General features: G+C 39.7%; 2 protein-coding genes across 3 annotated transcripts; one reads left to right on the forward strand and one right to left on the reverse strand.

The window, feature by feature from the left end:
• The first annotated feature begins 36,021 nt into the window (after positions 1-36,021).
• LOC117411745 (pro-thyrotropin-releasing hormone-A-like) lies at positions 36,022-39,484 on the forward strand. 2 transcript variants are annotated; one of them, XM_058999648.1, is made up of 3 exons: positions 36,022-36,203; positions 36,713-36,833; positions 37,798-39,484. In XM_058999648.1, exons 2-3 carry the CDS (start codon positions 36,809-36,811, stop codon positions 38,445-38,447), a joined length of 675 nt encoding a protein of 224 aa, XP_058855631.1. In that variant the 5' UTR covers positions 36,022-36,203; positions 36,713-36,808; the 3' UTR covers positions 38,448-39,484. The 2 variants fall into 2 exon arrangements, with proteins under 2 accessions (XP_058855631.1, XP_033875355.1); XM_034019464.3 differs by having other exon boundaries at positions 36,023-36,203; positions 36,628-36,833.
• Positions 39,485-51,815: 12,331 nt separating this feature from the next.
• On the reverse strand, positions 51,816-58,140 carry LOC117413790 (piggyBac transposable element-derived protein 4-like). The gene is made up of 3 exons (XM_034023116.3): positions 57,140-58,140; positions 56,087-56,323; positions 51,816-55,087 (listed from the first exon to the last, which is right to left on the reverse strand). The coding sequence occupies exons 1-3, from the start codon at positions 57,768-57,770 to the stop codon at positions 53,313-53,315; spliced, it is 2,643 nt and encodes an 880-aa protein (XP_033879007.1). The 5' UTR covers positions 57,771-58,140; the 3' UTR covers positions 51,816-53,312.
• Positions 58,141-60,948: the final 2,808 nt, after the last annotated feature.

Consider the following 60,948-nt stretch of genomic DNA (forward strand, 5'->3'; position numbering starts at 1 on the left):
CATGCATGGCAACTTGCAGCAGTGTGGTGTAGTGGTTAGGGCTCTGGACTCTTGACCGGAGGATCATGGGTTCAATCCCAGGTGGGGGACAATGCTGCTGTACCCTTGAGCAAGGTACTTTACCTAGATTGTTCCAGTTAAAACCCAACTTTATACATGGGTAATTGTATGTAAAAAGAATGTGATATCTTGTAACAATTGTAAGTTGCCCTGGATAAGGGTGTCTGCTAAGAAATAAATAATAATCTAATTCCCCTTGACTTTCTGCTGAAAAAGCCTTAATGTATTAGAAGAAATTCTGCTTTAATTTCAATAGGATTCATTTTTCCTCCACATAAAAAAGTAATATAAATTCATTTTGAAAGCCATTGTGAAACCCAGGCTTAATACCATCAAAAAAGTAAAAAAGACCAAAAATAATCTCTCAATTAGTAGCTAACTAATAAATGACACATGCCTCAAAATGCTGTTTTAACTTACAAAGGCCATATATAATAACAAAGACTAATCTGGTCCGAGTTCACAACTTTATTCATGGAGAAAGTGGTGATACAGTGAAAGATCCGTAGCAAGCTTGTGCTAGCAGGACCAAACACCAAGACACATTTTCAAAAATATCAAAGCTTTGGTAGTGTCTCCTGCTGCTTTTGACTGCATTCATCTTGTGTTCCGTTGGTCGCTAGCAGCACACAGGGGACAGGGTGGAGTTGTGTGTGTGTGTGACATGCGCTTGCACTCCTGCATTGTTTATGCATGTATGGAAAGAAGTGGCAAGAAAAACAAATCATAGATAACACTCGACGATGCATTCTGCACAGTCTTCTTCGTTTCCCTCAAAAATATATAAAGATTAGTTATACTCTGAATATTAGGTGCATGTTGTCTGAGCAGTGCTGGAAAACATGCTCAATATGCAGGTCAGCTTTGTTTTCTCATGACCTCCTGTGCCTGTCAATAATATCCACATGCTTGATGCAGCTATGATGCCTTGCACTCTAGTTAAAGTCCCTTTAGTCTTTTTTTTTACATTTACATTTTCTTTTCCATTCAGTCTCCGAGCAGGGCTTTAAGTCTCCTGACTCATGTGGTCGATGTAGAGGCTCAAGTTTTTGTTTTTCTTAAACTATTTACAGCACCAAGGACTTCAATTCATGTTTGTCAACTATTAGAGAATGAAAGTGATATAAAATGATAAGGGGACTGTTAAGATGTCAGCTACATCCCTCAGACTGACAAGACCCTACTCGTATTTCTTAGAGCTGTCCGTTTCTATGACAACCCTGTAAAAGCATTAACCCTTCTGCATTGCCTAGACCCAGAGGATTCTGAAAAAACAAACATGTCTATTTTGATTACTCGGACGTGTCTCAGAATGGCAACCACTTCTTTTTCGTAGGATCTTACTAAACTATAAAAAAAATGGATTTGCATAGTCCTCAAGTGCTAAAGATTATTTCCTATGGTAATCCTGAACAAATATGAAAATCTATAATTAGAAAAACAAGTGCCCCTACTGTACCTCCTAAAATTCTTACCCCAGGGAGAATGGCTTTGTCCACAAAGGACATTTTCAAATTGGAATTTTGTTCTAAGTCAATACAGAAATATTTGATTTTAATTAAATGTTTACTTAAAGGATTTCAGTGAAAATTAAAACACAAATGACCCGTGTAAAGTCCAAGGCAAGTGACTTTGATCTGCAGAAATCAATAGCAACTCTTTACACGAGACAATAAGGAAAACAGACAAACAACCCATTATGGTTAGACAAACAAACATTTTTTGAGGGGGTTTAGAATAACCAGAGCAAGTTTTGATTCTGTATTGAAGTGTATTATTATGTGATTCTGGAAATTTGCTGGTGAGCTGGTATCAAGCTAAGTGTTGAAAATTGGAACTGATATTTTATTAGCCTACCACTGGGCTTCCAGCAGGTATAGAAAATGCAAGATTCATTTATGCCTCTCGACAAAAAACTGTTGACTTTTGAACAGTAAAGGGCTCTTTGATATACCATTTTTTTCTTGGATAAGTTCAACCTGCTCCTCAACCAACACCAAGTCTCCTGGACCAGCTGAAAACCAGTAAACCCAGTGAGCTTGTATCTCTTTTAGAGGAAGAGAATACTGGTTTGAGGTTTAATGGATTGAGGTAAGATATAAATCCTTTCCTTGTCATTCATTGGACGTATTGTTTTATGAAAATCAAAATGTCTATTTATAATAGTATTGGCACTGCAAAGTATTAAATAAAAACAGTTTAGCTAAATTATTTTAAATACATTAATACATTGAACACACCACAGCAACAGGCCATAGGAGCACTGAACATCAACTTGAAATGCGCAAAGGTTTTCACAATTGTTCAATAAAGAACAGCAATAAAAGATGGCAAAAGTGTATATTCTCAATGTACAGTATGTACTGCTGAATATATTGTTTATCTATGAACACTTTAATGAGCTTCTTCAACCCACCAACAGCCCTTAAAGAAAAGGGTAATTCACAGTTCTGGCTTGTAATTCCCGTTTGGGATCAAAAATGTAATTATTACTGTTTGACAGAAGTGAAATGTGACAGGAAAAAATACCCCCATCAAGTGCTTCATTTGGATAACACTTTTGTGTTTTATTGAGCTCACCAAAATACATGTGTAATAGGAGTCAAAAAATGTACTGTGTTTTTCCCCCCAATGCTAACTACAGCCCTGCTTTTACAACGCACTGTAATTGTGTATGTTGTTTTTCTACTGTGATTCTATGTAACCGTTGTATTATCATTTTTACTCTACAGCTCTTTTGTAGTGCTATTATGGCTTCTGGTAGACATTTCCAACATCATTTTGTAGTTTTTTTTGTTTTAATTATGTCTCAATCCTAATTCTAGGTGATGCAAAACTTTGGGCCATCACTGTAGCTTCCTGCTTCTCTCTTTTTAAAAAGGCAGAAATGGATAGTCCGTTTCTAGTCTTGGGAGCTGCCCAGCAGTCTAAATGACCATTCCCTCTTGTAATCCTCATGAAGATCAACTTTTACATTTTTAAGACAGCATTTCCAGATAGAAGATTTATCTGACCTAAAAGGTCTTAGAAAAAATAGGTGATCAAATACATTCTAAAATGACTTTGAAGAGAATTAGAAGACTTTTGTGTTTTCACACGTCTAGTCTGGGGCTTAGAGAACAGAATACATTGAGTAAAGAAACCCTTGAAGCTACTTTTTGTTTTTGCTGCAAGTTTATCAGCTCAGCTTGGTGTGCAGTCGCAGCCCACAGAGGTTTAATAGACACCACTTCAAGCAAGCTTCATCTGTTCCTGCCCACTCGAGGGACCTTGAGTCATAAATATAAACCTACTTCTTCAGGGTTTCACATACAGTTTTCTCATTTCACAAAAACTTTTAACAGTATGCTGATATACACCAAGCTGTTTACAGCTGTGGCCAAAAGTTTTGCACCACCTTAACTAATTTTGCTTCATAAAGTCGAATGAAACCTGCTGAATAATGTTACGTTAACATTGAATTACATACCACTTTGCATTTTTCCATATACTTAACGAATAACTGACAATGGAAAAATGTGACATTTCAAAATCTAATATGTAATACTGTACTACAGTAATCCATCGTGTATCTGCCCGTCACATATCCGCCCTAACCGTTTATCCGCCATGATCAGTCTCTTCAGCAACGTTAGCTTATTATTCAACAGAGAAAATTAGTTCAGATACTGTAGATTCTATCAAAGTTTTTGGAAACTGTGTTGTATGTGCTCCGTGCGCTGCCATTGCTGGTAGTGTCACGTGAGCTGTTCAGTGTGTTGATATGTAAATAAATCCTGTTCACCTGCAAGGCGTATCAACTTCAACCTCAGTTTTGATCTCCTCCCTGTTGCTCAGCAGCGAATGCACGCACCCACACGGCAGACGGCTACCCTGTCATAAGCATTAATACCCTGTATCTTTCTAAACAAGGGATTTAAAAGCTGACTCTCAAAACAATAATTGTGTGACTATTGTTACAGCTGTGTATAATGGTATTTAAAACAGGATTCATTTATCCGACTTTTTACATATCCGCTCTTACTCTGGTCCCACCGCAGTCGAATATGCGACGCATTACTGTACTAGTATGGCTTCCAGTAGTCTTTTGCAATATCATTTTGTAGTTTTTTTGATTACACAATGTTAAGTAAAATATCTAAATTATGTTCATGTATTTTTTTAATGTTGTCTCAATCCTTAAATGCTAGGTCATACAAAAACATTTGGCCATAGCTGTATGTACAAAAAAATAAATAATTTCACTTTATGTTGCCTAAGTCAAATTTCTACCTATAAAGATTACAAGTCCTTGCATGTTAACCAAACAAATCATAGCCTTGTTAGTCTTATAATCCATAATTATCGCGACAGCCATATTAACAGACTGCACTCGCTGTGGTTGTGTGTTGTACACACACGGCTTTCATTACTGAAGTGAGTGCACTCCCTGTTTAAACTAACAACAGAACTCGGACTACTATTACACAACGTTCGTTAGGTTTGTGTGGCGGCAGCGTGGAGGCTGTGTTTTTGTTTATGCTTTTAGTAGAAAGCACAGTATGTAATCGATCGAGAGCTGGTCAAGCACAGCTATGCTCTTTTCTGCAAAACCAGCAAAGATGCCGTTTTGCTTTTACTGCACTGCTAAATACAGTGGCGAATTTCGTTTGCTGCCATCTAGATTAGCCTGGACCCCTTCCTGTGACATCGTGACAAACGATGACATCATTACTTGCGCAGAAATCCACGAGCACCTACTGCGGTTGTGTTAGTGCAGTTTAAACACACACACACAGCTGCTGTGCATTAACAAACCAAACTGAATTAACAACTGAACTCGCTACTTGTTCCGAACAGGATTAACTAGTGCGGTTGTCACTGCCTTTTGCAACCGAACTGTGAGTGTACTAAAACCTTATTAAGAGCAAAAAAAAAAGCAGGCTCAAAAAAAGAATAGGTTTCAGAACAATCAAATTTGAAGATTGTTTTGAGCATATCCTCAAAATTGAATGCTTCTCCAATTCACAACTCTGCTTTTTAGTTTAATGAGTTATTTCCTTAATTTGACCTTTTTCTGTCTCAATCCACTGCTGATACTCTCCAACGTTTATTGCAGTAGATTATTCTAAGATTACAGCATGTAAGATGCAAGCAATCTTCTGTTGTGTTTCCCTTGTGTGGTTTGAACAAAATCTATTGAATCCTAAACATAAATACATCCAGTATCAAAGTAATTATGTACAGAGGAGGCCATTTGGCCCATCGATGCTCATCCGGTTCCTAATAGCTAGGGATAATAATAATAATAATAATAATAATAATAATAATAATAATAATAATAACAGAGTAAACTAACAGTAAAAAAAGGAAAGGAGGCTTACTGTCAGTGGTAAAGATTTTTTTGATACTGTTATCTGTTGTCTTGTTAATCCAAGATCGGTTGTCTGTGATACAAATGGCCTATGAGTTGTTAGTTTAGTATTTCTTTCTTTCTCAGCGATTATTGCATGCTGTTTGAAATCGTGATTATGTTGATTAAAATGTAACAAGACTGGAGTCAAAATGAAATGAAATGTACCTGTTAGTTTATATAGTTGAATCTTACGGTGTCACTTCATATGTATTTTTACAGTGGTCTGTAGTTTATGACAGGTTTGCATTCCTTTCTTTTTCGTTGTTTGTTTCTTAATGTCTTTTGTTTCTTAGCGTTTCTGGATATTGCTGTTCCTGGTTGTTTTTCATGAACTCTCTTAAAAAGACTGTTTTTGGTCTTTTTTGCAAAGGATAACAATTTATTTTCTTTTGCAGTTTTGCCTGGTCTCGTTTCTGTGTATGGGTTTAATTTGCATGTCCTTTGTTTCTGCAGGTCTTATCTCTTAGGTAATTTGGTAAAGGAATGCACCTCTATCAGAAATGTTTGCCTTTTTCTTTAAGCTATGTCTTAGTGAAGGTGTGTTAGATTACTTGAGATATTTCATGAGCCAGGTTTCCTGGACCAAAGGATGGTGCTGGTGCACTTAGAACACTCCTTAAAACAGGTGACATACCAAGCTGAATGACGTGTACAGCAGCACAAGTCTTGGCTCTTGACAAAAGCATGACAAATACTTTTCATAAAAGCACACATTTTGAAGTGTCCTTAAAATCATAAAGGAAAGGACCACAAACCTAATGAATTAATGGGTTTGTAACAGGGCGAGGTGCCCTGTACATTGTTTTGTTTATTTTTTAGAACGGAGTCCCCCTCCGCCCCTGTGCAGTGGATTTAGTATTTATTTTGTATTATGATTTAGTATTGTATTTTATATGACGGCGAGGCGCCGCAGGTTTTGTTTTTGTATTTATTATTATTATTATGTTTAGTTGACGGCATAGCCGTTTGTTTATTTGGTAACGTGGATGGGAAGCCCCATCCACATAGTAATTAATAAACTCGTGCAGATTGTGGCCGAGGGGTAATAGAATAATTAACTGCAAGCTAGTTAAACCCCTCGGCCACGATATAAAAAGGCTGCAGCTCTCCAGCTTTGAGGTGGGTGTTTTAGGAGCAGAGAGAGCGAGAGTGGAGAGAACCGAGAGAGAGAAACTTAAATAACATAGGAACAGTGAAGGCAATCTGCCCAGCCTGACCTGTGTTTTATTTATTTTGTGTTCGAGATTTATTTGTTTACCCTTTTATTTTGCTCTGTGAGCACAGTGTGTTTTTGTTTAAATATTTTATTTATTTTTGTTTTGCTTAATAAAAACAACGGCACTGCCTTTACGTGCAGTACTCCCTGGTGTCAGTGTTTTCCCGTCCCTGCTTCTGCCGTGACGTCACCACTCAGTCACCCTGTCACAGGGTTATTAAAGTAATAGTAGCTAACAAGTTACATAGGTCTCAAAGGAGCAGTTTTGAAAGAAAAACATGTTATAGCATTTTCATGATATCTAGTAGGATATGTTAACGGTTAAAGGTTAAAGTATAGTATGGTTAAAGAAAGTTCTTATTTTATATCAGTTACATTTGCACCTCTTGGGTCATTTCACCTCAGCACTGACCTCTGGGTTAAAGCATGTTTTTGGCTGAAAGCATTACAGTCAATAGAGAAAGCAGCTGGTGGTCAATGAAAGAAAATAAGCCATTAAAAGAGAAGGGAAAATGCCACCCTTCAGAAGAAATGAAAGCGTGTTTTGCAAAGAGATGTCTTTAACCTCGTCTAATCGTATCATGTTTTAAAATAGGAATAGATCTTTACTATAAACATGTGTTTCGTAAAAATTTAACAGATATATTCAAGTGCAGAACAGATAAGACGTACAGAATTATTCTGATGACGCAAACTACAGTATGTTTAAATTTCAAACAACAAACAAGCAGGACTATGACTAAAAAAAGAAACGATATGTTCTTTTCTGGAGCAGGAAAGCAAGAAACTTATTAGTATTGCACCCCTACTGAATTTCATAAATAGCCTGTGTCCTCAGTGCATGTTTCCACATGTAGTTAATCTGAACACTTGGAAAACAATATAACATCTTTCTTCTTATTGATCAGTCAGCTCTGCCAAACATCCTGTGAGAGTTTAGTTAAAGCCTGAGATTGATTCTACAGCGCTTCAGCACTGAGACAGGGGTTTGATCCTTTGGGTCTGACAAGTGGTTGCAAGCAATGACGCAAGAGCCATAATAAGCATGTTTATCATACACCCAGGGGTCGGTGCATGTGTTATAACTGTGCCTGAAGACAAACAGACTTTTTAGAAGTTGTGAATAAAGGTTTCGAATCATTCAGAACTCCAGGGAAAGAAGTGCAAATAATTGCAGATTCAAAATTCAAATTGCATTGCGTCCAGGCAATTATTTTGCACTACGCCCTATGTAAGCTAAAGAGCAATGCAAATTACTCAACATGCATAAATAATGATCTGTAATTATGATAACTAGAGTCTCAATGGGCGCATCGGTCTATTTAGAGGCATGTGCAGGGATAGCGGTCCCTAGATTGACGCTGGGGTCTAGCTCATCCCTCAATTCAGCTATTAGGTCTAGGATGATCTGTGGAGTGAGATGATAACGCTTTAGCACCGCATCCTCCGGCATCCCAAACAAAGTGACCCTGGGATTGAATATGCAGGGCCTTCTTCGTCTTGCCCTTCTCCTACAAACGTGTTCCTGCCTCTCCTCAACAAGCACCAAGTGTAGCTGCATCAGGAAGGGTACCACAGCAGCCATCCTGAGGCCAATGACAGGTCTCTGAAGGTGTGTGCTTTTATGCAGCTCTTAATTACTCACTTCTACAATGGTTTGCACCTTGTAAGAGGAGGTGTAAAATTTTTAGAGGGTCAGCAATTGCCTAAGTGCAAGGGAAAATCCTAACATCTCATTATAATGTTTGTGCCAGCTTAGTATCCAGATCCAGCTCAATTCTATGCTCTTTTCTTCATTTGAATGCATTTCAATATAATTTAATGGATTAATGATGGCAAAGTGCAAATTTGATAGCAGGTGCAGAACGCCAGATGAATACCATTCTTTACCTACGTCGCATTTTGGGGGTTTTGCACCCGAAAATCACTTTGCGCTTATCGTTACATCTACCCCTCAATCTCCCATTTTAAGAAATGTTTTTTGGAAAAAGGTTATTTTTATTAAATGCGTATAACTTGAAACAGACAAGTTGTTTTAAAATACTTCTATCGTAACCTTAAATAACTATTTGTTTTTACCTACAGCATGTATAAAACAAACACAGTGCATCACATCTTGAGAAGTGCTTTTCACTTTGCTTGTCTCAAGTTTTTGGTTAAAAAAGAACCAAACTTAATATGTGACAGCATTTGATTTTAAAACGAGCAACTGGTTTTAGCTTGTATCTCAGTCTCTTAGAGACACAGCGATAGCTTGTTGCTTGGAAAAGCTTCTGAAAGACAGTTCTAAACTGTCCCCCCTTGTCCTTTTAAGAGCCTTACTGCTTTACTTGTGTTTCTATGACCTCAACATACTGAACGATTGGGAGTGTTTGTTTCACAAACTTAAAAAAATGATGTTTTAATAGCCTGCAGACAGGGCTGTACCATCGGGTATGGACCGTCGGTGTGCTGTACTCACGGTCAGGGGTTTGAAGATTCATCAAGGGAGAATGAAATGCTTGAGGGAGAAGGGACAAGGGCCTCGCATTGATCAGTACTTCTTACGAAGTCAGTCAAGTCAGTCGAATGAAATCCAGCGACAGGAAGCAAACCACAGTTTGCAGGATATCAGCACCCCTGTCATAGATGTGAGGAGGACTTGCATGGACACAGTTAGTGATGAACCTAATGATCCTTGTGAACCCGGTCAGACAAACCAGCATAAGAGAGAAAAGAACCTCAACGGGCACAAGCCTGGAGTTAAATGTCCAAGAGCTTGTGAGAAAACTGCATGGGACACAGTAAACACAGATCTCTGCGTTTTATTGGAAAGATTAAGTGGAACAGTTAAAAAGAAGCTGGATAAATTTGGGGACATCATCTACGCATATGGAAGTGAGAGGTTTGGAGTTGAAAAAAGGAAGGAAAAAGTACAAACTATTCCTGGAAAGTCTAGACGGCAGCAGGAGATTGAACGCTTAGTTAGAGAAAGGAGACAGCTGAGGAACCAATGGAGAAGAGCAGAACAAAGTCAGAAGGTGGGACTCAATCTCTTACAAAGGGTCATAAAAGATAAGCTTGCAACATTGCGCAGAGCTGAGCGCCTACGGAAACGCTACAAAAAGAAGGAGCGTGCGAGAGCTAACTTTTATAAAGACCCATTCAAATTTGTAAAGAAGTTATTCACCAGTGAGAAGAATGGCACACTAAAAGCATCTAAGGTTGAGCTGGAGAGATATTTGGAGGAAACACATACAGATTCAAAAAGGCAGGAGCCTATGTCAATTCCGTCAGACATCCCACCTATCAATCCACCAGAATACCAAATGGAGGACTGTGCACCTAAGTGGAAAGAAATAGAGCAAGCTGTGAAAAAAGCAAGGGCTTCATCATCTCCAGGGCCTAATGGAGTTCCGTACAGAGTGTACAAAAGTGCTTCAGGAGTTCTACGAATTCTGTGGAAATTGATGAAAGTGGCATGGGAAAAACAGGTTGTACCAAGAGCATGGCGCCGAGCAGGTGGAGTCTTTATACCTAAAGAAAAAGATTCTACAAGCATCAGTCAGTTTCGTCCCATTTCCCTATTAAACGTAGAAGGCAAGATTTTCTTCAGCATTATTGCTCAGAGATTGTCAGCTTACCTATTAAAGAACTGCTTCATTGACACTTCAATACAAAAAGCGGGCATTCCAGGTTTCCCAGGTTGCTTAGAACACATCAATGTGATCTGGCAACAAATTCAATCAGCTAAAAAGGAGAGGAAGGAGCTCCATGTGACATTCCTGGATTTGGCTAATGCACATGGTTCAGTGCCACATGAACTACTTTGGGCAGCATTTGATTTTTTCAGTGTACCGATGACAATAACAAATTTAGTGAAAGCCTATTTTGGAGATTTGCAATTCAGTTTTTCAACTTCAGAATTCAGCACTACATGGCAATGCCTAGAGGTTGGAATAATGGCAGGATGCACCATTTCTCCACTGGCTTTTACCATGGCAATGGAAGTAATCATTAGGGCATCAAAATGGGTAGTAGGAGGAGAGTGCTTGGCTTCTGGAATGCGACTACCACCAATTCGAGCATACATGGATGACATGACAACCATGACTACAACAGTAGCCTGCACTAATCGATTATTGGGCAAATTAACCAATAACATTGAATGGGCACGAATGCAATTCAAGCCCACTAAATCAAGGAGCATCTCTATAATTAAAGGCAAAGTAGTAGATAAAACATTCTTCATTAATGGTGAGGCAATACCAACAGTGTCTGAGAAGCCAGTGAAGAGTCTTGGGAGATGGTACGACGGGGATCTAAAGGACACAGTTCGTGTGGGAGAAGTTAGACAACAAGCAGTGGAAGGGTTGAAGAGCATAGACAGCTGCGCTCTACCAGGTAAACTAAAACTCTGGTGCTTTCAGTTTGGTCTACTGCCGAGGTTGCTGTGGCCACTGACTGTGTACGAGGTTTCTTTGACAACAGTAGAGAAGCTGGAAGCGTTAATCAGTTCATACATCAGGAAATGGTTGGGAGTTCCACGCTGCCTCAGCAGAGTGGGACTTTACGGTAAAGGAATACTGCAGCTACCAGTCTCTGCTCTAACCGAGGAGTTTAAGTGCGCCAAGGTCAGACTGGAAATGACATTAGTAGAGTCACGCGATAAATGCGTAAGGGGGGCAGCACTTGTGTTGAAAACTGGAAGAAAGTGGGCGGCAAAGAAAGCTGTGGAAGATGCAAAGGCTGCCCTTCGAATTGGTGATATCATGGGGCAAGTTCAGCATGGAAGAGGGGGTCTTGGTTTCAGTTCAGCTCCTCCTACATGGCACAAGGCGGCCCCAGCTCAAAGGAGGAAGCTGGTAGTCAACGAGGTGCAAAAGCAGGAGGAGAGGATGAGGTGTATAAAGGCAATTTCCCAGGCCAAGCAGGGAGAATGGATGAGATGGGAGAGTGTGGAACAACGCAAGATTGGCTGGCAAGACCTATGGTCAATGGAACAGAGCAGGATCAGTTTCCTCATCAGGTCAACATATGATGTTCTCCCATCACCACAGAACCTAAACCTCTGGGTAGGAGAGGATCCCTCATGTCCTTTGTGTTCATCACCTGCAACATTAAGGCACATTTTGACAGGATGTAAGGTGGCTCTTAGCCAAGGACGGTTTACTTGGCACCATGACCAGGTGCTGCGATGTTTGGCCTTAGCATTGGAAGACAAGCGTAACATGACCAATAAGTTGTCACCTGTTCCATCAAAACATTACACACAAAAGACAACATTCCTCCGCCCAGGAGAGCAACCACCAAGAAAAGGTGTTAAAACCAATCCTCGCCCAGGACAACTGGAAGCTGCTAGAGACTGGAAAATGCTGGCAGATGTTGGTCAACGGCTTATTTTTCCACCTGAGATTGCCACCACTAACCTTCGACCAGATATTGTCTTGTGGTCTGGATCAGCACGCCTTGTTCACCTGGTAGAGTTAACAGTGCCATGGGAGTATGCTGTAGATGAGGCGTATGAGAGGAAGAAACTGCGGTATGCTCAACTAGCCACTGAAGCGGAACAGCGAGGATGGAGAGTTCGGGTTTACCCAGTGGAAGTGGGTTGTCGAGGATTTGTGGCACACTCTACAACCCGGTTTCTCAGAGACGTCGGATTCAGTGGCCAAGAGTTGCGTCGCACAGTGAAGAACTTATCTGAAGCAGCAGAGAGGAGCAGCAACTGGCTGTGGTTGAGACGGAAAGATTCTGGCTGGGGATCTCAAGCACAATAGAAAGAAAGAAACGCTGATGTACAGGTAAGTAAGCTGGGCTGAGTTGAGTGGGGGACGGAGGGGGGGTGATGCTGGGACGCCAGAATCACCGTCGAGCACTCTTGAGGTGTCGTGGGCTAGTCGACGAAACACTGAGGATGGAAGGTGCCCACTTGAAAACCCCAGAGATGTACCCTTCTTAGCTCAATCCAGATGGTTGTCATGCTGATGCGCTGGGGAGGCCGCACTGTGGTTGATCCCCGGAGCCAGCATCGCAGCCGTTGTGTGTGCTGATGCGCCAGGGAGGCAAAATAAGCTGATCCCTGGAGCCAGCATTACACTTCAGCCATTAACACCAGACAGAAGGATATCTACATCATCATATGGAAGGAAACGTAAATGGATGGAGACACATATGGATCACATTAGTTTACTGTAAAGCTACGTCTTAGTTGGTGCTTATCTTGGCGAGAGCCGAGTTCAAATCAGCATGCAGTTTTAACATCTACTCTCGTGTAATGGAAATCAAGTAAAACTAGTCACCATCACTCCAGATCGCAGGCCTGTTGGCATTGGCTTTTGTACTGTTTTGTTTTTGGTTTACAAAGCACTTCCCGCTGTTTATTTCAGTGAGCTTCTTACTCCTTGTGTCCCTGCCAGCAATCTTAGATCTGCAAACTCAACCTTTTGGTAGACCTTACCATTTTTATTGAAGAACTATGGTTCTAGGGCTTTTAGCTAAATTAAAAAACCCACATTTTTTAAATTATTTAGAAAGTCTACAGCGCTAAAACTGCAGCATTCTGTCTCTGAGTCTGCTTTCTGCCGGCAACCAGCCTTGGCCGTGACACTATCCTGCCACACCAAGGTAACTATTCAGTGACTGATTACAAAACACACAGTGCAAGCTTATTTTAATTCAGCTGCTGATACAAAGTCACAGGAAATATTCTTAGAACCACGACAAATAGGTGGTGTAACAGTTCATTGTGTGATAGATGAAAGTAGAAAGACAGTTGGTTGATATGCTAGGCATTTCAAGTAGCATTTTATTTCCAGTGGCAATCCTCAGTATTTCACTTGTCCTCCTGGTTGACTGCTCTTCAAAATAGCTAAAAGCTAGATGTGATCTTTCTAGTGGTGGTTGTGGGCAGGGGGTTCCATTTTGAAATTAAAGTTTTGTACACAGAAACTGCAGGTGGCAAGAGCCAATGCAATCAAAGCAGTAGGAGACAAACACCCTAAGTGGTTCAATGTGTCAAAGGCACACAATGAAATTGGTTTCTTCTGATCTCTGATAGATTTTCTGGGACACCAATTCCTATAAAATCACTAAAAGGGGTCTTTAAACTCTTATTGATAAGAACTATGGAATGCAGCTTGTTTGAACACTTATTATACTGCATTTTACAAATCATTTTTTGTGTATGACTTTTAAACTATTTGTTTTAACGATTGAATTTCTAATGGAATCAGTACATGATAATGTGAAGTGTGTTGACATGTCTCTTTCTGCAGTGACTCCAGCTGTATCCCGGGTGCCAGGAATATGTTCAGTTATGTGAGATTTTCATGAAGCAAAGCCAAATCGGAGATACGCCAGAACTGGTATGCAAGTTCTGTGTCGAAACTTAAGAGTCCACAATGCACCTGAATCAACTTCCTGCCAAAATACTCAGAGTTATGTTTCTATATCATTATGCAGTGTCAACATTTTAAAATGATCATTTCTTCATCTCTATTTGGAAAAGGAGACCACATAGGAAAAGGGTATGCAAAGTTATAATAATCAACCTCAGATCTCTAATAATATTCTCTTTTAAAAAGTAAGCCCGAAAATATATTGTTAATTTGCTTGTTTAAGTTACATGGAGATCTGCATAAACGTGAAACTTACCCACAGTTGCCAGGTGCTTGAGATCATGCTTTATGTTAATTAGCCATGAGGTTTTCAAATGCTCTCTATTCCAGCACAGACACACCACAAATAACTTTTTTTATCATAATGGAAAAGTGTATTATGTACTGCTTAGTACTATAGTAAATGTGACATCATGTTTAATCACCAAGTGAAAGGGATTGTGCTTTTGTGTGTTTTTTATAATAATTTATTATACCCCAATTTTTACAGCCTCTTCTAAAGAGAAGGTGATTTAAGGAGCATCTGGACACAGCAGATCAGCTGTTAAATCAATGTCCTATTGTAAGTGATTCTGCATATAATGCACAGTTCACAGCCTACCTCTGTAAAGCGCTTTGTGATGGTGGTCCACTATGAAAGGAGCTATATAAAAATAAAGATATTAGATATTATTATTATTATTATTATTAGTACCATGGCATGAGAAATAAGAATTTGAGGCCCTCTAGTTAGCTTGGGTAAAATTCTCAAGATTGTTAATCCCCCATGTTTTAATGAGCAAAGAGATACTGATGTGTGTGTGTGTGTGTGTGTGTGTGTAGGTATGGAGATAGCAGATCAGACAGAGAAAGAGAGCAGTGGAGAACTTGGAACATCAGCTCTCTAGTAACACAAAGCTAAAACACTCCAGTGATTCAATAAACTCGGAAGACCTATATGTTGTTTAAAAGGACTCAAACATGAACTACTGTAACCTGGGTCACCACTGAAGAAAGGAAAAGATGAATTGATGATTAATTATGGACTGAGAGTCCTGCCGTGTTGGACACTAGCAGATGGACCTCTCAAAGAAGTGTTAAACAAAGGACTGAACGCAGGACAACGCCCCAAAGTCATCACCCTACAGAGTCAACTCAGGAAACAAAATTGAGTATCCTCAACTGAGCTAAAGAATAGAAATAGATTCACAGAAAATATATTTGGGGGATTGTCGCCCGGATGGCTCGTGGGTGACGTCAGACCAGGAAATGGACACAGAGGACTGTGAGGTAAGGGCTGCAGCGCGGATTTATTTCAAAATAAATGTTTAAACAAAACACTTAACAAAAACAAAATGGCACGTTGGCCAAAACAAAAACAGACAAACAAACAAACACTGAATAACTGAGTATCGTGCTGGTCTAAATGCAGCACCAGTAGCAATTGCTTTTTCTATATTTCTAAGTTCTCTTTACTCATGTTCCTCCTCTGAACAAACCAACCTGGATGAGTGGCTGATCCACTCTTTTGTACAGCTGTGCCGGGGCTCCATTGCTTACTGATAATTCAATCGAGCTCAGGCACATTCTGCACGTCCACTGATTTGGTAGGGAAGGTAACTAATTAATGTTTGGGGTGCACAGCCGTGCACCTCAAACATTAATTTTAAATAATAATAATAACACGCCACAAATACAAAATAATACATATAAACACAGGGCAGTGTGTACCCCATCACAGGGATATAATAAACATACTGTAAATTTATAGACAGGTAGATATTTATGAAATGTTAAAGGATGTGTTTAAGACGTTGTTTCATTAACAAGGGGATGAAATTATATGTTATGAGACATGTTAATTGGATACTGATTTAAGATCATTATTTGCTGGAAGAAAAGACAAATTATAGACAATTGATTAATGCCTTCCTCTCTACATTGATCCATATTTACACTGAAGCTGAGATATTAGCTGAATATCATTGATTGCTGAAAATTAGCGTTCTGATTATGCAACTTGGATATCAATCTTCTCTACTTTTGTACTGTATCTATTTTTCTTAGACAAATTCATAAAAGATGTAACAGTGTTAATCTTGACGATCTGGAACTTGTAAGGAAGAAATTACAGAGTGTGAATTAAATAAACAAAAACACTACACATTAATTAAAACTGGATTCTTAAATTTGACATAAAAATCCAATTCTTCCAACAATAGCCTCACCACTCCCTGTGTGTCTCCTATCTTCTGTCGTAAGTCTATCTCCACTTCATGTCAAGCTGTGTTCTAGTTTCTTTTCTGCACTAGGGTAATTGTATAAACTCCTTTTAAGATGTTCAGAGCACGGGGGTGGGGGGGGGGGGGGTCTTTTCTGGTTCCTTGTCCAGGGGCCCATGATACCAAAATCCGGCCCTGCATATATGATATGACGCTCGCCACACAGGCTCCCATCAGGTTCTCTTTCCATCACTCAGTGACTGACTCACACACAGGAGATGGATTTTAAAACGTGCGAACATTTTATTTTTAACACAGATAAAAATAAACAACAAAAACCTAGCTCCAGTTTGGAGTGCTGACTACACACGTCAGGAACTTAACTAATAAAACAGGACAGTGAAGCTGCTTATCTGTTAAAAACGAGAACACACAGTAAACAAAAAGGTTCACACTGTACCTTTTGCTTCGAAACACAGTTGGTGCTCTTCACACAGGAGAGACCAACAACAGACTGCCTGCTCTCCTTAAATACTGGCAGTTACAATAACGAGCCAACTGCCAAAACCATTCATAAACAATCAATCAATTAACCCATTACATTTTCGTATGGCAGGGTGATTTTAACCCATTCCCTGCCACAATATATAAAAATGTTAAGAAGATTTGTGCGTGTTATATACAGTTTGCTTATAATGAGCAGTACACTCATTATATATATACACTGCATTGTCTTTACATATCTTTTTATAAAGGGCTCGATTAGTTCAGACTTTCTGCCCTGGCTCTGTGACCTTCTCTGTGCTTGCTGTCAGATAGCAGGCGCTAGATGACACGGCATCATTACTGTCTGTTTGATAAGGTTACATTTCAAATATCTATTTTATTAACGTAGCAATCCCCTTGTTAATTGCTGCAGTGAGATATCCTCGTTTAAAGAGGCAGTTTTCTTTTGTTCTTTAATTGAATGCTATTTATACTGTGGTAGCGGAATGGCTTTTAATTAAACTCTTTCTGTCAGAATCCCATTCTGTGCTTGACTTGTTTTTATTGTAACAACTGTGCTTATTAAATACCACGACTGAAAAACTACTTTTTTTATTACAGAATGCTAATGTACTGAGTGAAGGATACAAGGAGGTAAATACGATAACAAATTTAGAATTCATTTGTATAAACAAGCCATGCTTTGGCTGCTCATGAACACATAATCTATATTAAACCCCCTATAGCCCTTTGACTGATTTTTCTTCACTGAAGAGATGCATTTATTTTAACCTGTCTTCTTAACAACTTGCCATACAATTTGCCTTTTAATTTTGTTCCCAAACTGACAACAGAAAATGTTTTTGAAGTGCAGTGAATGAGCTGGATGCATGATCATGCTGGATGTATTGGTATATTGCCTTGTGATGTCGTGAGTTGCTCTTTTGGGGACTATATGTATCAAAGGTGACAGTCACTGCTTTTAGTATGCATTAGGTTTTTAATAAAGTGTTGTGCTTTGGCTTATTCTGAATAATGAGAAGACTTGTGGGACTGGAAGAGCAGCACACGCAAGTAATGCTAGACAAAGCAATGCAACCTAGTATTGAATTTAATGTAGGTGCATTTGATCTCCCAAAGTATAATCGAGTCTATGTTCAAGGTATATGCTTTATAAGAAGAAGCTGCAATGCAGTAGCAGCTTTCGAATTTGTATTTGAGCGTACAGGGTAAGTCAGGTTCCAGTTAGAATCAGTACTTAATTCCTTCACAGAAAGGAAAAGCGTCCCACTTTCAGAGCTCATGTTTACGTTACACCTCTGAGGCTCCTAACTGCCAGACTGCATACAGTCATTCAAAAGGGTGGAGCTGAAATACATAAACACTCTTCAAGGGGATGCTTCCTGCTAGAATCATTACATGTTTAAACGTATTTTATATGACATTTGGAATCCATTCACTTTCACTGGGATTCCAAATCCCATACCGACAGCTGCCTTTCACTGAGCCCAAAAACTGGTTCTGTTCAAGTTAGGCTGAGAACAGAAGCGGCATCTGACCCAGCGAGAGACCAAAGCACATATAACAAGTGAAATTAGAGGATGCAAACAACAGTCCCCTTACTGAAATGCAATCCTCAACTCAAACAAGATTCACTCAGTGAGCCCTGTGCTTGGCTATAGTTTGTTATTACTTAAGGGTAATACTCAACTCAAACAACTGCTTATGTACACCCACCACTATGCTAAAATACGTGTGGTTATATTCAATCTGTCAGCTGCTAGAGAGATCATTTTATTATATCTTGGTTCTTTCATCAGATAATCTTCTTCTTTTAGGTCTGTATAATTTTAAATGCATCTAAGGAGAATAAAAGCCTTGATGTCAAGAGGTTAAATAGTCAATGCAGTCAACACTCATTAATCTGAACCCCAGCAGTCCAGACTGATCTATTATGAGAGCCATGCTATCATAGCTGCTGTAAAATGTCCACACAGATGAATGTGGTGTGACCAGCACATGTTCAGTACAGTGAAGGGGTTCATTTGAATGTCATTAAAAAAGGCTTTAGTATGGTACAGATTAATGTTCTGAATAAATCACTAATCTGGACAGGATCCAGCTAGTTGCAACATTTTCACAATTTCCTCCACTGTGTGTGTGTGGCAATGTGCCCCGTCCCTGTGTGCATTTGTGTGTTGCGTGCGTGTGTTAATGTTGGTGTATAGTCATTGGTACACGGGATATAAACGGGTCTGTGTTTCACGTGTATTTAAAAAGTGTATATTTGTATTTAGGCACGGGATTGCACATCACGCACGTGCATTTAAAATTTAATATGTGAACACGGGGTTTCACGTAATGAATTCACGTGCTGGGATTCAAGTGAATAATTAATTAGTAATTGAATCCCAGCACAAACAGTATAAATAGATGCACGTTTAGTCACTCGTGGCTAGGTGTTCGGTGAGTGGAGAACGGGATTGGAGACGGAGGTAATAATAATAAGAAGAAGAAGAAAGAACGTAAAGATAAGTGTTTTCACTCACCGTGTTTGTTCGTCCCTGTTTGTTAGTGTCTGTCCGTTTTGTTTGTCTTTTTATTTTGGCGTGTAGTGCCGTGTCCCGTGTTTTTGTGTTTAAAACCCTTTTATTTTCTGTTAATAAACGCTGAGTGCAGCCATTGCACTCAGCTCATCACCATCACCGTCTCTGTCGTTTGTGTTCCTGTTTCTGGTCTGACGCCACCCACTCCGGCCGTCTTTGTGACAGTGTGACATGATAGAAAATGCATGGAGCGGTAACCTGTTGTTTTTCATAGAATTGGTATTTTTGGGGGGGCTCCCGAGTGGCGCACCCAGTAAAGGCGCTCCGCGAGGAGTGCAGGATGTGCCCTATAGCCTGGAGATCACAGGTTTGGGGCGGGGGGGGGGGGGGTGGTGGTTGCGAGCGGTGAGCCGAGGATACAGATAATAATTCGGCATACAAAATTTATTAAAAAATAAATAAATAAAATAATTTGCTTTTAGTTGCAGCCTGGTTCTTAGAAGAGTTATCCCATATTGTATTACCTATCTAGTCTGTGTCACAAATGTAGCAGAAGTGAAACTTGCCTCCTCTTGTGAAAACCAGATAAGAACAAAAAAATAAACATGCTTCATAAATCCTCATAGTGGATCCGCTAGGTAGGACTTGTTTCTCCACTACTTCTGTATTCTACTTCACTTCAGTCTAGGATTTTGTTTGTTGAATTCATTCAGAGTCAGTAACACATGTATAGAAGTTAAAACAATACCTATGTGATGTATTCGATCTTGCTGTTGTGTGCGTAAAGTCTGGTTTGATCTTCAGCTTAATCTGGCACGACTTGGACGCGAGGGTGTCCAACAACTCAACACAAATGTCCTGTTTGTGTGAATTATTTTAGAGCCCGCCCAGTGAAGAAAAATTTCAATAAAATGAATTGCCCTAGTTCAAACAGCAGAGTGTAAAGGATATTAGGAAATGTATTAACTTGTATCCATATTAGCGTATTTTAGTGCTGTTTTGGGACTACTCCTATGATATATTCCAAGTTGCCATAGTGCTCATGCATCAATGCCATTTCCATGAAGCCACACCACAGCCATGCATTATCCCTGCAGACAAAAGTGGAGATGTTGAAAGCGTTGGATAATGCACCACCATACAAGAAAAACAAAGATTTCTGCAGATTTCAACATTCCCGCAAACACTTTCTCAACCATTTTGAAAAACCGGGATACAATAATACAGGCTATGAACAGCAAAGTGGATGCAAGTTGTCAGCAGTTCCGATTTGCTCAGTACCCTGATGTTGCCCGTGATCAGAATGGGACATGCAGATTTCAAGTTGCAATGTATACTTTTTAAAAGTTCACTTACAGCTTTTCAAGAATATGCACAGTACTTTTAGAGTTATTATACTTTCCATTGTACTGTAATTGAAATTTGATTTCAGTGTTACTGTAACTTCAATAAAAAACTGACAGTATGCATTTGGCTTAGACTCCTGACAATAACAATTACTGAGAAGACGAATTTGCATACTTGTCCCTTGAAATTGGTGTTAATGAGAGTTGACTGTCCCAGTGGTTCTATAGGGTTTGGGAGACACTGTACATCACTCAGCATGTATAGATGTATTACACTCTATTTTCATCATGTTTTCCAGACTCACTTAAATCAAAATAGCTAAAAAAAATATTGAATCATCTTTTTCAATGTATTTAAAAAAAATAAAAATAAAAATAATAATGACTGTTTTTCCTTGGAAACAAAACCAAGTATGCTAGTTAGGGTCCAATTAGAGACTACAGAGATTTAGTTACTGCACCAGGTTTTAAACTGCTGCCATTAATTCCAAGAAATGATGTGTCATGTGAACTAATATGGACTTTGACTGTCCCTTGGGGTAAGGGGAAGAAAAAAATTATAAACATAGTTTTCTAACAGCAGAATATATCTGTGATCATATGAATTGGAACAGTTATTGCAATAACACAATTCGGATATGTTTTCTTATAACTGTATTTCCCTTGGAATAATTTTTCTAAAAATATAAATGCAATTTCTACCTTGTGCATGCAACTGCACTGAATATTAGCAGCAGTGTGGAGTTGTGGTTAGGGCTCTGGACTCTTGACCGGAGGGTTGTGGGTTCAATCCCCAGTGGGGGACACTGCTGTTGTACCCTTAAGCAAGGTACTTTACCTAGATTGCTCCAGTAAAAACCCAACTGTATAAATGGGGGGTTGTATGTAAAAATAATGTGATATCTGTATAATGTGATATGTTGTAACAATTGTAAGTCGCCCTGGATAAGGGCGTCTGCTAAGAAATAAATAATAATATTAGTTTATAGTTTATGGATTTTCTAAATGATTATTAGTAATAAAATCAACTGTAATATAAAGTGCTCCCTTGTTATAACGGGGGTCTCGGGGGACACACAATATGAGCTTTGTAACCGAAGAGCGTTATAAAGGTTGAGGGGGTGGAGGGCGCCACGGGACAAATAACACACATCTGACTAAAATACAAAATAAAATGACTCCCTCTCTATAATGCACGTATAGTGAAGCAAAAATGTAACTTTCTGTGAATTAACCATGCATAAAAGCACCATGTAATCAACGCTATATTTTTAAAAAAAGTAACATTCCCACTCGTGGATCATTTTAATTAAACTATAAATAGCCTGACTAAACGGCGGTCGGGAGTTCAGTTCGAAGCGACAGACAAGCAAACCAAGTGCGAGAAGGAGAGCGGGTCGTGCAAGGGAAGAGGGAATGGGCTTACCTCAGGTTCGGCTGCCGGAGCGGGGATGACACGAAGCTGAAGTGTCTCTTCTCCCAGAGTAAGCTGCAGCTCCTCTCGAAGCAAAAAAGTAAATATATTAGGAAAGATGACCACGTAATAGGCCTGATATTTATTTAGTTATAAAACAAATGCTGAATAAGATGTCTGTGTTATAAAGTGCCAGCGCAGCTTTTGTTTAGTTCAGATCAAAAGGGAGAGACAGAAATGGAAGTTAGACTGAGATGTTGTTTATAGTTTGAACAACACCGGTACTGTATTTACTGTAGAAATATTGCATGAATCACTAGTATTGGGAAAATTGGGGGACATGCTGTAGGAGCTTTATATACGAGGCACGTTCTAATCGAGTCTTATAGCGAGGGAGCACTGTATACTGATGCACAAAAGAAACGCAATGCTCAGGTCTAGTGGATTTAATCAAATATTTTAAACATAGATATCAAACGAAATCACAGAAAATGTGAACAAAAATACAGATCAAAGAATCATGATAAGTTTTCAGTATGAAACGTGACACTCTGTCAAAATGAAAACATTACAAAGTTAGTATTGGGTATGACCTCCCTGAGCATTAACACAATCCTGGCAGCGTTGATGCATAGACCTGATCAGCCTCTGGATAGACTGCTGTGGGATGTTCCGACGCTCTTCCTGTGCAGCTGCAGCCAGCTGGTGAAGGTTGGCTGGTCGCGGTTGTCTCCTGTGGATGGCACTTGTGATTTGGTCCCACAGATGTTCCATTGGATTCGGGTCAGGAGAATAAGCTGGCCATGGCAAGACCCTCGACACTGTTTTCTTGAAGTCGTGCAATTGTAAACCTAGCACTGTGTGGTCTTGCATTGTCCTGCTGGAAAATCAACACTTTCGGATTGGCTTGCAGGAACGGAAAAACTGTTGCCTCAATGTATTCGTCAATGTATTTCTGAGCAGTAAGGTTGCCCTCAATCTGCACCAAAGGCAAAGGAGATTCCTCTCCAGATCATCACACTTCCACCGCCCCACTGGTTGCCATGAACAACACAACAGTCAGGATAACGCTAAGGGCCACGACGTCTCCACACACGTTGTTTTCCGTCAGGTCTGTCAAAGGGCAAAACGGCATTCATTGGTGAATAAAACACTCCACAACTCTCTCTGCCACCACCTCAGATGGCGATTTAGTCTCTCAGCAGTCAACATGTTACTCCTGGCGATCTTCATTACTCAAGTGGGGCATGGTCGTATCTTTCACTGTTCTGGCGTTAATTAAAATCATGTCTTTTCGACATATACAATAATAGGTCAGGACAAGGTTTGGGGTCAAAACTTTATTAATGCTATATTTATATTTCTAATCCTTCAAATGTTATTTTGTCTTTAAAGGGAACTAATATATACACATTAAAAAAGCTGTTGATTTCTTGTTACTGTACTATCATTTGCACAAAAACACGTACCAAATAATGCAAAGCTGGCCATGTATGAGCCTTTAAGAGACTGTCTCTGTATACCCTGGGAATCTTTACCAGTCTAACAAGAATTATATGGGCTGGTTTCACAGACTCTGATAAGCACTGATCTTGGACTGTCAGGGTCTGTGAAACCAGCCGCATTTGAAATAAACAAAACACAGCCACACTATGCAGTATGAGTTTCATGAGCAGTTTATTAAATCATATTTTGTTACACCACACATACATTAAGATGTTTAAAATGTCTCAGGGGGTGTGTGGCAGGGTGACTGAGCAGTGACATCACGGCAGAAGCAGGAACAAAAACTGACACCAGGGATGTACTGCAGGTAAAGGCGCTCGCGCTGTTTTTATTTACAAAAACAAAAATAAATAAAATATTTTAACAAAAAAACACTTGCTCACAGAGCAAAATAAAAGGGTTAACAAAACAAATCTCGAACACAAAATAACACAATCAATAATAAATAAATCATACAGGTCAGGCTGGGCAGATTGCCTTCACTGTTCCTGTCTGTTTTTAAATAAAGTTTCTCTCTCTGCTCTCGTTCTCTCCTCTCACATCCCCAGCCGGAGCTGGAGAGTTGCAGTCTTTTTATAACAGGTGATCATCTCCCGATTAGCAACAAATTAAATCACCTAATTAATTTGGGAGACGGCCACCTTCTGCACGAGTTTACTAATTACCATGTGGATGGGGCCACAGGCAGCCCCAGGCGATGTGGAGCCACAGGCAGCCCCAGGCGATGCGGAGTCACAGGCAGCCCCAGGCGATGCGGAGCCACAGGCAGCCCCAGGCGATCCAGGCATGGCATCCCTGAGCGGTGCGAGGCTGACATCCTTGGGCGGTGCAAGGCTGGCATCCTTGGGCGGTGCGAGCCTGGCATCCTTGGGCGGTGCGAGGCTGGCATCCTTGGGCGGTGCGAGGCTGGCATCCTTGGGTGGTGCGAGGCTGGCATCCTTGGGTGGTACGAGGCTGGCATCCTTGGGTGGTGCGAGGCTGGCATCCCCAAGCGGTGGCGAACTGGCATCCCTGAGCAATGGCGAACTGGCATCCCCAGGCGATGGCGAACTGGCATCCCCGGGCGATGGCGAACTGGCATCCCCGGGCGATGCACGACAGGGTGGCAGCGGTCCCTCAGGAGGCGACGGCGGCAGCGGACCCTCGGGAGGCGACGGCGGCAGCGGACCCTTGGGAGGCGATTGCAGGAGGGGAGCCAGGACCAGCGATGGGGCTAGGTTTGGCCCTCTTCTCAGCCACGGTGGCCCAGCCGTTTTCCCCCTTGCCCTTTTTAGCAGCCTGTGCAAGGGCAGCTGCGGACCGCTAGCCTTCTGTCCCGGTCCGTCCTGTCGTGAAGGGAGAGGTAGCTTCTGCTCCTCTCCCTTGGGTGGTGGAGAAAGAGGCAGCTCCTGCTCCTCTCCCTCAGGTGGTGGTGGTGGAGGCAGAGGCAGTTCCTGCTCCTCTCCTTCAGGTGGTGGTGGAGGCAGAGGCAGCTCCTGCTGCTCTGCTCCAGGCGAAGGCAGCAGGGGCTCCTCCCCTTCTGGCTGCGAAGGCGGCAGGGGCTCCTCCCCTTCTGGCTGCGAAGGCGGCAGGGGCTCCTCCCCTTCTGGCTGCAGCCGTGAAACCAGCAGGCATGCTCCCTCTGCTGGTGGCGGCGATGGAGGCAGAACCAGCAGGCATGCTCCCTCTGCTGGTGGCGGCGATGGAGGTGGAACCAGCAGGCTTGCTCCCTCTGCTGGTGGCGGCAATGGAGATGGAACCAGCAGGCATGCTCCCTCTGCTGGTGGTGGTGGGAGTGACACACAGTCCTCCCATGGAGGTGGAGGTGGAACCAGCAGGAACTCTCCCTCTGCTGGCAGAGGTGGGACCAGCAGGCACTCTCCCTCTACTGGTGGGACTGAGCGCAGCAAGCCCCCCTCTGGTAGGAGGGGGCAGTTGAGTGGGCTATGCCCCCGCTCTCCGCAGATGGGGCACCAGCAGGACGCCTCTACAGAGCGGAGGATGGCCTTCCAGCTCTTCCTCTGCTGGTGCAGGCTTGGGCGGTGGGCATTCGGGCTCCTCACTCCTGGGCATTGAGGACACCTGGTTATTGTCGACTGCCCAGAACCATTCGGCAGCATCCCCAACCAGGCCCTGGTTCCAGGCCTCTTCGTACTGGGGATCACCGTAGGGGCAGTCCTCCCTGTCATGCCCGAACTCGCCGCAGGCATCGCACATGGGGGACCCTTCAGCCCTCCATTGTTCCTGCTCAATCGCCTAGTCCGGGGGTCCAAACTGACTGGGGACCCGGGACCACCACCTCTTGCACAGCTGCTGCTGTTGCAGTTGCTGCTTTCTGCAGCTCTTCTTTCCCATCCTATTTCCCCTTCTTCCTCCCATCTTCCTTCCTCCACACAATTAGAAAAACGAAAAAAAAACTGCAGTACCCTCTTCTGTCTGCGTCTAGGAGGCGCTGGTGATGGTAAGCTGGACATCACGTGTGGCAGGGTGACTGAGCGGTGACGTCACGGCAGAAGCAGGAACAAAAACTGACACCAGGGACGTACTGCAGGTAAAGGCGCTCGCGCCGTTTTTATTTACAAAAACAAAAATAAATAAAATATTTTAACAAAAAAACACTTGCTCACAGAGCAAAATAAAAGGGTTAACAAAACAAATCTCGAACACAAAATAACACGATCAATAATAAATAAACCATACAGGTCAGGCTGGGCAGATTGCCTTCACTGTTCCTGTCTTTTTTTTAAATAAAGTTTCTCTCTCTGCTCTCGTTCTCTCCTCTCACATCCCCAGCCGGAGCTGGAGAGTTGCAGTCTTTTTATAACAGGTGACCATCTCCCGATTAGCAACAAATTAAATCACCTAATTAATTTGGGAGATGGCCACCTTCTGCACAACTTTACTAATTACCGTGTGGATGGGGCTTCCCATCCACACTACTAAATAATAAACAAATGGCTACACCGTCATTTAAATATAATACAATAAAAATAAATAAACAATACAAAATAAACACAGGGGCGGAGGGGGACCCGGCTCTAAAATAAAATAAACAAAACAATGTACAGGGCACCTCGCCCTGTTACAGGGTGTTTCTGAGTCTTTGCCTTTTTTTGACAACACCATATTTTTATCCCTAATTGTTTTCTTACTAGCATACAACAAATCCTCTAAGCCTATTGCTTACAGCACATCCAGTCCAAGAAAGGGAGACTACGAATAATAATAATGATTTAGTCACTATTTAGTCTCTGGACTTGAACCCCATTGAAAACCTGTGGTTTCAATTGAAGAGGGCAGTCCATAAGCGCAGACCGAAGGATATTAAGGATCTGGAAAGATTCTGTATGGAGGAATGGTCTAAGATCCCTCCCAATGTGTTCCCCAATCTCATTAAACATTATAAACTATCAAAACATAAAAATCTAAACATGCTGCAAACAAACAAAAACATAAATTAAACAGCCAACATTATGGTGTTGAGATATCTAGCATCAAATTAGTTTCATATTCAATGCTGCTACGTGAATGTTATTCTTTTTGTAAACAACCCACACGACCGCTTTGTTGGTTATAGGGCTTTCCTTGTTCATGGAATAACTACTGTACAGTACTCTATGTACATTCACGGTGTGTACTATATTTCTAACAAGTAATTATACAAATATCTAATCGTTTCATGAATAATTAACATTAGTATTGACATAGTGCTTCAAGAGATGCTTTGTGTTTTTGTTTTTATACTGTGAAAGAATGCATATACAGTATTAGCTGAAATGTCTTTTTTGAGAAAGCTACAGTAGAAGTTTGAAATATTTACTAAATAGTTCATGCTAAAACTGTTCTGAAAATATCTCATACATCTTCTGAATGAGCTTTTTATTTTACACAAATTAAGCCTTTCATACACAGCAGGAAGAGAACCCATCCTGGGTCTCCGGAGTGAAAACAAAGACCCAGACTGGCCTGAACTCATTGCTTAGCAACCATAGTTTTACACATTAACTGTTTCACTTGTGTCTGAATTACTATTCTCAAACAATGTACTCACTAAGTGTATGCAACAAGTTATATTACAGCATTAATAATACTGTCACAAATAGGCATTGGTTTTACAACAATGGCAATAAAAAGAAAATAATATTTATCAATGGGCTTTACTTTTTTCAAAGGAAGTTCAGTCATACACAAAGCATTTTTAAGAACTAGTTATGTAGGATGCTGTGACAAAGATGTCTGGTGGATGACGGCACCGCCCCAGGAGATACATACACTCAGACAGCACTGTGGTATGAAACGCTCTGCTTGCGTTTTTATTCAATAAACAGAAAATAAAAGGTTGAACAAGACAAAAAGACTTAAAATGGCACAGTAGCCAAAACAGACAAACAAATCGAATAGACAAAACTAAAAAGACATGAACAAACAGGGGACGAACGCTGAACAAACAAGTATCATGCTGATCTAATTCAGTACGTCTAGCAATTGTAATTATTATTTTTTTAAAGCTTACTCCAGACTTTCTCTCCCATTCTCTCCATGCTGAACACCCAACCCCGAGTGAGTGCTTCGTGCCAAGATTCAATTACTAATTCGTTGTTCACTCGACTCTCTGCACGTGAACTAATTTGTGCAATCTCCGTGGTCACATATTATTACATACTTTACCTGCACATGAAGTGATTGTGCAATCCCTGTGCCTAAATACAACTATATATTTTAAATCACTCGTGCTACACAGACCCATTCATATCCTGTGCACCCATATATATACACCAACATTAACACACCACATGCAACATATAACACAAAATACACACATGGGCAGGGCACACTGCCACAGATGCATTATATATATATGAAAGCCTCAAAGACTGATGGAAGGTAACAAAATAGCTCACACAATCCAATAGGATACCTTCCAAGTTACAACAAACAGATCCAGATAAATACAAAGGAACCCATACCATTCCAACCAGAAGCCAGTGATTCACCAGCAACAATACTCTTGACTGTCTTTGTAAATGTCTCCACTCAGTTTCCAACTGTGTTCTCAGGTCCTGGTCTCTGTGCTCTGCTTTGCTGTGCTGTGCAGTATTGGCAAGGGTTAACATTGTCAGACTTTTGGATTTCAAAAATTTCAAGGAAGACACCCCTGACACTTTTTTGTTCTAGGCTAAATACTTTCGATTTATTTGCGAAACCTTCCTAGCTTATACGTTCCACTCCGGAGTTTGCAAATCGTACATAACACACATAACAGGATATCAAAGAGGTAAGAAATCAAATAAATGTAGCTGCTATGAATTAAAGCTAGCAGTTAAAGTAATTGTATTTAACAAAACAATTCCATAAATATGACCTGTTTTGCACTTTCATTAGCTACAGAAGTCTTCAATGTGTGGTTTTTAAGGAAACTCAGACATTGTATTCTCATTTTGAAACACATATCCGGCACCACACAAGGTTAAAGGAACTTCTCAGTTTATTTGCCATGCCTTCCTTGTCATTCAGTAGAGTGTTACTGACAGGGCAGAAAACAGTGAAGGGGTGGGGGCAATGTCACTCTTCAGGGGAAATGACCCAGGAAGTGCTTGCAAATAGACATCTCTTTAACCTAGTACAATAGCCAATATCATGTTTTAAAATGAAAACACAGGTTTGCTAAAACAAATGTTTCTTTTTAAAATTGCATTTTTTAGATCTATATAACGAATGTACATGCATGGCAGATGAAATGTATGGAACTATGTTGTTAGCTACAAATATTTTAAACAGTTTGAATGTGGATCAGGAGAGTTGTGATGTTATATGCTATTGGAATAAACCTTTTTCAGGAGATTTGCATCATTCAGTCTGAGGTTTTTTTAACTCAGCTTGACTGGAGATGGATGAGTGCTTAAAAATCAAACAATCTGCTTTATAGAGAAACTTCTAGGAATCCATTTGAAAAAGCAGTTGAAAGGATAGTGAGCAGCTGGCATCAAATGTATACACCTCCTGTAGAGTGAGCAAATCTAGATGAGCTACAGACGTGTGTAAAGTGCCGGGGGTATCAGTATAGTGTGTCACACATCAAGTAGCAGAATCACGCTTTACCTTGAACTCGCTTATTACATTATATTTGCAAATGGTGACTTGAGATTGTCTGAGGACTGCGTGATTCCTCCAGTGTTAAGGATTTTAACCCAGCTATGGATGCTTTACCCTGAAGTATTGCAGTATGGTGGATGTGTTCATCAGTTGATTGTGTAACACAATGTGTCACTGGTGAGTGATTGAACTAATCAGTGCTTATTGGGGTAAAATGCAAACAACCGACTGGCTCCAGAATTACAGATCCAAAGTTATATATGACAGATGTTTCGTCTGTCTAAAAATTCTTAAGATTCCCAACTTTAATAACTTTGAAGATATGTGACAGGCTGACCGTGGTAAGGAGACTCAGAGTCAGGATGTGCAGGGAAAAGCGCTACATCACGTATTTATTAAACAAAAACAGATCTCGCACACACAGGATCAGAGATCTACCCTCTCCAGAATCCTAACACCAACTAAACCTGTGCTCTCAGTGCTCCCTTATATACACACACCTGTGCAGCAATTTACACCCACTTAATCAATTAAACCCTCCACCACATTCTCACATGTTTTTAAAATGCTGGTGAATTAACCCTTTAATTACCCACCACCACTACAAAACACACATATACACAGGCCAGTACCCTCATTCTGCCACATTCCTCCCCCCTTATGTGCATAGCACATACAGGCCCTCAACGGGCCACCCCCCCATTCCACCAGATTTGGGAGGGAGGGTGGGAGGAAATGTTGGGGACCAGCCGACCCCTGTCAAACACCAGAGGGCCAGTCCTCCCCCCTTGTGCACCCTGCCGTCTGGAGTCCGCTGGACCCAACACTCCCCAGCACTCTTCATGGGGCTTTTGTAAGGGGGTGCCCGTTTAACCCCCGTGGTGACCCCTGGGCTTATGTAAGGGGGTGCCCGTTTAACCCCCGGCCTACCCCATAAACCCAATGTCTTTATTGTCCCTTCTCGGGTCCCTCCTGGATACCCGTCAGTTGGCCCAGGCAGGTTGGCCGCCCCTAGCGGCATAGGCACTGGATTGGGTCCCTCCGCTGGCACTGGAATTAGTGGTGCTGACGCTGGATCCTCTTGAACCACTGGCGCTGGACCCTCCGGTGGAGCAGCAGACAGCACGGCAACCTCAGGTGGAGCAGCAGACAGCACGGCAATCTCGGGCGTGGCCAACAGTGCAGGAACCTCCGGCCAGGGTGGCAGCGGCCAGAGTTCCTCTTCCCTGTTGGCAACAGGAGGTAGAGCCCGTGCCAGCTCCTCTGAAGGCCGAAGCGGGAACAGCAGCTCGTCTCCCTCTGGTGGAGGAGGCGGGAACAGCAGCTCGTCTCCCTTTGGTGGCGGAGGCGGGAACAGCAGCTTGTCTCCCTCTGGTGGAGGAGGCGGGAACAGCAGCTCGTCTCCCTCTGGTGGCGGAGGCGGGAACAGCAGCTCGTCTCCCTCTGGTGGCGGAGGCGGGAACAGCTCCTGCTGCTCTGTTCCTAGCGGTGGTGGAGACAGAGACAGCTCCTGCTGCTCTGCTCCTAGCGGTGGTGGAGACAGAGACAGCTCCTGCTGCTCTGCTCCTGGCGGTGGTGGAGACAGAGGCAGCTCCTGCTGCTCTGCTCCTGGCGGTGGTGGAGACAGAGGCAGCTCCTGCTGCTCTGCCCCTAGCAGTAGTGGAGACAGAGGCAGCTCCTGCTGCTCTGCTCCTGGCAGTGGAGGTGGTGGAGACAGAGGCAGCTCCTGCTGCTCTGCTCCTGGCAGTGGAGGTGGCGGAAAGGCTGCCGACTCCTTCGGCAGTGGTGATGGGGCTGATGCTGGCCACTCAGAGGGAGGCTGTGGTGGTGCTGGCTCCCTCTGTCATGGCGGCTGGGCTGGTGTGCGCCGTGCTCCCTTCAGCAGCATAAATAGAGGCTGCTGGGGGACACCAGCATCCTGCCCTTCTCCCCCCCAGAAAAATTCAGGGGGTTGAGCCTGTAACCCCTCCCCTTCTGGGCCTGGAGACGGCAGTAATGGCTCCTCCCCTTCTGGCTCTTGGGACGGCAGCAGCAGGTGAACCAGCAGGCATGCTCCCTCTGCTGGTGGCGGCGATGGAGGAAGAGACAGCAGGTAATCTTCCCCTGCTGGTGGAGGTGGCACCGACTCCTCCCTCTCGGGCCGTGGACGCACCGACTCCTCCCTCTCGGGCCGTGGACGCATCGACTCCTCCCTCTCGGGCCGTGGACGCACCGACTCCTCCCTCTCGGGCCGTGGACGCACCGACTCCTCCCTCTCGGGCCGTGGACGCACCGACTCCTCCCTCTCGGGCCGTGGACGCACCGACTCCTCCCTCTCGGGCCGTGGACTCACCGACTCCTCCCACTCGGGCCGTGGACGCTCGGGCTCCTCCCACTCGGGCTGTGGACGTTCGGGCTCCTCCCACTCGGGCTGTGGACGTTCGGGCTCCTCCCACTCGGGCTGTGGACGTTCGGGCTCCTCCCACTCGGGCTGTGGACGTTTGGGCTCCTCCCACTCATGCTGTGGACGTTCGGGCTCCTCATAGTACCGGAAGGGACAGGCAGCAAACTGATGTTGCTGGTTACAGAGGGGGCACAACAGTGGTGACCTACCGCTCCTCGGGTACATGGCCCTGATGTACTCCTCCTCCTCCCTGTCCCTCGCTTCCCGGTCCTTCTTCCACCTCATCTTCTCTTCCTTTTTTTCCTTTTTTTTTAACAAAACAAAAAAAAATCCTGCACTCCTGCTCCAAGTCTCCAGAGGCGCTATCCCACCCTGACACCAAATGTGACAGGCTGACCGGGGTAAGGAGACTCAGAGTCAGGATGTGCAGGGAAAAGCGCTACGGCACGTATTTATCAAATAAAACAAACAAAATAAACAGTTTAAACAAAAACATATCTCGCACACACAGAATCAGAAATCTACCCTCTCCAGAATCCTAACACCAACTAAACCTGTGCTCTCAGTGCTCCCTTATATACACACACCTGTGCAGCAATTTACACCCACTTAATCAATTAAACCCTCCACCACATTCTCACATGTTTTTAAAGTGCTGGTGAATTAACCCTTTAATTACCCACCACCACTACAAAACACACATATACACAGGCCAGTACCCTCATTCTGCCACAAGATGACATATGAAAATTACACAGCAGCTTCATTATATTTTTCAAAATGAATAAAAATTTGATGGGCTCAGGGTTAATAACACAGGGTTATGACGACTTATTTAGATTTGGCATGCACGAAATAGGCAGGATTTGAACAAAACATACAAAAAACAGCCTAGTAAAGATGGCCGGTTAATAGCAGTTTAGTGTCAGGGCTGAAGACGAGAACTGTATCTTTTTTCTTGGTATTGTAGAGAAAGGGAAATGGGTAGTTATATGAAGATTTTTTTTGTCGCGCTAAAAAAAATCATAATCGTAGTAACATCTGCAATGTTTTTTTTTTCCAGTCAATTTATTTGTGAAATAGTTCGCTGTATTTTTTTTCAGGCACAACTCTTAAAATGAAACACACAGCATTAGTAACTATGCATCATAAGCTCTCGATATAGAGCTACAGGGAGTAGTGGTGAAATACCACCGTCTTATGCTACTCTACAAAACAACGAACCTTTACCGACTATTAATAATCTACTTAGCATACAATCAAATATTGTTTAAATTAAATAACAATTTATTTTAGATTAGACTATAATTGTAAACAGATTTTATTGTTGGGGGTCTAACTAATTTACCATAACGATATAAAATATATATATATTACCTCAGGGGATACGCTAATTATATATTTGAAGGAGAGCAGATTAACCTCCCATTGGGTTTGTACAACTAACACAAATCTATTTAAACCCATTCATACTATTTATTAGTCGTGACTGTTGCTGATTCATACTGTATTTAAATAAATCATTATTGTTCTCGTCTACGCACTATTATATGAACGCTGTATGATTAATGAGATTTGCATTTATCCAAGACAACTAAAAATGCACATTTAAAAAAGGAAATGAATGAAAGCTATTTTCTTGGAAGACACTGCATACCACTCTCCATAAGCTCTGGCAAATATCCCCTAGCAAGTGAGGAGTTAGAATACATTCGATGTTATACGACTAGCTGCATATCTGCATAGTCTGTCCCTATACACGTTCACCTGGGTAAATGGGCAGGGTAATTTGGCAGTTACCCCATTGCTTTCCCATGGTTATTCGTTGCATTCACTGTAGATTACAATAATTTGCCATTTTTGAATATGCTTTATCATACAGTACCTTTCTGGGCTTGCCTGTGCTTTACTAGGTTTTCACTATGGATTATCACAATTTGCTATGCTATAACTATGGTCAGATTTTATAAGGGATAGTAATGAAGTCATATGAACAATTAATATAAATGTAGTGTGAATGCTTTCCTCTCTGTAAATACCAGTTGGGTGCTGTTTCATTTTTAAATGTACAGTGGTATACATGAAAAGTCTTAGGGGGTGTTCAAAAAGAAGAATACTGTATAATCCCCCATGATTACTATTGTTTTATTAAAATGTTTATTAATATGTACATTGCACCAAAGACTTAGCCCTCTTAACACATTGTAATTGTTTGTCTCTAAACAGATTAACATTTTAATATTTTGAAATCCTATAATTTTAATTCTATGGTATTCATATCTTCACATGTATTAATAAGTTGATATACATCAATATACACCACAGTTTATACTGTGTATTTTTGTATAGAATACAATTATTTAAAGTATAAGAGCAATGTGCATACACTTTCAGACACACGTGTGATTATTGCGCAAATACTAAAGAAGTCAGTTCAATCTGAGATTAGCTTTCATTGCTTTTCACAGACCATATTTTGATATCAGATTTCAAATTCCTTTTAACTGCTATCTATTTTTATTCCTTAATAGAGCTCATTACAATTCTTGAGGGGTATTTGTTTTGAAGTCTTTGCACTGTAATGAAATAACCCACCACTTTATAAATGTGGTGTCATTTCTAATACTTTGAGCTGTCAATACTGCTCACTATTCGAAAACAATATTACTTCAAAATCTAAAGATGAATATACAATGAAGTCTGAAACAGATGGTTACTGTGACACTGATGTGTGAGCCAGTGCTCTCTATTTATGAATAGGATTTAGATGCATAATGACTTTTATCAAAACCAGTATGTGCAAGTGTTGGTGTTATTAATTTATATTGTACCTTATTTGGTTGAAATTAATTCTGTTTTCCTATTTTATCACATGAACACACAGGTTCTAAAACCTGTAACATTAGTTAATATCATTATAGAGTTGGCTCTTATGATTTGGCCATTAACAGTCCTGTTTGAGGTAGAATTTGTAATGTTACGGTAAAAAAATAATTTTAAAAAACGTCTTTTTCTAATCACTCCGAAAAAAAAGTATTTTACATACTTATGCACAGGCAAGTTACACACGCCAGACAGCATAACTTCAGCACGTTGGACAGCGACCTGTATTCCCTACAGTTTACACGCGCACACACACCTGTAGTCACGGTAATCATTTGAGATTTCATTATCCTTCTCCTAAAGCGGCCTAGTGGTCTTACCATAGCATTTCATATATTAAATATTAGGATTGCTTAATCGCTGAAATTCTTACACAAATAATTAGAATATATACATTGCATTCTGACGTTACTGTAAGAATTATGTTATAAATGAACTATTTTGGGAAACATTGCAGCCAGCGAAATTTTACCCGTTGATAAAATGTGAATTTCCAAATAGACATTAATATCGTTCCATATAGTTGGGGATGGATTATTTATTACATATTTTAAATGTCGGTGTAAAATATATAAAGTTTATGTAAAACGCTGTGCACAACGCTTTTAATTTAAAAGTTTAAAAAACGTGAGAAGTGTTTTTTTGGGTAATGTATTACACAGTGGAGATCTTGGTTGGTGATTGATTCATGGATGTACTGGCTGATTTAAGATACAGTATGCACTGGTCTACAGGAGACAACCTACTTTGACAAACTTGTTCATAGCTGTGTCCACAAAACAAGAGTTAAGATATAAACACTTTAAGAAAGGCAAAACATGCGAGCAAGCAAGCACACAATGCTTTATTTTATTTAACACAGTTATTTATAACCTTTTTAATTCACTCGTCGTGATGTCTAAAAGTCTTTTTACATTTGTCTCAATGTAAAGTATATTTTATTTCAATGAGGATATTGCGCAAGTAGATATTTTTTTCATTGCAGTATCAGACACTAATCTAAGAAATACTAACCAGCGACCTCTACAGTTGAGCAAGACTCCTGCTTTCGGATACTATTTGAATCCGGAATCTGTGACATCAATGGACGGAACTGCCACCCAATTTATCATAGTGGGGAGTGCGCAGCCACTATAAATGGTGAGCCTCGAGATGTCAGAACAGAACTTCAGAAAACTGCGGGTTTTGTGAACGTGCTGTAGAATAGAAGGCTCTCTAAAACTTTTTTTTTCAATGATAATGGTCAGATGTTTTAGTATAGTGAAGTAGAAACAGACGAGGAAGCACATTTTCAGAAACTTGCAATACTCCGAAGGGTAGGTGTCTACTTTTATACTTACACAATATGACCACCGTCATGTTTCTTTATTTTAAAGTCTCCGTCTTTTGAAAACTCATTGATAATACTAGACTGCAAACAATATTTTAAGTCTACTTTACTTTTAATTTTTGTACGGTATTGTCATAATGTTAAATATGCTTTTTTCACCAATATGTAGCTATTTGAATTATCGATAAAAGTTTGTAAATGTTTACCGATAGTTTGAATTAGTACTATGCTTTTTATGTGTGGCAAATCATTAAGGTTTATTAAACTATAATAATTTGACCTCATTGTTTGTTCTTGTTTTGCGTGTTTTAAACAAAAGACGGGCTTTCTATTATAATTAGCACACACAGTAATACTTGGTAATGAGGTTTTTATTTTTAATTTGGTGAATTGCATGTTTAACTTTCCAGGGCGTTCAGTGCCACTATGAGGGCTGCCTGCTTGATACTGTTAGCATCTCTTACTGTTTGCAATCTTACCGTCAACTTGGGGCAGCGTGTTTCAGATGAAGGGGAAACCGAGGAACGAGTACCTTTAGATGAAATTCTACAGCGAGCCGAAAACCTCATCATCAGATCCATCCTAAAAAAGATGGACGTGGAAGACACTGTTAACGGTATGTATTACCATGTTGTCAATAAACTGAAAAAAACACACACACCCATACACAAAAGGAATTTGGTTGGCTTTTTGAAAGCGAAACAGATTTCGCCTCGATGAATAGTCTCCTTTTAAATGTAACGTGCCATCCATATTAGTTGAAGTGCTGCACAAATAAGATGCATATTTTTATTGATGTATTCATTTGTTTGTTTTACAAACACGATTTGGGGATTTCAGTTAGCCTACTTATTCTTCGGGAGTTTATATGTTTGTGTCTTATAATGTACTGTGAGTGTTGCAATTTTAGAAAGATGGTGTGTATTGTTTTATTACTATTAATCTCGGTAATGAAAAAGTGCTTGACATATTTTTCCTAAATCCTGTAAACTGTCCAGCTGAAAATGTTGCTGGTGACCAGCAAGAGTTGGAAACTTTAAATTGATTTAGTCAACTGGTTTGCTACTGGAAATCAAAGTAGCATACTGCATACAAAAAGAACAATTGAAGTATTGTCTGAGTGTAGACAAATGTCCAGTTTTTTCTTTTCCATATATATATATATATAAACTTTTTAAGTCAGTAGTGAGGATTTGCTACCTGGAAAATAGGTAGTAAAATGGTCTTATTTGGTAGCGGTTTATGGAACTAATGCAATTCCTTGTCGACATGTATTTTGTTTTATCCTTAAGTTATACAAGAATGAAACCATATGTGTCGTCTAAGCATTTGATATGCCATCAGTACGGTTAACCAGGTTATGTTTCATCAGTGTAAATTAAGTGGTATGAAATTATCCTCTTATCTGTCTTCAGTTGACTGAGATTTTGAAAACTAACAAATCATACCAGGAAATCTCAAAGTAACCACAGAAAAATGTTATACATGTTTTGCTCTAAATTAAAATACATATGATCCATTAATTCATTACCTGTAAAATAACCCCCCTTGTTATTATTTATTGTCTGTTTATGTTTTAGGACAAGTCTCTCCTCAGCAGGAATGGCTTTCTAAAAGACAACATCCTGGGAAGAGGTTCCAAGATGATCTAGAGAAAAGACAGCATCCTGGAAAACGAGATGAAGATGAAGACACACTTTACCTGGACGTCCAGAAAAGACAGCACCCTGGAAAGAGGGAGGAGGAAGAGGACTACATAGACGTGCTAAAGAGACAGCATCCAGGGAAAAGGGAGGATGAGGCTGATTCATATACAGAGGTGCAGAAGAGGCAGCATCCGGGCAGAAGGTCCTTGTGGGAGCAGTACGCAGATATCCCCAGCACCCAGGTGGCTTACCTGAGTGAGCTATCCAAAAGGCAGCACCCTGGCAAACGGTACGCACTGCTTAACAAACGTCAGCACCCGGGGAGGAGAAGCTTGGACGAGGAGCTGGACCTTGGGGAGCTTCAAGACTTGGAGAAGCGGCAGCACCCTGGCAAGCGATATCTGGATTCAGATTCCGAGTACAGCAACCCACCTCCCTGTGATATCCAAGACCCTGCCACTTGCAGCAAGGCTAGTTTGTTGTTAGAGTTGCTAGATAATGTGAACAAGAGCAGGGCTGAAGAGAAAAGGCAACACCCTGGGAGGAGGCTTGCTTTAGAGGGGGGATCGACAGATCTGGAGTAAGAGAAAGTGATGTACTGAAAAATATGTTTGTTTCATATTTATTGATGGATTGGTTTATTTGTTTATTAAGACCACTTCAAGGTTCGGTTTCTCTGGCAATATTTGAATCCTCTTGAAAAGGGAATAAAAAGCAGACATGATATCGTTTTTACGTCAGTTGTTTGAAATAAATAGCAAATAGAGAATTAATTTAACAAGGAAAAAACTAAAATGTCTAGTTTATTTTATACATAATGATGACATATATATTTTTCAATCTATCTATCTATCTATCTATCTATCTATCTATCTATCTATCTATCTATCTATCTATCTATCTATCTATATATATATATACTCGAATTACCAAACAATTTACAGTATATATCCAGTGAAAACCAAAACTGATAAACTTATTTTTTTAACCCAAACTATTTATCAGACAGCTTGAATAAAGTGTTTATTAGAATATTGCATACGGTAGCACAGCATGTTTATAATATGGGAGCGTAGTATATACATTATATTGGTAGATTAGGTTAGATGGTTTCTTGGTAGATTTACATATATTAAAATGATTCACTAGACAGGTTTTGTGTTATGTTTTCTTGTTTTTTATTAATTGAAATGCCTAATATTCATGGGTAGTTATAACCAGGTGGTATCCTAATGTGTTATAATCAGTTATAATTAAGATCACTACTTCTCAAGTGGGGTTGTGCGATACTTGCCAGGGAAACTTAATTAACACATGTGGCCTTCAGCTTAAATAAAATGTATCAGATAAAAACAAATGGAAATGGTTCTTTATCTTCTGTACCACTTGTCATAACACGCTGGCATATTTAAATGCAGTTATTCAGTGTAACAGTATCACTAAAACGTTCCTGAGCAGAATCAAATGGGTGTCTAGATTTTTCTACACAAAGTTGTTTGTGTGGTATCAACAGATGTTTATTCTGTAAGTGATTATTTTATTAAAGCTAGACCTTGCTTTGTAAATGGAAGCCGAGTGACACTGCAATAACAATGTATAATAAACAGAATTGCATATGGAATTAACTTGCAAGAGTCTTGTTTAGAGACCTGAATTTCAGTCTTTCATTTGTTTCACATTTTATAATTTTTTTCAACATAATTTTATACAAAAAGTGTTTTCTGGGATACATGTGATTCAGCTTTCTTTGGAAATAGCAGAAAATTGGCAATACTCTATGTTAAGCACAGAAAACTGGATTACTTAACAGTCTGATTGACCACTTTTAGCTGTTTATACCACTAAAACATTTCTAATTCAACTGACGTTCATTCAAAATGCAATTGCCAAATCGCTGAAGAACAATTATTTTTTATATTTCTAATATCTATAGATACATATTATTAATGATACAACAAGCAGACACGGCTCTGTCTGTTATTCAATATAGGATTCTAAAGCCACCGATTACTGTTGAACCAGTTCACATGGGCGCTACAATGATTATTTCAGATAAACAAAGACAAGTAAATCAATAAATAACTTTAAAACATTCTATATAAAAAGTGATAATGACATTGCTGTTGTCTGTTCCGCCACAACAATGGGAGTTCCATTATTACCTTATAACAGCACAGCAATGCCATTAACCCTTAAATAAAATTCAAGAATTACAATAAAAGTGTTGATGGTTACAAGTCACACAAATGCACTGAAAAAGCTGGATGTGTTACTAAAACATGTTACAAATACAAAGTGATTGAGTTTTAGAGATGGAAACATGAAATTGACTATTGTAGATTCGGTAACTCACTCACAGGTTTCTAACTAATCTACCGTTTCATTTGACAAAATCAGTTCTCTGTGTTCTCTGCTACAAATCCACAGGTTCCATTTTAATTGGAAAATGAATCAATTCAAATAACAAACAGTGTCAAATGTTTCAACCGGGGATATGAGGAGGTGTCTCTCTTTAAGTGCACAGGTCTGGCACACCTTTACGGTGGCTCAGCATAGTTCTTCATCCCTGCTGGGCTTGTGGGTGAGACTTTGTGGTCTGTTTGACACTATGCATATCACTTGCTTTCTAAATATCTTGGTAACCCTGAAAAGATAATCACTGATTTTAATAAGCTAGCCGTTTTACAAGAGCAATCGATTGTCATTCTTTGAAAATGAAAAACGTCTTCGAGTGTAAGAACATAATAGCACTATAACTTAAGCAAAGTTCAAAAGGATGTTCATCATCCAGTTCCTTGTACAGTAGCTAATTGTTCTCAGTACTGTATCCAGATGGCTGCCAATAAAGGACCTCAGTGAATCAGCAACAACAACAAGGACTTGAGAATTTCTCAACTTCAATCAAGTCTAGCCCTTCTATTTTCTATGCTGAATTGGTTCAGTTCCTTAAACCTGACCTTATACCCTTAAGCCCTGGGATTACTACACAGCTGAACACAGAATTCTAAGCGTGGTCTCAAAGGCATTACTCAACCTCATCTAACCTTCCTTGGCTTATACTCTACAGGTTTATTAGATAACCAAGTCTTTTTATTTATTTATTTCATTTATATAGTGCCTTTCATACCGAAGTATCACAAGGCACTGTACATTAATACATACAAATACAATAAAATACAAAATATACAAATAATAATAATTTTAAAAAATAATCATTAAAAGCTAGCAATTATGTTGCATTAAAACCACTAAGATAAAAATGCCATTTCATAAAAATGTGTTTTAAGTTTTGACTTAAATACCCACAGACCCAGCTTCCCTAACACATGGAGGTAGAGCATTCTATAGTTGAGGGGCTCTAAAAGAAAAAGCCCTACCTCCTGTGAACAACGAGCAGCCCCGCTTCCTGTGATCTAAGAGTGTGATTTGGGAGATACGCGGTCAGTAGCTCCTGCAAATAGTTGGGTGCTGCTCCATTCAAGGCTTTATAGGTCAATAATAAGATTTTAAAATCAATTCTATATTGAACAGGGAGCCAGTGCAAGGAGGCTAAAACGGGTGATTTTGGTTTTAGTCAAAATTCTAGCAGCAGTATTCAAGCTGTAGGCGGGACACCGCACGTTTTGGGATGCCAGAGAGGAATGCATTACAGTAATCAATTCTTGAAGAAACAAAGGCATGTGTTAGTCTCTCAGCGTTAGATAAGGAGATAATAAGTCTCAGTTTGGCTATGTTTCTCAAGTGATAGAAGGGTACTTTAGTAACTTCCCTAATATGAGACTCAAATGATAAATCAGGATCAAAGATAACCCCACATTTGATAAAAGACTGCTAGGGTCAAACTCATGCAATTTTACATTTTTTGGTTGGTTAATGTAGCCTACAAACATAACCTCTGTTTTATCTGAATTCAACATTAGGAAGTTTTGAGACATCCAGCACTTGATATCAGCAAGGTAAGCAGCAAATAATCCCCCGACAGAAGTATCACCAGGTTTTAAAGACAAATACAGCTGGGTGTCATCCGCATAACAGTGGAAGACACCATGTTACCTAACGATATCACCCAATGGTAACATATTTAATGAAAATAGCAAAGGACCCAGAATAGAACCTTCTGGAACACTGCAATCAACTTCAGTCAATGCTGATTTTTCCTCCCCAATAGAGACAAATTGATACCTATCAGATAGGTAAGATTGAAACCAGGATAAGACAAGGCCAGAGAGTCCCACTAAGTATTTGAGCCGATTTAATAAGATGGAGTGGTCTACGGTGTCAAAAGCAGCACTTAGATCAAAAAGATTCAGAACCGATGGAAAGCCCAAGTCAGAGCTTTTTAAATTCCTCCCCACTTGATGCTGTCAGTGATGAGTCCAGCAATGAATCTGGGCATAAAAAGAACACAGGCCCATCATTTTTGGCCCCTAATATAAGTCCCAGTTTTTCTACAATACCAGGTTAGTCTGGGTTAGGCTACCAAGGCCTGATCCTGTAACCTTACAGGCATTAAACCTTTAGTGGAGTCAAAACCAGTTGAAATCACTACATAATCATGAATACATGACATGAATCATCTATAACTATAAACACTCATTCATAAGATATCTAGAACCAAAAAACAACAGAAATGAGAGAAATGTTTGCTGTTTCGGAGAACGCTATGCAGGGTAATTCTACTGTATTGTTTCAGATGAGGGGGCTAAGAAAATTTATTCTGAGACCATGCAATTAAAAAATCAGTGGTCTTTGAGCAGGCCAGTGGATCATAAAGATCCCTAATAACCACCCTCCCACCCCGAGACACATCATAACATGCTGCTGAAGAGCTTGGCCCATTTATATAATACATTAGTCAGCGCTCCATTTCATTTGCTCTTACCTGGAATAAAATAAACAGTCCATTAAGAGCGATATTAACTTGGAATCGCTTAACAAACAGTTGATAAAAAAATAATATATATAACGCATGATCTGCGCATCACACAATGCAGCCCGTTCCAAATACACCGAACATGCAACGCGTCCCGTGTACTGCACTTTAAAAAGAGGTATCTATTTCCTGTAAATTGTTGGTTTAGTTACATTTTTTCTTGCGGAGGTAAAACAGAACTTGAAGATGTAAATGAAACTTCTAGCTGCTGCAAATAGTAGCAGAAAACGTGCAAGTAGTGGTGAGCAGGTTTTAAAGGGATGGGAGGTGGGATCAAGCCTGTGTCCGTACAGGGGAAACCACTGCAGTAATTATTAATCAGAACCCAGCTCAGTTTATTGTTAAATTAAATATGATTTAAGACGACGTGGAGGAAACAGTGTAGTAAAGATCACAGTAGTAGCATAGACATATTTTGTTTCTTTATTTTTGAAAATAGACACTGAGGCAGCATATAGTCACATTGTCAGTGGTTTTTTGATGTAGACAATGTCCACTAGTTGAGAAACACAAAAGTAATTCACTTGTATTCAAATTCAGGACTCCAGAGATAAAAGGAAAGTAACAATGCTACCCAGCTGGCCCCTCTCAGGTTTTGTCTTAGATGAAAATATAGCAAGTTACTGGGAAATTACATTTTATCCGTGTTAGCTTTGAATAGAAGAAAGGTCGCATTCAAATGACAATTAAAAGGAAATTGTTTTAGGTACTGCAATAAATGAATTTATTTCAATGGCCTATAAAGCCAGGAATCCCAAGGTCTGCAGAGAGAGAAAGAATGCTTCTTTATAATGTAATGGGAAGCTAAACTAAAGAAAGTGGCTGCTTAGCCTTGCAAACCTATTCACAATTTAAAAAGAGCTGCTTCATCAATTCTCTCTCTGCCACTTAGTTGTTGCTGTGATGCTGTCTTCAGCTGGAATGTATTATTTAAGGTACTTTGTTTTGTTACCTCTAAGGAGAATAATGTAATATTTTCTTGTATGGTATTTTAGTAAAACACACACGCCACCTAGTGGAAGGATCTTGTACTTGATATTTCTTTCTGCAGGTATTTATTCCCCAACAGACAAAAATAATGCTAAAAACATTTTGGAGTAGCTTTTACAGTCTAGCCCTATAATGTTACTCCACTAATGTAATGTCAGAAGTTGTATTTAACTGTAACCCTAACCCCAACCCCAACCCCAACCTTATCTCTAACTGACCCAAACCCTAACCACAACTCCAGTCACATTCACACCCTGTATCAACTATGCCACGCTACTGTGAGGGTCTTTGTCATTACTGAAGGCAAAGTGATTTCAGACACTGCTGAATTGCATCAGCTTTTTACTGGGGAGCACCCCTGGAACAAGGACCTGTTGTAGTAAATGCAAAACCACACGTAATGCTTCATTGTCCTAAAGACTTTTTAAAAACAATATTATAAGTTAATATAAATTACAGAGGCACTAATAAGGAACACTGCAGGAGCACATTGCTCATTGTTTGCAGTCCTGCATATGTACAGTATCATAAATAGAGAAATGAACCACTAACACACAGTGTTGGTTCTGTGGGTGCTAGAGCACCCCTAAAGATTAGCAAGCACTGTTCACTGATACATGCTAAAATTGCTACTGCACCCTTACCATCAAATTAATAGTGTTCACAAAGAACTTCACACATCCAAACCATTCAGTTTCAAAACATACATCTAGCTACAATAAATACATCTGCCTTACCACCAGCACAATAATAATTACGCTTGTTTAAATTTCTGCTTGATGTTAAGAAGTGAGGAGTTATTTCATTAAAAGGCGACTAAACGCTGTCACATGTAAACATGTGCTAAAGATTACATTGCAATGTGAATAAATGATGTAATAGCCTACACACTTTTAGTTGTTTCTGAAATCCCCACAGTGATTCAAATCAATCTTGTGTTTTCTCATTTTCGCTTTGTAAGCCTGCCTGTGTTCCCTGTCAGCTCGGTTTTCTTGTCGGGCAGATCAGAATAGGTTAGCACACGATTCAAACGCTGCTGCTAGTTTAATAGCTGGACTACTAAAGGCTCCGAATATGCTCTGCAACACAAACCTTCAACACAGTTTTTCATGTTCCAAAAGCACAAGCAGTTCAATCAATCTCAATCAAGTCTTGTGAAGACTCCTTTTATTAAGTCAATGACAAGGTCCACAAAAACTAAAAGCAACCATTACAAGTGCAAAAAGTTCATTTTTCTTCTCTCAATACGACTGATACTTTTTAAATATATTTCTCAGCAGGATAGAATGACAAGGTAAATCCGCAAAAATTGTTTTCTGACAGCAACAGTCCTCTACTGATGAAGGCCCTGTCGTCTGGTAGTTGGCCTTGACTTTCATTAGCGTCTGTGCCTTCTGCTCTGGGCCTATAAATTACAGGCCTTCTATGAGAATTAGAATCCCTCTGCCTTTCCCCTTTTATTTTATCATGCGATTCATGGGAGAGGAGCAATGGCTGCGTGGCGGGGATTGCTGGCAAGCCCCTATAGCTTAAAGGGAATAAGGGAAATGGAATGCTAGTGACTGGGGGAGGGGGTAAAAAGACCAGGTTTTCCCATTGACTGACAGACACCTTTATTGAGGTTAGGCTGGCCCTTTTAAAGAGCGTCTACTATGTGTTATATTAGAGTTATCTTAATGTTTTCTTCTAGTTATTTAGACTCAGTTTTTATCATTTTCATTCATCACTTTTTAAAACTCTTTCCTTTAAGGGTGAGCTGAATCAATAAAACCTCTGCTTCGGTCTGGGTGTAGTTCATTTTATCATCATAACGATCATTATAAACCTGCAGTGGAATGTCCCTCAAGGTCCGAAATTCCCCTTCCCTCAGAGGGACATTAAAACAAGCTTCTGAATCTGCATGCTCAGTACACTGATTCTGACAGTGGGCTGTCTTATATCACATCTTGAATCTCATTTCTGTCAATGATTACCCCCAGCTTGTCCAACCTGCGCATTTATTTTGAAGAATTTCTGACAAATTGTACATTACTTTGGCAATTTCTGATTCTCCTTGACAATCTCCTTGAAAAACTGAAATTGCTAAAATATCACTTCTATTTCCTTTTCTAGGGCTTTTCCTGAATACTGTAAACATCAACTTGATACTTGAATTGAATATAGTGAAATGTATAACAGATTTTCGGCTCCAGTAGCAAGAATTAATTCATAAACTCTGGAGTGAGACCAGCTGTGAGAATAATCAAGGAACATCTTAACACCTCCCTCATTTGATATACAGTGCTCCCTCATCACTGCACGATTCAATGATTCACCAATCTGGTTGATTGGGTTAGGCCATGTTGACTGGAAATTGACATATACAAAACTTCATAGTATAATACTCTTTTAATTCAGTGAAATAACGAGGCAGCACAGTGCTGTGTCTGAGGATGCACGAAACAGAGTTAAAATGTGTTGTGCCAGAGCAACAACGTCCCCCTGATGCACTGGGACATTCTTTTGATAAATTATAGTGTTTAAACCTTAACTGCTTCATTGGCCTTGCGTGAGTTTCCAAAATGAACGCTTTAACCTTGCTAACACTAACATCTCTGAAGTACATTGCATTCTGGGAGCACTATAATTAACCACCCATGAATGTCTTTCAAAAGATAACTTAATATCACAAGGCCACAATTACATTGTCTAGGCACTCAAAAGACAGATTTTATTCTTTTTTTTAGTGTTCATAAAATGCGGACCGTTATATGCCGAACGTGTTTGTCCGTCCCTCCATCACACTTGACGTGGTGAACACGATAAACAACTAAAGCATGTTTCAAAATACTTTAAAGGGTAGACAGCTCAGATACCCATCCCTCCCCCCAAAATTAAGTAAAATGTAATTCCTGTGCTCTCCTCTGCTAAGGTTAGGGTTAACTTTGGCTACTCCTTTTAAGATTGTAAAGTCTCCCCCCAATCCTAATTTATTCAGCTCTTTCAGCCTATTTTATAGCTCGTTCTTTTTAGCCCTGGGATTATTCTTGTTTTCCTTTTGGTAGAAATTTAAATAAAAATAAATTTTAAAAAATCACTTCAATGAGACTTTATTTTAGAAGCATCACCTGTGCTTCAAAAAGTCAACAAATTAGTACTGGATATTAAACCAGTAAGAAATTAAACCTTTCGAAAATGTAGATTTAGTTAGAATGTTGGAGCAGTGTAGACTCACTCAGCTCAATGCAGTTGAGTCATGGGGTACTGGTATGGTTGTGTTTGGTGGCAAGGCGTATTGAAAAGATGACAAAGAGAGTTGGTGCCCCTTCAGTTTCACTGCATGCTCACTTCACTCTTAAGTCTTCAAGGTCAGTACAGACTTAACAGCATCATAAAGTCCCTTTATTTGAGATAAGCCATTTTCTAGTTTAACTGCATGCTGAAATTCATTGCCGATGGTTTATCTTTTATGACATTACAGTCAATAGTAAAATCCTATTGCCAAGGGCATAGCTTACTCACTGTGTCACACACTCGTCATCGCAATGGAGCTTTAGTAAAACAAACTTCAATGCATAAAATCTATGAACACATTATTCTACAACACTGGACCCCATTCATCAAACTTTTAAGGAATGTTTTGTAAAGGGTTTTTGTTATTTATGTTGTTTGCAGTTCGTGATTTTAGAGTGGTTTTATTACTTTATTAAAACTACTGCTTAACCTCAGAGAATGTTTATAAAAGCTCTCTCTACTGTCAATGTTCTCCCTGTAATTAATTCATTTGAAATAAGTTGCTTTTAAAGTAAATTAATTGCTGCTATTTAACATTACATTATGAGGGTATGGTATTATTGTATCAAAGGTATGGCATCAGTATCCCTCCCACTGTTCTCTACAAAGAGAAAATGATGTTTTAAAACCAGCAATGTGGATGAGGCAGTGAGGCAGGGAGGGCGGAGATGGGGAGGTGAAGGGAAGCAACACAACAGCCACAAGAGGGAAAGCACTAGGCTGATTTATAATATCCGGCTGATGATATAAGTCCCATGTGTTGGGGGTTGTTTCAAAACTTCATTTCAGGAGATTAAGACAACGGCCCGTAACGCAGGTCATTTCAATATACTTTATTAGAAGATTTTGCGTTGAACATGAAAGAGCAACTTTTTGCCTCAACTTTTTGTTCCAGAACCCCCTACAGTGTTTACAAGAAGCACATGACTTTACCTTTATGGTATTCTGTGTTGTCCACATCACAGCAGTACTGTTCAACATATTCCTGATAGAAAGGTAATTACTTTTTCAACTTTTACTCAGGAACGTTCACCAGATTTTTTTTTCTTCTGAACATCGCTGTGTGTTCAGTTCCTGCGCCCTCAATGCTAGTGCTCTGATTGAAATGAGAGAGGTATTGTGGGAGCAGAAAATCAGCACTGTTGGAGGAGGGAACGTGATCTGGATACACTGCAATCCTTAGAAGATGTTGTTGTTCTCCTGCTGGGAAACACTCCCGAGTAAATTTTGAGAAATGGATTTCCCAGTTGATTTATATGTCAGAACATGTGAGGATAGCAAAGCTGGTGCAAGGAACCCAGCTGAAGTGTCAAGAAAAGGCTACACATTAAAGGTGCATCTTTATTACTTTACTTAAGTACATTTTAGTGTACAGACCAAAGGGACACAGTAAACAGAATTCCTGCAATTAACACATGCAGCAAATTGCAGCGTTGACAGGGCAGGTTTTTGACAACCACAGGAAAAGCTGGACAAGCCAGTGGTAGCCTTTTTTCAACAGTATTGCAGTAGTTCCTTTCTACCCACGTAAAGCATGCATGTTCGTATGTGATTTGGCATATTGTCCAGTCTAGTTAATATTCACGACTACCACTCACTAATCAGGACATTTACTTCCAGCGCCAGTACCATTCGTTACTGTACAGTTAATGCATAAATAGGAGCCAATTTTCCTGTCTTCACAAGCTGATGGGACATGCTTCATAGGCTGTGATTATCTCTCCCTCATCCTCCCTAATTTCAATATTAATGGCATTGAAAGGAAAAACTGTTTTCTTCTGTCCACAGCCTGCAATTTTCACACAGATCCACCACGCAGGGGTAATTAGCCGTCCTTTAAAATCCCTGAATCTAATTGGAGATGTGTGGGTTATGAAAGGAAGCAACTCTCATCTAGGGACATTAGAAGAACTCACAACAGAAAGTGAAGAAACTCTTTGCAGACACCCCCTTCATTTTAATCTCAAATTAAGGAGCTGGTAATATTTAAAAAGTGGGTTGCTTTTTTAGGAATATTAAAAAAGCCTTATTTTGGTAACTGGTAAAAGCCTTTGAATTAGGTGCATTTATTCAGGTTTTGGAAGGATCAGGCTTTTGGCTAATTCAACCTTTTTGGAAAAGAAATCAAAACAAAAATATGAACTAGAACACAGTTAATATATTCATAAACAGCATCATTACACACACACACACACATATTATATATATATATATATATATATATATATATATATATATATATATATATAAACAGCAACAGGAGTGTGGAGTTTGATACTTGACTCAGGGTTCTCCAGTAGTTACAACTGGTCCCAGGTTCAGAGCATTAAGTTACAAAGAATATGAATAAGCCATTCTTGAGCGTGAACTCTTGAACTTTAAAGTGGATGTAGTGGACAAAATAAATCGTACCTGTCTTGTACACTAATATACATATTTATATCTATATATAGAGAGAGAGAGAGTTTTTTATCTGTAAAAAATGGCTCATGATCTATAAATAGGTATTTCAAGACTAAACATAATATTTATTAAAGCAGAAAAATAATGTTGCCACATTTAAAATTGATAATTTCCTCTAGTTATTATACAACAAATGTTCTTAAATATTTAAATGTTTATCAGAAAAGCAGTAAATGCTAAATTGTAGAATATTACATTTATTAATATTACATATTTTTATTCAAACAAAATAAAAAAAATATATACGTAAAAACAAGACACGTGATTAGTCCCTTTTTTGTACTGGAGAAACATTTCTTTAATATAGCAGTTGTCTTCCTTACTGAAGACATTTTAAAAAAATTGTGCTGTTCTGTGTGTTCAATCATTTACCAGAAGCAAACTAAACCGGCTGCCAGGTTCCTAAATGTAGTGTAAATGTTTGCTTTATTTATTTTTAGGTGATAAATATGTAACTTTACAGTATTTTCAGAAATTAGATTTTCATTATATATATATATATATATATATATATATATATATATATATATATATATATATATATATATAATTTTAAAATGACTTAAAATCAAGCCTATTATAATTCTTCCTTGTTCTAAGCCAAATAGCTCATACCTTTAAGCTATGGGATTAAAGGTATGTTCTTTTAGTAATGTGGCGACCGTATTAAAATGTGTAATATTTTGTTGCAATAGAGGTTCAGCACACTGTGATTCCCATCTGTGCTGATAAGTGACTTAAACAGTTTGTTCTCAGAATCCGTCAACACATGAAAACCCCAGAAGTGTACTTTGGGCTACTCATAAACAGTCAGTCCACTCACTGACTGGAGGGTATAAAAAGTGAAGAGCTTTAAACACAACATTTTAGTAATTGTATAAAGAAAAGAAAAAAATATGCATTTCATGAACCTGAAGGGAAGTAAAAATGTACTGTGTCTGCAGTTAAGAAAAAACTTAATCAAGTGAGTACTCCTAATAGGGCAGTAGTGTGGAGTAGTGGTTAGGGCTTTGGACTCTTGACCGGAGGGTCGTGGGTTCAATCCCCAGTGGGGGACACTGCTGCTGTACCCTTGAGCAAGGTACTTTACCTAGATTGCTCCACTAAAAACCCAACTGTATAAATGGGTAATTGGATGTAAAAAATAATGTGATATCTTGTAACAATTGTAAGTCGCCCTGGATAAGGGTGTCTGCTAAGAAATAATAATTACTGATGTATTGTTTTAATGATTTATTACAGTACTTGAAACACTACTGTAAATGCATTCGCTGCTGAGTGACAGGCAGGAGATCGAGACAGAGGTTGTTGCTGATACTCCCCGCAGATTAACAGGATTTATTTACATACACAGACAGACTGCTCATGTGACACTACCAGCAATGACAGCACATGCAGTGCATACAACACAGTGTAGGAAAAGCAAAATAAAAACAAAATAAAAACACTGTACAAAAAGGTGCCTCGCTCTCTATACTTTGGTGGGATCTACAATCCCTGAACTAATCATCTCAGTTCAATAATAAACAAACCCAGTCTCCAGCTATTCGCCCGGTTCTTCAGCAGTTTTGACTTGCTTACTCTTCAGTATCCAAACCTGGTTCACACACATAGCCATCTGCGAAATTCAGCTTCTTGTTTGGGTGGCAAATGGATTTCTGTTGCGCGTTCTTTTTCTTTTCAATGTAATACCAGGAGATTCAAATAAAGTGAAATTATTTAGATAGACATGATGCTTCATAAAACGTTAAATCTCCCAAATTGTTTCATGTGACTAAATCCAACATAAGCACCTTAAGTCAAATAGTGGCTTATTACTGCCATCTTCTGGTTGATTAAAACATACAAATGCATTTTCCAATTGAAATGGGAAGAAATGCCCCCTTTACATTTATTGTTGGTTTATTACTGCTAGCTTGGATTTTTGTTTTTAAACTTAATCAATTAGTTGTTTGTGCTTTTTAATAAAAGCTAACAGTTTTGACTATTCCCATTTTCTATCTTCATTTTCTATACTGTAAACATAACACAATGATTTGCTTTGCTTTATGAGCATTCAAAAGCAGGGAAACTGCTAAAAGTCATGGTCAGTTTGCCAGTGGCAATTAAAGACATTTTTGTTATATATTCCATATATCCAGATTAGAAACATTATTTCATATAAAACTACTTGAGGTAATATCCCAGATAGATAGACTATAGGCCTTTATATACTGTATCAAGTCTATTTAAAAGTGTGTGTGTGTGTGTGTATATATATATATATATATATATATATATATATATATATATATATATATATATATATATAAAATATCTCCAATGTCTCATTTTTTATTTGTGTGAGATATCAACAATTAAATGTATCAGTTGCTACATTATGTATTTTGTAAATACAATTGTTTATTAAAATTGACCAGTTTATGTAACAATGTAATACATTTTATTTTGTATGATTATTTCTCATATGCTTTCTTTCTAGAGCAACAACTGTATATGATTTACCTTTGTAAGAGGTTTTTTTTTGGTCCCATGGATCCTTTCTAGATTTTAAATGCTATCTTGCCATTGAAGTCTTCCTAACTGTATCTTGATTAACGCTTTTGTAATAATATATATATTGCAGTTTTGAACACGGGTGTTGCTTTAAAATAAGCTGCTTTCAGGAGACCTAACAGCTGTTCATCACTGTGAGACAGAGCACTCTCCATTGCTTTTGCCACTGCCTGACGTGAAGTTTTTGCATACAGCGGAAGAAAAAGGTGCACTGAACCTCAATATGAAATGAACATGGGGGGGAAGCTGAGCTTCTAAGCTTTCCAACGATACTGCCCCTTTCAGTCTAGCTGCTACAATGACAGAGCAATAGGCTAAAAACGAAATCTAAGCTGTTAACTCTGTCACATGATGAGAGGCTTAACTTCAGGCGATCGTAGTTCCAGCTAGGAGTACAGCATACACACACTGAATACGTCTTTGGAAAACCCAGAGTCTGTACTTTTAAACAGTGAACCAGGTATGTGGCTTTTACGGTGCCCAAGTAATACGTGCGTAACCTTCGGTGCCCTGGCGTCCCAAAATAAATGGGGCAGAGTTTTAAGACTTAAAGCGAAAATTACCACTTGCAAAACACCACCTAGACTTAATATCGCATTTTTATTTTCAAAACTGTTTACTTACTGCAGTGTACTGAGTTTCTATAATCTTTAAAGCTAGCGGCCGAGAATCACGCACGAGAGAATAAAGTCTTGCGGCACTTGAAATATCAAGCACGACTTTTATTTATTTATTTATGTATTTATTTTAATCAGAACTACGCAGTATGCGGCTCATAGTGCTTTCGTCACGGACACCCACTTCCTGAGAGACTGTTGTAGCGTTTCAGGCATTATAAATTGAGTGAAAAATACAGTAGCTTGGTGTCTTCAAATATCTCTGTGGGATTTTCCCCATACTGAAAGCTGCAGATATGCGGGAGCAACTTGAAAAATGCACGATTCCTGCGATGATATTCAAGCCCTCTATATAATCAGAATGATTCAGAATCAGAGGCAGAACCGCAAAAAAAGTCTTGTTTAAATTTAAAGCAAATTGTAAAATTGTTGAGATACTTGTGTTGGAATATTGTTTCAAAATTGTATACTGCAACAAAAATAATATATTAAAAGTGTTAATGCGTCAAAGGTTTCGCACTGATAATTGACCCTTTCTCAGTCAAAACGGCAAGTTTCTCAGTATCTAAAAAGCTTAGAGGGAATGCTGGTTACCAGTGACTGACCCCTCAGTGCAACTATACTGAGCATGGGTTGTCATAGATCTTCTGTGTGTGGTAGATTTGGTGACATGGTAGAACACACAGTGGAACGGTACATTTAACACACATGTATCTGGTCTCTCTTGCCCCAGCTCGGTCTCCTCTCTTGATTTTCTGTCCACTGATTTTGGCAGCGAAACGCACTTTTGCAGAGCACACCCGACACACTCTGTAGGACTTTTGCTTCTTGGCAGTGGGTGGGATTTGGACTAAGTAGTGAGCGTCTGCAGCCTCTAAACGGGTTGGTGGATCACTGTGAGAGAACCTCGTTGATATGGTCACTTCCTTCCAACGTTTAATGATCTCACTAGTGAGCTTGACCCTGAAATTGTAATCCGTGAGATCACCCCCATTCTTCATAAACAGAACATAACTGTTGGTAATTGTCATATCCAGCACATGGAAAAAGAGCTTGATGTACCACTTTCGGTTTTTGTTTATCACAGCATAGGTTTTTAAAATCTGATCGCGCCCGTTGCCACTTCTGATTTTTTTATTGAAATCGAGCACACACTTTGGCTTCACCAGCCTTTCACCCGTTCTCCAGTTGGTCCTTTGTGTTTGCTGTACTGAAAGGTCATGGATGGTTGTAAGCATGAAGATCTCCTTTTTACCTTGCCAGCGTACAACATGAAGTTTGGGCTCTGTGTCGCTCACCCACGATTCACCCTGTCCTTTGTGAAGTTTCTGATGCTTGCAGTCCAGGGGCATGTTCTTTTTGTTTGGAAGTACTGTGCCACACGCATCTACTCCCATCCTTTGAAGCTCAAAAAACAAGTCTGGAGAGCAATGTGAATCATCCATCCAAAGGGTGTACCCACTATTTTCCAAACCATGCAGGAGGTTGGTAACAATCTTTTGGGACTTCAATGCACCACCAGCAGTGTCCTTTCCTGAATACATCTTATAATTCCATATGTAGCCACTCTTTCCAGTGCCAGACTCACACACAGTGTAACTTTTTATGCCAAACTGTGATTTATATTTAAACGCCTTTAGTGCTAGCCTTCCCCTGTACAATATAATTGCTTCATCAATACAAATGTTGCGTTGCGGAATGTAGACCTCCTTGAATCTCTGTCCAATGTACTCCAATAATGGACAGACCTTCCAAAGTTTACCAGCCTCCCTGGCAGCTGGGTCGTGGTTGTCAACAAAGTGTAAGTTTTTAGCAATGTCTGTGAAACGCTTACGCGGCATAATATGGTGGAAAGCAGGCGTCTGCGTGAAAAATTCTGTAGTCCAATAATCACCAATAGATGGTTTTGGAATGATCCCTATAACAATGAACAGGCCAAGAAAACACCACAGCTCGTTCACTGTAATGTCCTGGAACTCTGCTGTTGACACTGCTGGTGGGTTTTCTGCTGCATACTTGTTGGTCTGTTGTAAAATCATGGCCATTAGATCATCTGTGAAGAACAGAGAGAAATAGGAAAGTGGTGAGTTTTTGTCTGCAACTTCGCAGGTCATTCCAGGAGTCCTATTAAAATGAAAAGGTGATAGCGGTCGTGTTTGTCCAGGCAATTCCTTTTTCCAGGAAAATTTCTTTGCAAGTTGCCCGCTCTTCCCTGTTCCACAGGGCTCCTCGTCTTCCGTGCCGCTGTCTGTATAGGCCTCTGTAGAGGAGCTTTCCAGTCCATCCTCTTGAGCACAGTCCTCATCACTGACAGAGAAGGACTCAGACTCCCCAGAATCGGAATAAAACATTGTTTCCTTATCCTGTAACCAATGGCTTGTCCTAGCTGTACCTAGAAGCACAAAAAATATATAGTTTTGATTATATTGCAAAATATTATTATTATTATTTTTTTTTTTTTTTACACATTTAAGCTTCATGACCTTGAAACAAAATAAAGGATGGATAGATATATATATATATATATATATATATACACACACATATATACACACACACATACTGCTGAAGACAGCCTGGGGCCAAGATAGATACTTTTACACAGGCCCATGGTAGAATGTTTAATTTTATAATTGTTTTATTAGTTAATTGGGGAGGGGGGGAGCACATGAAGGGCAGTCCAGTGAGGGCGGTTTGCTCAGCCTAAACAGAGAGACAGAGTGAGAGAAAACTCTGGGATAGCCATAGCTTTGGTGTTGTTTCATGTGTTATTGTTTTTTGTTCAACTCTTTGATTTGTTCCTGTGTTTGTGTGTTATTTGCGAAATAAAGTGCGCCAAGGCGCTTTAACCTGCAGTTCCCAGTTTGGGGTTTGCTATTTCTGCCTCTGACCTGCCTTGACCATCCGCCACTACGCCACAATATATGTTTTTAAAAATCGCCAAGTGTATAAATAATTTTGGTAGCCACTGGAATATACTGCATAAACCTGAAATTAAAAAAAAAAAAGTTTTTATCTAGTACAAATGTATTGTTTCATCTGATTTAAATACCAAATTTGATTGAACAATTGCTCCTGTAGACTAAAGACAATTTGAAACAAAATAAAGGATGGCAACATTTACTTTGTAAGCCTACCTTAGCATTTGGACAGAAAAATAACTGTGTTACTTGCACTAACTTTGCTGAGCTCAATACACAAAGCAGAAACAGTCGGAGTGGTAAACACTAACTTACATATAACTAAAATGAGTCAGATTTATCAGGGACTGAATCAAACACGGTTCCCTACTGCCCTAAACAGTTGGTCATCTCTAAATATGTTCTGCATGGAAAAAGCTGAAAAACTGCTTTCCTTTGTCTAACTGCATGAATTAAGCTGTTTAACTTACTTGGTATATTGGTGATGGAAGTTATCCTTTCTCTGTCCTGTTTAATGCGCCAGGATCTCCCCTCCTCATGAATAATGGGGTGAATGCCTGTGTTCTCCTCCTGCAAATCAACATTATTTTCTTCGGAATCTTCTGTTACAATGTACTCAAATTCCAGTGCAGAGACCTCTTTAAGGTGGGTGGATTCTTGCTCAGGGACCTCTGCTTTAATGTGGACAGCACTTCCCTTTTTTGCACCTATGCAAAGAAGAACATTTCTGACGCTTGTTGCAATTACTCTGCGCCTCTGCTACTGTTGCTCCAAGGACTGAGTAGGAATATCAGAGATGGAAATAAGGCTCAGAGTGCATAGCAGTGTCACCCATTCCAGATTTTACTATGACCTTGATAAGTGTGTATAGGTAACATGCTCAGATGTGTCTTCTTAAACTCATAGTAAAACCAGGAATGGATCAAACTGCTATGCGATGGGAGTCTCATTTCCATCCCTGGATATTCAATATTTCTTTATCTAGCTTTGGACTTGCCTGACAAATCCTAACTGTTCTACTTCTTCATTATTATATTCAGAGCATATGACAATGTAACTTTTCAGCTCTGCTGGCACCATAAACAAAGCTATCGGGCTTGTGTAAAAGTGGAACACAGTGATGCAAAGGAAAATGTTCCATTGTAAGACCTATTAAACCCCCTAACTACACACAAAAAAAAATCTATATAAAAATGTCTATTTCAACAAGAGGCTCCCAGATACAGTGAGCCACAACAGTTCAGCTCTGTGGAGGGGGACCAGTTTAAAAGGTCACGCTGCAATGACTTGTTATCTTTGGAATATATATATGTGTGTGTGTGTGTGTGTTTTTTACTATGCTAAAACATTTTTTTTTAAATAAATCAAAATAACAACGTTTTAACAGTTTAATAATGTAGAATGCAGCAATGGTTTTCTAGACAATTCCCATGATCAACCCTCACCCCCGAAGTGATCCTATAGATATAATTGGTATATTATCACTCTATATATGCAACAGCTATTAAAACTGTATATTTTACCTGTTCCTCCCCATACTGCACCGCTTACAGTTGTGGCGTCGATCAGTGGGTCTTCTTGTGAGTTTGCTTGGTTTACATCTTCCTGAATTACCAAGCTTTTCTGTTTGGTGTCTGCAAGCGATCTTGAAGAATCGCAGTTCTCAGCTGGCACACAGTGATGAACCGAGGCACCGTTCTCTGATGTGAGGAAAGCAGCAATGCTTTCCTTTCCTTTTCCAGGTAGACCACGGAGCTCAATGTTATTGTTATGCCTCGGTTCGCTGCGGTTGTTTACGTGGAGTTCCTTACAGCCTGGTGATTTAAACTCGGTCTCTGACTGTGTCCACGTGGTTAACTTTTCAGCAACTCTGACCTCAAAATCGTGAAATTTGTTGTCAAATAGTTTTGTAATTTCACATAAAGCCCTCTCCACGGCCGTTTTAATGCCCTCTTCTATAGTGGAGTTTAGTTGCTTCTTAGTCAGGGAAGCAACACTACTGCTGTTCAGAGACTTTTTAATTTCGGAGGTTGTTTCAAGTAAATGCTTTAATATTTCCGATCTGTCCTCTTCGCTGCTCGAGCTGGTTTTACGAAATCTTTTTTTACCACGCGACTCACCGTCAATGTGTGCAACTTGCTTCCCTCCGCTCATATTTACAAAGAACGGGCAACAATATAAACCGTAAATTAAAAACTATATATGTATATCTTAGACATACAGACAGGGTATTTTAATAGACATACTCGCTACTAGCCCATAATTCAAAATTCAGTGCAAACCCTGATTTTTTTAAACCAGTCTGCTTTCATTCAATCTTTTGTGTAGCGTGCTAGTACAATATAAATTAATTACTTGCTCGTTTGTCGTACGAACCATTTAATGAGCCAACATCCCATCAGCTAGCTGTATACATCTCTTCCGCGGCACAAACTACTTGACTCGTGTTTATCTTCCTCCTTCTTGGTGCTCACCTAACTTGTTTACTGGTATTGTTGACTGTCAAGCTGCAGCGCCACCTGTCAAAAACTCCCAAACTGCAATTTATTTATTTATGTATTTATGTATTTATTTAAAGCGCTTGAACAATCACCTCAAAATAATGTGTGTTCTACAATCAGATCCAGTAGAAGCTGTACATGTCGTGCCGCATACGATTTTTAAAACAACACGTTTTTGGCCAATTTTAGCACCATCCCCCATCACCGGTTTAACATCCCCGTCCAGTGTTGACACTATATAAAAATCCTCAGTCATAACCTCAAAACCTATTGTAAATCCTGTTAGTTTTCAACTGGTTACAAACAAAAAAACCTTATATAAACGTATGTTACTCATGTTCAGAAGGATATCCTGATCCTATGTATCTAAACAACATAACTTCAGAGCGGTCCAGTGGTTATAGTCCAGGGTCACCGGTTCAAATCTCACCTCTGCCACCTCTGCCACTGGCTGACTCACTGTGTGTGACCCTGAGCAAGTCACTTCACCTCCTTGTGCTCCATCCTGTGGATGAGATGTTAAATCAATGTCCTGTTGTAAGTGACTCTGCATATAATGCACAGTTCACAGCCTACCTCTGTAAAGCGCTTTGTGATGGTGGTCCTCTATGAAAGGTGCTATCTTTACCATATTTTGTACACATTTTTGGTACAAGGAGTTTGCAAAGTTAATTAAGCACAGCATAGAAACCAGGACCAGAGGACTCTTAACACAGAGGGTAGGATACTCTTCTTTACACAGAGGGTATGGGATGGGTTGCCAAGCCACACTGTTGATGCTGAGTTACTAGGATTCTTTAATGTTATTTCCAATTTGATCTCAAACATGGGGCACTGAGGGTCAGGTTTTCATGGGTTGGTAACTTATATTGAGTGCCTTTGTGATGATAAAGTCTGGGACTAATAAAGCACATTTTTGCATATGTATCTGAACAACATAACTTCACTGAACAAAACAACACGTAACATTTAACTGTACAAGCAAAAGAAAATATATATGTTTGGTAACAGTAAAAGTGAGTACATTTACTCAAAATCTGGCCCTTAGTACAGGGGTGTCCAATCACAGTCCAGGGTCTGGGTTTAATTTGTTCAATTTAACAGGGTTGTAACATGCACTAGGACAGTTTGGGACAGTTCAGGCTTTTCAACTCATATCGCAATGCATTCTGGTACGCTTTACCTGTCTTGGGTACCTTTCACAGCAGGACTACACTTACCAGAATGCATTGGGGTGTGTTGCAGGGCCAACTTTGTGCACCCCTGCCTTTTTGAAACCCTCAGGGCTTTAGTATATTATCATATAGGTGGGGAAGTGATTTGTTAATGGAAGGCTATATTTTTGCAGTAGTATAATTAAGCAATAATTTGTTTTTAAGTGTAGTACAAAGAGGTACACATTCTGAGTTATAATAAATGACAAGGCCTGCCAATTTCATGGTAAATTATATTTTGCTGGCTGCTGATTAAGTGTTTCTTAAATACCACTTCTCATATTGCAGTGGTTAAGGAGGCGTTTAAATGTGGCAACAGTAGCTTTCTGCATGAAGAATTATCCTGCCAGAACGCTTTTGGGTCCTGGAAATTCTTTCAGCCTTCCAGCAGATGGCAATATTATCTTTAAGGCTTTATCATAAGAAGAGGTCATTGTTTTCCAAGCTGGGCAGAGTGAGTTGTTCCTTTAGTCTGCTCGTTCACTACATTGTGAATACACCCAATTCATACTTTGTTAATTCTTTTTTTATATTTTAGTCAGGGGAACGTTAATTTGGGCATATATTTATTTTGTGTGTTTTAATAATGTAATATATAATAGATTTAGTGTTAATGTCAATGTGTTAATGCTAGAATTATCCAGCTAATTCTACTAGCTAATGTTAAAATGAACTGGAGTTTTCGTGTCAGGTACAACTATAATCACGGAAAACACAGTTGGCACACACTGAAGTTGACCATCCTGAATTTAGTGTTACATCTGAAGCAGAAACAGCCTAATAATGTAATTGCACTCTGTGTCTAACTGTACTCTCCGCTGCAGCAAGTAAAATAATTCAAACAATATTTTAAACATCTTTTCAGTAAGGCTTGGATAATGTCAGTGGTCAGATGTTGAACCAGATTCACATAATACAGCTACAAGAGTCGACAAGAGGCATACATGGAGACTGAGTAAAAGTATGTTTCTAACAAGGTAGGAAGCACTAGATGCATGGGACAGCCAACCAGGTGAAGTAGTAGGACCTAAAACACTGTGAACATTAAAAGATAGACTGTGCTTTTAAATGAGTACTCCCCAGTAGAACAAGCCTTGATGGCCTTTTCTCATTCCCAGACTTTATGTTCTTATGTAAATGGAAGTTATAAGTTTCACTCTGGTACGTACAGAACCATTTGGCATCAACAGAAATGTCACAATATCACATGATTTCCCAGGAAGCAGAATTCCATTCAGATTGAGTGTAAACAACATACAATAATAGGGTCAAATAAAGTGCCATTCGTAGATATGTTGTCTCGAGTATTGAATGTTGTCATTGGAGATTTTCATTTTCAAGGTTGGTGACTGTAGCATGGCTTTCAAGAAATATATCTAATATCTGATACCGGTTTATGTTTTTTTTCTTAACATAACTATATATGTAAAATATATTTGAAGACTGTATTGATCCATAACTTCAAAAACAAAAAGGTTGAACTTTTCAGAAACATAATGATGTAGACAAACGTTTCAGCTGGTGTATGGTAAAACAACAGCACATACTATTAGGTTTGCTTAGCTCTCACATGACTGATTCATTTGTTGTCACAATGAGTAGGAATAGATCTTACAT

This window comes from Acipenser ruthenus, chromosome 25 (genome assembly GCF_902713425.1).
Source record: "Acipenser ruthenus chromosome 25, fAciRut3.2 maternal haplotype, whole genome shotgun sequence".
In the NCBI taxonomy this organism is placed as follows: domain Eukaryota; kingdom Metazoa; phylum Chordata; class Actinopteri; order Acipenseriformes; family Acipenseridae; genus Acipenser; species Acipenser ruthenus.

Excerpts from the sequence above, each read along its gene's own strand:
- LOC117411745 (XM_034019464.3), top strand. The coding sequence starts at position 36,644 with ATGAGGGCTGCCTGCTTGATACTGTTAGCATCTCTTACTGTTTGCAAT. Across the intron at positions 36,834-37,797 it reads CGTGGAAGACACTGTTAACG|GACAAGTCTCTCCTCAGCAG; the intron begins GTATGTATTACC and ends TTTATGTTTTAG.
- LOC117413790 (XM_034023116.3), bottom strand. The coding sequence starts at position 57,770 with ATGAGCGGAGGGAAGCAAGTTGCACACATTGACGGTGAGTCGCGTGGT. Across the intron at positions 56,324-57,139 it reads TGCAGTATGGGGAGGAACAG|GTGCAAAAAAGGGAAGTGCT; the intron begins GTAAAATATACA and ends TTCTTTGCATAG. Across the intron at positions 55,088-56,086 it reads TTCCATCACCAATATACCAA|GTACAGCTAGGACAAGCCAT; the intron begins GTAAGTTAAACA and ends TTGTGCTTCTAG.